At 32.7% G+C, this 72,089-nt stretch overlaps 2 protein-coding genes and 1 non-coding gene across 3 annotated transcripts; 1 reads left to right on the forward strand and 2 right to left on the reverse strand.

Moving 5' to 3' along the window:
• Positions 1–23,380: 23,380 nt before the first annotated feature.
• LOC139874022 (small nucleolar RNA R71) lies at positions 23,381–23,487 on the reverse strand. The gene has a single exon (XR_011767726.1). It is a non-coding gene; the product is annotated as a small nucleolar RNA R71 (small nucleolar RNA).
• A 15,731-nt stretch (positions 23,488–39,218) lies between these two features.
• On the reverse strand, positions 39,219–40,471 carry LOC139870922 (uncharacterized). The gene is made up of 2 exons (XM_071858682.1): positions 40,254–40,471; positions 39,219–40,170 (listed from the first exon to the last, which is right to left on the reverse strand). Exons 1-2 carry the CDS (start codon positions 40,469–40,471, stop codon positions 39,219–39,221), a joined length of 1,170 nt encoding a protein of 389 aa, XP_071714783.1.
• Positions 40,472–59,512: 19,041 nt separating this feature from the next.
• Positions 59,513–59,971, forward strand: LOC139870924 (secreted RxLR effector protein 161-like). The gene has a single exon (XM_071858683.1). It carries the CDS (start codon positions 59,513–59,515, stop codon positions 59,969–59,971), a length of 459 nt encoding a protein of 152 aa, XP_071714784.1.
• The last annotated feature ends 12,118 nt before the right edge of the window (positions 59,972–72,089 follow it).

The raw sequence follows: 72,089 nt of genomic DNA on the forward strand, positions 1-72,089 counted from the left end.
TTAAATATTTCCAACATGTTAAGCAATCAAACTTGTTAAGACTTGATTAATTGAAATATGTTTCATATAGACAATTGACCACCCAAGTTGACCGGTGATTCACGAACGTTAAAACTTGTAAAACTATATGATGACATACATATGGATATATATATATATATAGTTAACATGATACTATAATAAGTAAATATATCATTAAGTATATTAACAATGAACTACATATGTAAAAACAAGACTACTAACTTAATGATTTTTAAACGAGACATATATGTAACGATTATCGTTGTAAAGACATTTAATGTATATATATCATATTAAGAGATATTCATACATGATAATATCATGATAATATAATAATTTAAAATCTCATTTGATATTATAAACATTGGGTTAACAACATTTAACAAGATCGTTAACCTAAAGGTTTCAAAACAACACTTACATGTAACGACTAACGATGACTTAACGACTCAGTTAAAATGTATATACATGTAGTGTTTTAATATGTATTTATACACTTTTGAAAGACTTCAATACACTTATCAAAATACTTCTACTTAACAAAAATGCTTACAATTACATCCTCGTTCAGTTTCATCAACAATTCTACTCGTATGCACCCGTATTCGTACTCGTACAATAAACAGCTTTTAGATGTATGTACTATTAGTATATACACTCCAATGATCAGCTCTTAGCAGCCCATGTGAGTCACCTAATACATGTGGGAACCATCATTTGGCAACTAGCATGAAATATCTCATAAAATTACAAAAATATGAGTAATCATTACATGAAAACAAAATTACATATCCTTTATATCTAATCCATACACCAACGATCAAAAACACCTACAAACACTTTCATTCTTCAATTTTCTTCATCTAATTGATCTCTCTCATGTTCTATCTTCAAGTTCTAAGTGTTCTTCATATATTCTACAAGTTCTAGTTACATAAAATCAAGAATACTTTCAAGTTTGCTAGCTCACTTCCAATCTTGTAAGGTGATCATCCAACCTCAAGAAATCTTTGTTTCTTACAGTAGGTTATCATTCTAATACAACGTAATAATCATATTCAAACTTTGGTTAAATTTCTATAACTATAAAAATCTTATTTCAAGTGATGATCTTACTTGAACTTGTTTTCGTGTCATGATTCTGCTTCAAGAACTTCGAGCCATCCAAGGATCCGTTGAAGCTAGATCCATTTTTCTCTTTTCCAGTAGGTTTATCCAAGGAACTTAAGGTAGTAATGATGTTCATAACATCATTCGATTCATACATATAAAGCTATCTTATTCGAAGGTTTAAACTTGTAATCACTAGAACATAGTTTAGTTAATTCTAAACTTGTTCGCAAACAAAAGTTAATCCTTCTAACTTGACTATTAAAATCAACTAAACACATGTTCTATATCTATATGATATGCTAACTTAATGATTTAAAACCTGGAAACACGAAAAAGACCGTAAAACCGGATTTACGCCGTCGTAGTAACACCGCGGGCTGTTTTGGGTTAGTTAATTAAAAACTATGATAAACTTTGATTTAAAAGTTGTTATTCTGAGAAAATGATTTTTATTATGAACATGAAACTATATCCAAAAATTATGGTTAAACTCAAAGTGGAAGTATGTTTTCTAAAATGGTCATCTAGACGTCGTTCTTTCGACTGAAATGACTACCTTTACAAAAACGACTTGTAACTTATTTTTCCGACTATAAACCTATACTTTTTATGTTTAGATTCATAAAATAGAGTTCAATATGAAACCATAGCAATTTTATTCACTCAAAACGGATTTAAAATGAAGAAGTTATGGGTAAAACAAGATTGGATAATTTTTCTCATTTTAGCTACGTGAAAATTGGTAACAAATCTATTCCAACCATAACTTAATCAACTTGTATTGTATATTATGTAATCTTGAGATACCATAGACACGTATACAATGTTTCGACCTATCATGTCGACACATCTATATATATTTCGGAACAACCATAGACACTCTATATGTGAATGTTGGAGTTAGCTATACAGGGTTGAGGTTGATTCCAAAATATATATAGTTTGAGTTGTGATCAATACTGAGATACGTATACACTGGGTCGTGGATTGATTCAATATAATATTTATCGATTTATTTCTGTACATCTAACTGTGGACAACTAGTTGTAGGTTACTAACGAGGACAGCTGACTTAATAAACTTAAAACATCAAAATATATTAAAAGTGTTGTAAATATATTTTGAACATACTTTGATATATATGTATATATTGTTATAGGTTCGTGAATCAACTAGTGGCCAAGTCTTACTTCCCGACGAAGTAAAAATCTGTGAAAGTGAGTTATAGTCCCACTTTTAAAATCTAATATTTTTGGGATGAGAATACATGCAGGTTTTATAAATGATTTACAAAATAGACACAAGTACGTGAAACTACATTCTATGGTTGAATTATCGAAATCGAATATGCCCCTTTTTATTAAGTCTGGTAATCTAAGAATTAGGGAACAGATACCCTAATTGATGCGAATCCTAAAGATAGATCTATTGGGCCTAACAAACCCCATCCAAAGTACCGGATGCTTTAGTACTTCGAAATTTATATCATATCCGAAGGGTGTCCCGGAATGATGGGGATATTCTTATATATGCATCTTGTTAATGTCGGTTACCAGGTGTTCACCATATGAATGATTTTTATCTCTATGTATGGGATGTGTATTGAAATATGAAATCTTGTGGTCTATTATTATGATTTGATATATATAGGTTAAACCTAAAACTCACCAACATTTTTGTTGACGTTTTAAGCATGTTTATTCTCAGGTGATTATTAAGAGCTTCCGCTGTCGCATACTTAAATAAGGACGAGATTTGGAGTCCATGCTTGTATGATATTGTGTAAAAACTGCATTCAAGAAACTTATTTTGTTGTAACATATTTGTATTGTAAACCATTATGTAATGATCGTGTGTAAACAGGATATTTTAGATTATCATTATTTGATAATCTACGTAAAGCTTTTTAAACCTTTATTGATGAAATAAAGGTTATGGTTTGATTTAAAATGAATGCAGTCTTTGAAAAACGTCTCATATAGAGGTCAAAACCTCGCAACGAAATCAATTAATATGGAACGTTTTTAATCAATAAGAACGGGACATTTCAGTTGGTATCTGAGCGTTGATCTTAGAGAACCAGAATTTTGCATTAGTGTGTCTTATCGAGTTTGTTAGGATGCATTAGTGAGTCTGGACTTCGACCGTGTTTACTTGAAAAATGATTGCTTAACAAATTTTGTTGGAAACTATATATTTTTAACATGTGAATATTATGTGATATATTAATCTCTTAACGCGTTTGATATTATGTGATAGATGTCTACCTCTAGAACAAGTCCCATTGACTCACCTAATAATAATGAAGAGTCAAATGTAAATTGGAATGATTCGTGGACTGATTCACAAGTTCCCGAAGAGGAACCGGAAGAAGAGTCGGAACCGGAAGAAGAATCGGAACCGGAAGAAGAATCGGAACCGGATGAAGAAATAGAACCGGTGGGGGAAATAATAAAACGATTAAGTAAAAGAAAATCCTCAACCAACCGACCAAGGTTAATTATGGTCAATGGTGTTTCCGCCAAGGAAGCAAAATATTGGGAGGATTACCAATTCTCCGATGAATCGGATTCCGACGAGAATTCCGATGATGTTATAGAAATTACCCCAACTGAATTTAAAAAGGCAAAAGAAAATAATAAGGGAAAGGGCATAAAAATAGAGAAATCTAATTCCAACCCCGATGAACTTTATATGTATCGTCAACCCCCGAAGTCCTTAAGTTGTAACAATGACCCGGGAACCTCTAAACCACCAGGTTTTTCTAAACCAATATGGAAAACGACGGCTCGTATTAAGGGAACATCATATATCCCTAGAAACTTGGCAAAACGAACCAAAACCGAAGAAGAAGAAACAAGCGAGTCAGAATAAGATAGTTGTATTCGTGTGGTGTAATATATGTAATATAGTGTGCTTATGCTTTATGATATATGTAAAAATTGCTTGTATTAATAAGTATTTTTTTTTTATGAATCTAACTCTTGTCTATTTTACAGTATAAAAACACAAAATGGATAGACAACCCAATATTTTAAGAGACCTACTCGGAGACATGATTGATGAAATCTTGTCTAGAGTCGGTCAGAATTCTTCGGCACAACTATTTAAGGAGAGATCAGTTTGTAAGACATTCGAAGAACGTTCCAAGAATGCCTTGGTTTATAAAAGGCTTTCGTTCGAAAGATGGGGGATATCACATTGGGAAATCCATAAGTTACGATGTGTTTACTTTGACGCATATATTGCGGGGAACCCAAATGCTATTTTACGCAATGGGTTAAGAAATTATTTTGACTCAATATATCCGAATATTGGACTTCGTGATTTAGAAAAAGCGGCTAACATGCAACATAAAGAAGCATGTTATGCTTACGGATTAGTAATGTTCGCTTCTCACCAAAGTGAGAACAAGAACATCGGGCTACAACTATTAAACAAAACGTTCCCACAAGTGACGGAGTCGGTAATTGGGGTAAGAAATGAGGTTTTTAGATTGTTACGGGACTGTTGGACATTACGTAACCCTCGTCCCTTTGACAACGTTACAACACGCTGTCTTATCAACGGCCATAACAGTTATGTTCCACAAGACCAAGAATGGGAAGTAATCCTAGTAAAACCAGAATGCATGACTTGTTTCTGGACGTATGAATTACGTGTCTTTATTACCTTTGCTGAACGACTTGTGTACTAGCTAGAATTATCTTCACAACCATCTTGTATCAAATTTATTGTGTGCTATATTTCATGCTATATGTAAAATAAGCGGTAATGTAAGTTTGTAAAATATTATGTAAAAGTTTGAACGTGAAATATTATTATAATCAGTTTTTCATATAGAATTGTAGTAGTTGAATTGTATATTAGCTACTAAGTATGAACTTAACGGGTAGGTACTACCCGAATTTAAACTTATAAAATGCTAATATGAAGAAAAAGCTTTTATAAATGAGTTCATATTATGCTACGAAATACTATTAACTACTCTTAATATTCTGTATGATTAACTTGTTCCATTTGACTATTTTGAAGGAAATGGCACCGACTACTCGACACACCGTGAATATGAATGAAGAGGAATTCTGTACTTTTCTAGCTTCAAACATAGCCACAGTACAGGCTGCGCTACATACCAACAATAACCTTGGATCTAGCAGTACAGGAAATCGTGTAGGATGCACCTACAAAGAATTCACTGCCTGCAAACCTTTGGAATTTGATGGAACCGAAGGACCAATCGGATTGAAACGGTGGACCGAGAAGGTCGAATCGGTGTTTGCCATAAGTAAGTGTACTGAAGAGGACAAAGTGAAGTACGCTACGCATACCTTCACAGGTTCTGCGTTAACATGGTGGAATACCTATCTAGAGCAAGTGGGACAAGATGATGCGTACGCACTACCGTGGTCAGCATTCAAGCACTTGATGAACGAGAAGTACCGTCCCAGAACCGAGGTCAATAAGCTCAAGACAGAACTTAGAGGGTTACGAACCCAAGGATTTGATATTACCACGTACGAAAGACGATTCACAGAATTGTGCCTATTGTGTCCGGGAGCATTCGAAGATGAGGAAGAGAAGATCGACGCGTTTGTGAAAGGATTACCGGAAAGAATCCAAGAAGATATAGGTTCACACGAGCCTGCCTCCATACAACAGGCATGTAGAATGGCTCACAAACTAGTGAACCAGATTGAAGAAAGAATTAAAGAACAGACTGCTGAAGAGGCCAATGTGAAGCAAGTCAAAAGAAAGTGGGAGGAAAACAGTGATAAGAATCACCAATACAACAACAACAACAATTACAACAATAATCGAAACAATTATCCCAACAATCGCAACATCAATCGCAACTACAACAAACGGCCCAACAACAACAACAACAACAACAACAACAACAGCAACTACAACAATCATCCCAACAACAATAATAACCGCAACAACAACAACAACAATCAGAAGCAACTATGCCAAAGGTGTGAAAAGTATCTCTCGGGGTTCTGCACTAAATTTTGCAACAAGTGTAAAAGAAATGGTCATAGCGCGGCGAAGTATGAGGTCTACGGACCAGGGGTTAATAGAACGAAAGGAACAAATGGTGTCGGAACGAGTAATGGCGGAGCAAGTAGTGTCGGAGCAAGTTATGCCAATGTAGTTTGTTATAAATGTGTAAAACCGGGCCACATTATTAGAAATTGCCCGAACCAGGAGAACACGAATGGACAAGGCCGCGGAAGAGTTTTCAATATTAATGCGGCAGAGGCACAGGAAGACCCGGAGCTTGTTACGGGTATGTTTCTTATTGACAATAAATCTGCTTACGTTTTATTTGATTCGGGTGCGGATAGAAGCTATATGAGTAGAGATTTTTGTGCTAAATTAAGTTATCCATTGACGCCTTTGGATAGTAAATTTTTACTCGAATTAGCAAATGGTAAATTAATTTCAGCAGATAATATATGTCGAAATCGAGAAATTAAACTGGTTAGCGAAACATTTAAGATTGATTTGATACCAGTAGAGTTAGGGAGTTTTGATGTGATAATCGGTATGGACTGGTTGAAAGAAGTGAAAGCAGAGATCGTTTGTTACAAAAATGCAATTCGCATTATACGAGAAAAAGGAAAACCCTTAATGGTGTACGGAGAAAAGGGCAACACGAAGCTACATCTTATTAGTAATTTGAAGGCACAAAAACTAATAAGAAAAGGTTGCTATGCTGTTCTAGCACACGTCGAGAAAGTACAAACTGAAGAAAAGAGCATCAATGATGTTCCCATTGCAAAAGAATTTCCCGATGTATTTCCGAAAGAATTACCGGGATTACCCCCACATCGATCCGTTGAATTTCAAATAGATCTTGTACCAGGAGCTGCACCAATAGCTCGTGCTCCTTACAGACTCGCACCCAGCGAGATGAAAGAACTGCAAAGCCAATTACAAGAACTTTTAGAGCGTGGTTTCATTCGACCAAGCACATCACCGTGGGGAGCTCCTGTTTTGGTTGTCAAGAAGAAAGATGGTACATTCAGGTTGTGTATCGACTACCGAGAGTTGAACAAACTTACCATCAAGAACCGCTACCCACTACCGAGAATCGATGACTTATTTGATCAACTACAAGGCTCGTCTGTTTATTCAAAGATTGACTTACGTTCCGAGTATCATCAAATGAGGGTGAAAGAAGATGATATTCCAAAGACTGCTTTCAGAACACGTTACGGTCATTACGAGTTTATGGTCATGCCGTTTGGTTTAACTAATGCACCAGCTGTGTTCATGGACCTTATGAACCGAGTGTGTGGACCATACCTTGACAAGTTTGTCATTGTTTTCATTGATGACATACTTATTTACTCAAAGAATGACCAAGAACACGGTGAACATTTGAGAAAGGTGTTAGAAGTATTGAGGAAGGAAGAATTGTACGCTAAGTTTTCAAAGTGTGCATTTTGGTTGGAAGAAGTTCAATTCCTCGGTCACATAGTGAACAAAGAAGGTATTAAGGTGGATCCGGCAAAGATAGAAACTGTTGAAAAGTTGGAAACCCCGAAAACTCCAAAACACATACGCCAGTTTTTAGGACTAGCTGGTTACTACAGAAGGTTCATCCAAGACTTTTCCAGAATAGAAAAACCCTTGACTGCATTAACGCATAAAGGGAAGAAATTTGAATGGAATGATGAACAAGAGAAAGCGTTTCAGTTATTGAAGAAAAAGCTAACTACGGCACCTATATTGTCATTGTCTGAAGGGAATGATGATTTTGTGATTTATTGTGACGCATCAAAGCAAGGTCTCGGTTGTGTATTAATGCAACGAACGAAGGTGATTGCTTATGCGTCTAGATAATTGAAGATTCACGAACAAAATTATACGACGCATGATTTGGAATTAGGCGCGGTTGTTTTTACATTAAAGACTTGGAGGCACTACTTATATGGGGTCAAAAGTATTATATATACCGACCACAAAAGTCTTCAACACATATTTAATCAGAAACAACTGAATATGAGGCAGCGTAGGTGGATTGAATTATTGAATGATTACGACTTTGAGATTCGTTACCACCCGGGGAAGGCAAATGTGGTAGCCGATGCCTTGAGCAGGAAGGACAGAGAACCCATTCGAGTAAAATCTATGAATATAATGATTCATAATAACCTTACTACTCAAATAAAGGAGGCGCAACAAGGAGTTTTAAAAGAGGGAAATTTAAAGGATGAAATACCCAAAGGATCGGAGAAGCATCTTAATATTCGGGAAGACGAAACCCGGTATAGGGCTGAAAGGATTTGGGTACCAAAATTTGGAGATATGAGAGAAATGGTACTTAGAGAAGCTCATAAAACCAGATACTCAATACATCCTGGAACGGGAAAGATGTACAAAGATCTCAAGAAACATTTTTGGTGGCCGGGTATGAAAGCCGATGTTGCTAAATACGTAGGAGAATGTTTGACGTGTTCTAAGGTCAAAGCTGAGCATCAGAAACCATCAGGTCTACTTCAACAACCCGAAATCCTGGAATGGAAATGGGAAAACATTACCATGGATTTCATCACTAAATTGTCAAGGACTGCAAGTGGTTTTGATACTATTTGGGTAATAGTTGATCGTCTCACCAAATCTGCACACTTCCTGCCACTAAGAGAAGATGACAAGGTGGAGAAGTTAGCACGACTGTATTTGAAGGAAGTCGTCTCCAGACATGGAATACCAATCTCTATTATCTCTGATAGGGATGACAGATTTATTTCAAGATTCTGGCAGACATTACAGCAAGCATTAGGAACTCGTCTAGACATGAGTACTGCCTATCATCCACAAACTGATGGACAGAGCGAAAGGACGATACAAACGCTTGAAGACATGCTACGAGCATGTGTTATTGATTTCGGAAACAGTTGGGATCGACATCTACCATTAGCAGAATTTTCCTACAACAACAGCTACCATTCAAGCATTGAGATGGCGCCGTTTGAAGCACTTTATGGTAGAAAGTGCAGGTCTCCGATTTGTTGGAGTGAAGTGGGGTATAGACAGATTACGGGTCCGGAGATAATACAAGAAACTACCGAGAAAATCATCCAAATTCAACAACGATTGAAAACTGCCCAGAGTCGACAAAAGAGCTACGCGGACAGTAAAAGAAAAGATATAGAATTTGAAATTGGAGAAATGGTCATGCTTAAGGTTTCACCTTGGAAAGGCGTTGTTCGATTTGGTAAACGGGGGAAACCAAATCCAAGGTACATTGGACCATTCAAGATTATAGATCGTGTCGGACCAGTAGCTTACCGACTTGAGTTACCTCAACAACTCACGGCTGTACATAACACTTTCCACGTCTCGAATTTGAAGAAATGTTTTGCTAAAGAAGATCTCACTATTCCGTTAGATGAAATCCAAATCAACGAAAAACTTCAATTCATCGAAGAACCCGTAGAAATAATGGATCGTGAGGTTAAAAGACTTAAGCAAAACAAGATACCAATTGTTAAGGTTCGATGAAATGCTCGTAGAGGACCCGAGTTCACCTGGGAGTGTGAAGATCAGATGAAGAAGAAATACCCGCATCTATTTCCAGAAGATTCACCAACACCTTCAACAGCTTAAAATTTCGGGACGAAATTTATTTAACGGGTAGGTACTGTAGTGACCCGAACTTTTCCATGTTTATATATATTAATTGAGATTGATATTTACATGATTAAATATTTCCAACATGTTAAGCAATCAAACTTGTTAAGACTTGATTAATTGAAATATGTTTCATATAGACAATTGACCACCCAAGTTGACCGGTGATTCACGAACGTTAAAACTTGTAAAAACTATATGATGACATACATATGGATATATATAGTTAACATGATACTATGATAAGTAAACATATCATTAAGTATATTAACAATGAACTACATATGTAAAAACAAGACTACTAACTTAATGATTTTTAAACGAGACATATATGTAACGATTATCGTTGTAAAGACATTTAATGTATATATATCATATTAAGAGATATTCATACATGATAATATCATGATAATATAATAATTTAAAATCTCATTGATATTATAAACATTGGGTTAACAACATTTAACAAGATCGTTAACCTAAAGGTTTCAAAACAACACTTACATGTAACGACTAACGATGAATTAACGACTCAGTTAAAATGTATATACATGTAGTGTTTTAATATGTATTTATACACTTTTGAAAGACTTCAATACACTTATCAAAATACTTCTACTTAACAAAAATGCTTACAATTACATCCTCGTTCAGTTTCATCAACAATTCTACTCGTATGCACCCGTATTCGTACTCGTACAATACACAGCTTTTAGATGTATGTACTATTGGTATATACACTCCAATGATCAGCTCTTAGCAGCCCATGTGAGTCACCTAACACATGTGGGAACCATCATTTGGCAACTAGCATGAAATATCTCATAAAATTACAAAAATATGAGTAATCATTCATGACTTATTTACATGAAAACAAAATTACATATCCTTTATATCTAATCCATACACCAATGACCAAAAACAGCTACAAACACTTTCATTCTTCAATTTTCTTCATCTAATTGATCTCTCTTAAGTTCTATCTTCAAGTTCTAAGTGTTCTTCATATATTCTACAAGTTCTAGTTACATAAAATCAAGAATACTTTCAAGTTTTCTAGCTCACTTCCAATCTTGTAAGGTGATCATCCAACCTCAAGAAATCTTTATTTCTTATAGTAGGTTATCATTCTAATACAAGGAAATAATCATATTCAAACTTTGGTTCAATTTCTATAACTATAACAATCTTATTTCAAGTGATGATCTTACTTGAACTTGTTTTCGTGTCATGATTCTGCTTCAAGAACTTCGAGCCATCCAAGGATCCGTTGAAGCTAGATCCATTTTTCTCTTTTCCAGTAGGTTTATCCAACGAACTTAAGGTAGTAATGATATTCATAACATCATTCGATTCATACATATAAAGCTATCTTATTCAAAAGTTTAAACTTGTAATCACTAGAACATAGTTTAGTTAATTCTAAACTTGTTCGCAAACAAAAGTTAATCCTTCTAACTTGACTTTTAAAATCAACTAAACACATGTTCTATATCTATATGATATGCTAACTTAATGATTTAAAACCTGGAAACACGAAAAACACCGTAAAACCGGATTTACGCCGTCGTAGTAACACCGCGGGTTGTTTTGGGTTAGTTAATTAAAAACTATGATAAACTTTGATTTAAAATTTGTTATTCTGAGAAAATGATTTTTATTATGAACATGAAACTATATCCAAAAATTATGGTTAAACTCAAAGTAGAAGTATGTTTTCTAAAATGGTCATCTAGACGTCGTTCTTTCGACTGAAATGACTACCTTTACAAAAACGACTTGTAACTTATTTTTCCGACTATAAAACTATAATTTTTATGTTTAGATTCATAAAAAAGATTTCAATATGAAACCATAGCAATTTGATTCACTCAAAACGGATTTAAAATGAAGAAGTTATGGGTAAAACAAGATTGGATAATTTTTCTCATTTTAGCTACGTGAAAATTGGTAACAAATCTATTCCAACCATAACTTAATCAACTTGTATTGTATATTATGTAATCTTGAGATACCATAGACACGTATACAATGTTTCAACCTATCATGTCGACACATCTATATATATTTCGGAACAACCATAGACACTCTATATGTGAATATTGGATTTAGCTATACAGGGTTGAGGTTGATTCCAAAATATATATAGTTTGAGTTGTGATCAATACTGAGATACGTATACACTGGGTCGTGAATTTATTCAATATAATATTTATCGATTTATTTCTGTACATCTAACTGTGGACAACTAGTTGTAGGTTACTAACGAGGACAGCTGACTTAATAAACTTAAAACATCAAAATATATTAAAAGTGTTGTAAATATATTTTGAACATGCTTTGATATATATGTATATATTGTTATAGGTTCATGAATCAACCAGTGGCCAAGTCTTACTTCCCGACGAAGTAAAAATCTGTGAAAGTGAGTTATAGTCCCACTTTTAAAATCTAATATTTTTGGGATGAGAATACATGCAGGTTTTATAAATGATTTACAAAATAGACACAAGTACGTGAAACTACATTCTATGGTTGAATTATCGAAATCGAATATGCCCCTTTTTATTAAGTCTGGTAATCTAAGAATTAGGGAACAGACACCCTAATTGACGCGAATCCTAAAGATAGATCTATTGGGCCTAACAAACCCCATCCAAAGTACCGGATGCTTTAGTACTTCAAAATTTATATCATATCCGAAGGGTGTCCCGGAATGATGGGGATATTCTTATATATGCATCTTGTTAATGTCAGTTACCAGGTGTTCACCATATGAATGATTTTTATCTCTATGTATGGGATGTGTATTGAAATATGAAATCTTGTGGTCTATTATTATGATTTGATATATATAGGTTAAACCTATAACTCACCAACATTTTTGTTGACGTTTTAAGCATGTTTATTCTCAGGTGATTATTAAGAGCTTCCGCTGTCGCATACTTAAATAAGGACGAGATTTGGAGTCCATGCTTGTATGATATTGTGTAAAAACTGCATTCAAGAAACTTATTTTGTTGTAACATATTTGTATTGTAAACCATTATGTAATGGTCGTGTGTAAACAGGATATTTTGGATTATCATTATTTGATAATCTATGTAAAGCTTTTTAAACCTTTATTGATGAAATAAAGGTTATGGTTTGTTTTAAAATGAATGCAGTCTTTGAAAAACGTCTCATATAGAGGTCAAAACCTCGCAACGAAATCAATTAATATGGAACGTTTTTAATCAATAAGAACGGGACATTTCAGTATATATGTATCATCTTACACTTATATATATGTAAGACATATACCTAATATATATATATATATATATACTATATAGTGATGAACATGTATGATCATAAATAAAGAATATATATATATATATATATATATATATATATATATATATATATATATATATATATATATATATATATATATATATATATATATATATATATATATATGTATATATATATATATATATATATATATATATATATATATATATATATATATATATATGTATCACATAGGTGTATATTAATATATGTAACACATAATGATAAGATAACATAATAGTTGATTAATTAAAGAATAATACTATTTTTAGTATAACTTATACACCTAACTATATAATAACACTTAATTACACTAAGTATATTATCACTTTTATATATATATATATATATATATATATATATATATATATATATATATATATATATATATATATATATATATATATATATATATATATATATATATATATATATAACTAAGAAGTATATTAATAACTTGTTATGTGTATACACTTATAACGTGAAGGTTATATTTAAAGATAGCGTACAAAGACTACAAACATCACCGCTACTTGTGGCCTAGGGTGATCCTTGTTACCATTATGGGACGCTTGTGGATCTCGAATGCCAAGACTTAGATTCTGGTCAAGAGATCCTGGGCCGCTCGGTAACAATAGATTATTCGAGTGACTTGCATGGTAGCAAAGAAGTTTGGGCGAGATTGTACAACATCTTTGTTAAGAATTATAACCCGAACATTCTTAAACTAGAAGCTTACTATAAGTGAAAGCTTTCCATAAATAGTAGGTTTCCAAATATAGAAACTTTTGAGAAATGTGAACTTTTTTCGAATACCGTCACTGTTAATATAGTTTGCTATATTAATTAACAAATTTTATGTCTATTAGACATTAACTAACTAAACATTATATCTCTAGGTTGAGATCTCCATTTACACACTCCGTTCATACTACTTGCGTGGAATTTCTTGCTTGCTATTAAGGTGAACTTCATAGCCCCGCTTTTTAACTGTTTCTATTACTTATTTTGAACTTTGGGGTGAGACACATGCTTGCTTTCAAACTGTTTTACGCTTAGACACAAGTACATGAAAACTTTATTTTGATTAGTTCAAACTGTGTTGCCATGCTTTGATTCATGCTAAATCCCTGCCATGATATCGTTAATTGCTACCTATAAATGCAAACTTAGTTATTGTGAGTAGGCCTATTGAGAGCGACGTCTCTAACCATTTGACCGTTGGTCTTTGGTTACATAATAATGATTTAATGACACGAACGAATAATGTGATCACAGGGTAACTTTGTTTAGTTTCGATATCATACACCTCAGCACTACTACCGAACTGATTAAACTTTATAATTAAATCTTGTGGTCTAAAACTATATATTAAACCTATGTTGTTCACTCAACCATTTTGGTTGACACTTTAAGCATGTTTTGTCTCAGGTACTTAGATACTTTGCTTCCTCTGTAGAACTCTGCTGTTACTTAGAAGTCAAGCCAAGCAATGGGACCAGAGTTAACATCCGCATCAATGGCAATTTTGGCGGGGTGTTAAATTTGGTATCAGAGCTTTGGTCGTAGGGAACTAGGCTACCTTAGTGCGTCTGACAGGATAGCGTTAGGATGCATTAAGTCTAGACTACGACTGAACTTTTTGTTTTCCTTAGCTAGAAGCCTTACGTACTTTAGGTTTACTTTACGGTATTAATATATAATACTACTAGAAGCGTACCTTCCACTAAATTAGGACGTCTATTCCTACTCATACTTGCGAAAAACAACGATGTGTCTAAAAAGAAAGTTAACTTGGAGTTACCGGAGTGCCTGAATCGTTGACATCAATTCTGCCTAACGTTCCGTCGGAGAACGAACCTGTTGCGAAGTATTCACTACTCGTCACTGCAACTTACTCTTCTGATCTTACTAAACTCAAAGCTACAACCTTGAATAATAACGCAAACCTACGGGGAACCTTATTCGCCAATGACTTACGTCACTAGAACTAGCTTTACTCGTTACTTTTTGAATAACCACCTTACTCGAGGAGAATCGTTTTCTTTTCGCGAACCTTGTACCAGATTTCGCACCAGATACACCTTTGAGAAACCATATACAATACTACGAACCCAAATCTTTATTCATACCTATTGTTAATAACTTCACTCTCATCTTAGTATGACAGCCCCGATGGGACACTCAAACGGTGCAATGTATTGAAGAAAATTTTCTTATGCCGCTTGTAAAACTCAACTTCAAACTTTTTCAACTGACTTGAGAGTCACCTCATCATACTACATCCCATCCCTACTGTCTGCCTTAGGCCACAAACTTTGAAGGACATTATCGAAAAATCATTTTACACAAACTACCAAAACTTATTTGAAAACGCACACGTTCAAAAATCACATATTTTCTTTTGATTAAATCTAAAACCGTGTCAGAGGTGGCACTACACCTTATTGATTGTCATAAATTTTTCTCTACTCTTCAAACAAAGATATTGTCTGTTTACTTCACGCTTCAAACTTTTATAGATCATGGATCTTTTCATACTTATTTTTAAAATAAAAAAAAACTTTACGTTTGAGAACATGTTTCGCATGATGCTCAATCAGATTCACCACTACTCTCATATTTTTTTTACTTTTCACCACCCACCGAAGATTCAGAGCCTGCGGTTGGACTTACTTTCTTAAATCCCTATCCACATCATCATAATATATTCTAATAAACAATCATTTTCTCTATACATTTCCGACGGACTTTAAAACATTGACATGAACTACAATTCCTTCGTCTTTCGCGAGACACATACGTTTGAAAGTATGTACCAACTCTTTTGACTAAAATGAGATTTTATTTGAGATGTTATTACACCTTGTTCATTTTTCGTAATGATATTATTTCAGACTTTATGGAGAGAGGTTAGGATGGAAGTATGAGTTACTGTAATATAAAGGCGCCTGATTAATGTGGTTATATTACGGTAAATCATACCGAAGTTCTAGTGGATCGTGATAGTGACAGGGCTTGATCAACCTTTTTACTACCATGTACCATGTTACGTAACTCCTTTATTTTCTCTGTTTTTATTTGAAAATATAAACCTTAGATGTCACACCATCTGAGGCTATCACTTTTTGACGTTAACAAAATATCCTCATGTTTCAAGCAAAGATATTCATTTTATCTCATTTTCACTCATCTTCCGACTACAAGATGCTCGATTTGGCCACATTAAAGCAAACATTTCTTTCCTCATTGTACCCATTTGAGATTTTTTATTTCATATCTTCCGTGTAACGGAATCGCCTTCTTTATATTTCTCAATGATGAGGAATCCTACAATTATTATCCTAGCATTTCTACGCAAGAGCAAACTCTTTCACAAAACTTTTACCACAAGGTACGTCTGAGAGAAAAAGATTTTATGAAATGCATTTAGATGACAAACTTTATTTCATGACAAGTCTATAGGAACTCGAGACCATGAGGTCAAACAACTCGAATATAGAGAAATCCATATCTATTGGAACACTCGTAAGCAACTACAACAAAATATCCTCACCGTTTGTGAACAAAACGCCGACCAACGGCAACGGTCAAATTTCGGGACGAAATTTCCAATAAGGGGTAGGAACTGTAATAACCCGACTTCTTTCGTCAACTAATTAACGAACATTAGTTAAATTCTATGATTTTATACGCTAGAATTGTTTTTTTTTTTTTAGAAAACAAAAACTTAGGATAATTGTGTTATCCTCTTAGCGACCGTGAACATCATCATCGACTTAGCGAAATAAATTAACAAGTTCAGGGACTAAAGTGTACTTAATTAAAATAAACTAAATATTTATTTATTTAAAATACTGAAAATATAAAATAAATATATAAATATATATATCAAAAATATTGATAAATAAAAAGGAAATAAAATATAACATTTTAATTTAATATTATCTCTAAGTTTCCTAATCCTATCCTAACCCAAATTTTAAACTCTTTTTATCTTTTTTCTAAAGAAGTCCTAATTTCACTCAAACTCTAGACTAATACTTATTCTAACCCAACTTCAAGTTTATCCTAAGAGTAATTATACTCTTATCCCAACTGTAAACCATTTTCCTATATAAACACCTTTATGCTTCACCAATTTTCATCCAAAATTTTACGGCAAATCCCTTCCTTGGTCTTCATAACCCACGACACAATTCACCTACCTCAAACCTTCAATTTACTAAACCAAAGACACCTTTTGCCTGCTACTAATGCACGTGTTTCTGCAATTCATAACAGTCTCCACTGCTGCACTTTATCTTGTGCAGATGTCGACACAAAACCACCACCACCCTGCTTAAATTGCTACTACTTGCAGCTGTTTCTTTTCGGTTCCATCACCCAAAAAGCCGAAGCTTTTTGGGCTGCTGTTGCTGCTTCTTTTTACAGGGCTGTTCGGTGACATAAACACACCCACAAAGGCTCGTTTTTGCTGTTGTGTTGTAGCTGTTTAACAGGCAAAACACCACCACAAACCACCACGTTTTTTCGCCCTTTTCTGCTATTTTTCAGCCCACGAACAGCCACCACAAGCTGATAAAAATAGACCACCTGCAGCTTTGAAACACCACAACCACGGTCACTTTTGTAGCCCCTTTTGCTGCTGCTGTCCGCCACCCGAAGCCACCGTTCGGCCGCCAACAAGCCGCCATGAACCACTGCTGTTGGGCTACTGTTTCTGTCTGCAAAAACCCACAACAAACCGCACACTTTTGTTGCAGCTGCTATCCCTGCGATTCGCTGTGGTTGTCGACGAAGACCACCCCCCAACTGCCACTAGTTTTCTGTTGCAAAACCATCATCAACTGCTGCTAATGTGCTGCTGTGTTATAGCTGTTCGTCAGCCCACGAAACCACCATCTCGATCCCTTTTGTTGCTGATCGAGTAGCGCTACTGCTACTGCTGCCCCATTGTTTTTGTTCGAAAAGCAACCACCATTTAGCTGCTGCCATATGTTCTGATCGAGCTACATGTTGCTGTGTTAAAGTTGTTGATACACCTCTTGTGTTGCATGCTATACAGACCCACAAAACCCCACTCGATCACTTGCTTCATTCATGTAAAACAAAGGTATAAAACCTAACTTATACTATTGATTCAAACTTAAAAACTTAACCTTATACGTATGATTATATACATTATAAACATGGCTAGTCTTGCCTGAAACCATGCACATGCACAAGAGCTTGTGGGTGTATGTGTATTACTTAAACAACGTTAAACTTGAATTATGATCTTAAAATCAAATACAATAAAACATAAGATGAATATTTAATAGTTATGGAATTAAGAAACTTGTGATAAAATAAATAAATAAATATGATTATTAATGATTATGAATATAATAGTATGAGTATTAGAGTTTGACTATGAATCATGAATGAACATCTTAATATAATTAGGTATTATAAGTTATAAATTAAACTTGAAGATTATGAATTAATAAAGTATAATGATCATGATGTACATCCATGCATGCATGCATGCATACGTATGTATGTACATATATATAGGTAGGTATATGCTTGTGTATATATTTAGATATATACATACATGTATATGTATGTATATGTACGTGTGTGTATGTATGAATGTGTAATATGTAAGTTATATAAGGTTAGTAAACATAATAAGAAAAGTAATAAGTGTATATATATATGTATCATCTTACACTTATATATATGTAACACATATACCTAATATATATATATATACTATATAGTGATGAACATGTATGATCATAAATAAAGAATATATATATATATGTATCACATAGGTGTATATTAATATATGTAACACATAATGATAAGATAACATAATAGTTGATTAATTAAAGAATAATACTATTATTAGTATAACTTATACACCTAACTATATAGTAACACTTAATTACACTAAGTATATTATCACTTTATATATATATATATATATATATATATATATATATATATATATATATATATATATATATATATATATATATATATATATATATATATATATATATATATATATATATAACTAAGAAGTATATTAATAACTTGTTATGTGTATACACTTATAACGTGAAGGTTATAATTAAATATAGCGTACAAAGACAACAAACATCACCGCTACTTGTGGCCTAGGGTGATCCTTGTTACCATTATGGGACGCTTATCGATCTCGAATGCCAAGACTTAGTTCCTGGTCAAGAGATCCTGGGTCGCTCGGTAACAATAGATCATTCGACTGACTTGCATGGTAGCAACGAAGTTTGGGCGAGATTGTACAACATCTTTGTTAAGAATTATAACCCGAACATTCTTAAACTAGAAGCATACTATAAGTGGAAGCTTTCCATAAATAGTAGGTTTCCAAATATAGAAACTGATAAGGCTAAAAAGGAACATATATTTCATAGCAAAATCCCCCAAGAAAGACAAGATTTTAGTTGCAATTGTTCCATTTTCAAGTAATATTCGTTTATTTTAAATAAGTGCGAAGACAAAAGGTAAAAACGACGAATTGAAGACACAAAGGTCCAAAAAGCTCAAAAGTACAAGATACAATCAAAAAGGTTCAAATTATTGATGAAGAACGTCTAAAAATGACAAGAGTACAAGTTACAAAACGCAAAGTACAAGATATTAAATAGTACGCAAGGACGTTCGAAAATCCGGAACCGGGACATGAACCAACTTTCAGCGCTCGACGCAACGGTGTAAAAATTACGAGTCAACTATGCACAAGAATAAAATATAATATTTAAATAATTCATAATAAGAATAATATTAAATAATAAAAAGTTGTTAATTGAGCATAGTTCAGGGGTCGTAAATGAAAATTCAATTTCTAATTTCGCTATAAAAGGATGATTTACGATCAAAATTAGGGAGACTTCTTTTTCGATATTTTTTCTACAACCTTTTTCTATCTTTTTCTTATTTATCAATATCAATTATCAATATCTATATTCTATATCTCTATCATAATGTTAACTTAATAAGATATAACAATAATCTTAATTTTAATTTTAAATTATGATAATAATAAGATTTATGATAGAGATCGTTTGAGTGTGTAAGTCGAAATTCTGTCCGTGTAACGCTACGCTATTTTTAATCATTGTAAGTTATGTTCAACCTTTTTACATTAATGTATCGTAACTAAGTTATTATTATGCTTATTTGAGCCGAAGTAATCGTGATGTTGGGCTAAAATATTAAGAAGGGGTTATTGAACTTTGGACCATAATTAAGGTTTGGGCAAAAGACCGACACTTGTGGAAATTGAACTATTGACTATTAATAGATGGGGGGTATTGTCTAATTGAGTGACAACTCATTGGAGTCTGTCGAACCTATCTTCAAATTAATTAACCTAATAATTAATAATGATTATGGTTGTCCTATTTAGTGATGTTCATATGGAATCTGTTATAATCATTTAATTAATCAATTGGGTTGGGTAATTGATTATTCATTCTGATCAAGTGGATGAATTAATATTCATAAACTAATTAAAACAGGGGTGGATTACATACAGTGATAACTGGTGTAATTGTTGACAGAAGTGATAACTGCGTCACAGTTTAAATCCTTAATCAGTTGGAATATTTGACTTCGGGTATAAGGGTAATTTGACGAGGATACTCGCACTTTATATTTATGACCGATGGACTATTATGGACAAAAACCAGATAGACGTATCAAATAAACCAGGACAAAGGACAATTAACCCATGGTAATAAATTAAAATCAACACGTCAAACATCATGATTACGGAAGTTTAAATAAGCATAATTCTTTTATTATGGGAGCTGATCCGTACACCACCTTATTTTTGCCATACACCACCAAATCAATTATTTGGACAATTTTACCCTTCACTTGAGAAGTTATAGGGAGTAGGTGGTGAATAAAAAGAAGGGTAAACATGTCTAAATAATTTATTTAGTGGTGTATGTCAAATTAGAGGTGGTGTACGGATCACCTCCCTTTTATTATATTTCTCATCATATCTTTATTTACTGTCATTTTATTACTCGCAATTTTATTTTCTGTCATTTTATTTATCGCAATTTATTTTACGCACTTTAATTTTTGTCATTTATTTTTACGCTTAAAATCGACAAACCGGTCATTAAACGGTAAAACCCCCATTTTATAATAATACTACTACTTATTTATATATATATTTTTACAAATAAACTTAATAATATAGCGTTAACTTCACCAGCTCCCTGTGGAACGAACCGGACTTACTAAAAACTACACTACTCTACGATTAGGTACACTGCCTATAGTGTTGTAGCAAGGTTTAGGTATATCCTATCCGTAAATTAATAAAACTTGTGTCATATTTTGTAGTATTTTGTATTAAAAATAATACTATTTCGTACCCTCACGCTACATCATCAAGTTTTTGGCGCCGCTGCCGGGGAGCGCTAAAATGCTATATTTTTAATTATAATAATATTGAAATAAAATATAATAATATAATAATATTGAAATAGAATATAATAATATAATAATATTGAAATAGAATATAATAATATAATAATATTTTAGAATATACGTAAAGTTTTAAAAAGTCGTATTTATTAAATACTTCAGGGGTATATTATGTAACTTATAATTAATAATTTATATCATGTCGTTTTCATGTGAATAGTAAATTAATTAATTTATTTTTATTTACTATTCATGAATAGTGAATGAATTAAAAAAAAAGTTTTGAAAAAAAAATTATAATTATAAAAATATTATTAATTTGTAAAAAAAATCGTTTTTTTTTAAAAAAAAAAAAAAAATTGTAAAAAAAAAAAAACGTTTTTTTTAGAAAAAAAAATTCGTTTTAAAAAAAAAAAAAAAACTTAAAAAAAAAAAAACGTAAAAAAAAAAAAAACAAAAACGTAAAAAAAAAAAAAAAATTATTAAAAAAAATATATTTTTTTTAGATTTTGTCTATAAAAAAAATTTTTTTTTTAGTTTTATTACCTTTAGATTTTTAGACTATATTCGCAACTTTTAGTATTAAGTTTAGTTTTGCCATAATTATTTTTAATTCTAGAATTTTTAGGCTTTGCCGTAAAATCCCTTAAGTGCATATTCCTTAGACTAAGTTTTAGGTGCTTTAGAATTTTACGACGCCGTATTTCGCACTACTTTCTTATTTTTATTTTTCGACGCCTATTTTTCGACCTTTTTATTTTTCGACACTTTTCGACGCGCAATCTTTTTCTCTCTTATTTCTCGCTATTCTAGTTTTAGGATAAGATTTTTATTCTACTTCTTATCTAAATTTCTTAAAATTACGAAAATTTATTTTAAGTGGTTAAATTGATAGACATCAAAATTTTCTGGTTCGTAGTAATAGTTGGATTTGTACGTGGACCGGGTTATTGGAGCCAAACAGTACTCAATTATATTGAGACCAAACGAATCCTGCCCCTCTGCTGCATCTTTTGGCTATTCGAAACGTGGGCAAAATCAGAAAAGTCTATTAATTGGATAACTTATATAATTTTTCTTTCCTTTTAAAAACTAATAGGATATTCAGTGAATGCACCGAGTAAAACGTTCACCACCTTTCATACGTTCACCACCTATAACTCGATCAAGACATCTAGCCAATATTGTCGCCGTTGATTTTTCTTTAGAATCATCATCTAGTCGACCAAGAACTCCAACTCAAATTTCCGATAATCCATCTTTTGAACCCGACCTCACAATTGAGAATCCGGAGAATATTCAGGGACAATTCCAAGATCCAGAACCACTAATCATTCCTCCTGAACCACAAACCATTAAATCAGAATCTTCTAGTGATTCGTATTCAACAAATTCAATTATGGAAAATCTGGAACCTCTAAGTATGGAAGACCGAATGAGAGCCACACGCACGGACCAAGGTCACGCCATTATTAAGCCAGAAGTTAATGCGCCAGATTATGAAATCAAAGGACAAATTCTACACATGGTAACTAACCAATGCCAATTCAGTGGTGCGCCGAATGAAGACCCAAACGAACATCTTCGTACGTTTAATAGAATTTGTACACTATTCAAAATCCGAGAAGTGGAAGATGAGCAGATCTATCTCACGTTGTTTCCCTGGACTTTAAAGGGAGAAGCCAAAGATTGGTTAGAATCGTTACCTGAAGGGGCGATTGACACATGGGATGTTTTAGTTGAAAAATTTCTTAAACGATTCTTTCCGGCATCCAAAGCCGTGAGACTTCAAGGAGAAATTGTTAGGTTCACGCAAAAGCCAAATGAAACATTATATGAGGCGTGGACAAGATTCGGAAGGATGTTGAGAGGATGTCCTCAACACGGTTTAGACACTTACCAAATAGTACAAATATTCTACCAAGGTGTCAACGTTGCTACACGAAAAGACATCGACATAACAGCCGGTGGATCCATTATGAAGAAAACCGCAACTGAAGCTTACAAAATTATTGATAACACAGCCTCCCACTCGCATGAGTGGCACCAAGAAAAAGATATCTTTCGATCATCTAAAGCGGCTAGAGCCGATTCTAGCCATGACTTTGATTCCGTTTCCGCAAAAATAGATGCGTTCGAAAGAAGAATGGAAAAGATGAATAAAGATATTCACGCAATACGAATCAGTTGTGAGCTATGCGGTGGACCACACTTATTGAAAGATTGTCACATTGAACCAACCATGGAACAACGAGAGAATGTTTTCTATATGAACCAAAGGCCGGGAAATAATTATCAAAATAATTATCAACCGCCAAAGCTAAACTTCAATCGAAATCAAAACATTCTTTACAATCCAAAAGGACCCGAAAATAACTGGTATAACCAACAAGGTCCGAATAACCAACCAACTCAAAACAACACTTTCAATCAACAAAGACCTGGCTTATATAAACCACAACAACAAACTGAAAAGAAAAAGTCAAATATGGAAGACGTGGTATTCAAGCTAGTTGAATCTCAAACACAATTTATTGAAACTCAAACCTAAACAAATGAGAGGTTTGATCAGTCATTAAGAACTCAACAAGCTTCCATTTTGAATCTAGAAAAACACGTAGGTACTCTTGCTAGCATGATGAGTGAGAGGGAACAAGGAAAGCTACCGAGTAATACTGAAGTAAATCCTCGGAAAGAGAATGTTAATATGGTGTCAACAAATTCTGAAAAACCAGCTCCAGAAGATGGGAAGATTTTAGATGTGAGTAACAATGAAGAAGTTACACCACCACCACCACCCGAGTATGTAAAGCCAGTGGTGGCACCATACAGACCACCCATCCCGTTTCCAAGAAAAGGAGTTGAGTATGAGCAAGTGATAGGTAATAAAGATTGTGATACCTCTGGAAAGAAGAAGAAGAAAAAGAATAAGAAAGTGCAAGAAACAAAAGCCGTAAATATAAACCCGGTGAAGACAGTTCCACCAAAACCTCCACCTAGGGTAGGTGATCCGGGTGAATTTATTGTTCCTTGTCTACTTAGTGATTGTGTCATGTATGATGCACTAGCAGATTTAGGTGCAAGTGTAAGTGTTATGCCTCTTTCCTTATATAAGAGATTAGGTGTAGGTAAGTTAAGTCCAACGGATATGAGTGTTCGACTCTTTGATCAAACCATTAAGCACCCAGTTGGAATTGCTGACAACCTACCCATTCAAGTAGGTAATTTAACCTTTCTAGTCGAATTCATTGTCATTGACATAGAAGAGGACCCAAACATTCCTCTAATTTTAGGTCGACCATTCTTTGCGTCCACCGGGGCGTTATTTGATGTAGGAAATGGAAGAATGACACTTAAAAGTGGTGACAAATCGATCACCTTTATGATTCGAAAATCTAAACCTCCACCAACCAAAACCGTTGAACCAATAAAAACGATTGGTAATAACCATGTTGTTTTACCAACTCCAACGGCAGTGCTTAGCAATAATGAAACGCCTAAGTGTGGGAAAAATGAAGTAACACCTAATGATAACCCAATAACAAAGGACCCCGTTGTTGATACGAAATTAGATGACCCCGTTATTAACAGTTCAATGAAGAAACTTTTTAAACGGGCTATTGATGCTAGAAGTAAGGGGAACTTTAAGTTATGTAACCGGTTAGTATCCAATCTGTCGCCTAAAGAAAAGGCGAAGCTAGTTGAATTATGGGATATTACGGAAGAAGCCGGGCACTGGCTTAAAGAAAAAGTCACAGATAGGCAAGTTGATTATGGACCAAGAGAAATTGACAATGAAGTTAATCACAATTTCAACACCACAGCTACCTAAGTGTGGGGAGATTCGAATGTTCTAAAAAGATAATGCTGTCTAAAGTTATTTGTTCTGTTCTCGTGTAGTTCCGAGAATGGAATCCGATTGGTCTTTTCCGCTAGCAGACACTAAAGAACTAGTTTTCTCCCTCCATTCTGAATTTTTATTTTTTTAGGTTTTATTTGAAATTAATATGCATTTTAATTTATGTTTTATTGTGATTTTAAAAAAAACAAAATTTACTTTATTTCTTTAAGTTAAAAATATGATTTTTAAAATTCGTCGTAAGTTGAACACTAGGTCATTGAACCGAAATTGCTTTACCCGAGGGCGGGGCGACAAATTTTGTTATCATTATTTTTAATTTTATTGATCTAAAGGATGAAAAAAATATTATATATTATAAATTTTTGAACGTGGGGTTATGTACCAAACTTCAAAAATATGTATATATATGTTTGTATTTTATGTTATGTACACAACAGGGTAAAACAACGCACTTTCAAAGACTGTCATGAAGTTCAGCAAAAGCTACTGATTTTGACAAGACGCAAAAAAATTAAATGTGAAATAACAATATGTTTGCAAACTCAGTATTTTTAATCACTTTTCTACGCTAATCACCCTCATGAATTTAAATTATAGTCTGATTTCATGCAAATGAGGACATTGCATGATCTTAAGTGTGGGGAAGGGTTATAAATTCTCTCAGGTTTATACTTGGTTTATTTGCCAAATTTTGTGAAAATTTGAAAAATTTTCAACTAAATGAATTTAAAATCATGTTTATACATATTTATGAACGATGAAAACAAGGTGTTAATACCGAAATTATCGTTACCTCAAAAAGGACATAAATTAAGAAACGAGCCAAAATGCTAGAATTCATTTAAAATGGAATAGAAGAAAATAAAAAGGCAAAGAAAGAAATTAAGTGTGGGGAGAATGTACCAAGTTATTCAATTGAAAACTATCTATCACATGTTTCTGTAAAGTTATTGCAGGTACTTTTGTTTTGAACGAAACTAATCAGTTTTACCCGATTTATTGTAATACTTTTGAATGAAAGATGGATCTACACGATGAATCAATTCCATCATTTAAAACGAAGTAAAGTCTTCCGAAAAAGACACACGCTTCTTGATTTAGGTCAAGAAGTTGTCGTCTAGACCAGCTGTAGGTTGACGAAAAATCTAGAAAAGTCATCTCTAAAATCAGCAGGAAATCCACGGACCTCAGCATCAAACAGGGTCGCCATGTGGTCAGATTTATCCTAACCATGAGAAGGATTTATCTCGTACAATGGGGAGGCACCGTGCAAATTAGCTTGATAAGACTAATGAATCAGATCCCCAGAAAGGATAATCTCCTTAAAGATTAAAAATCAGCTTTTAAGACTGATATTACTCAATCCTAGAGATTGACCTTAAAGATTGAGAATTCAAACTCATGGAATTCAATGATATCTAAACTCGAGCTTGAACGAGAAAATATTTTGATCAAAATTAAAACCGGTTTGTTTTCTGAAAATCCATTTTCAATGCGTTCATTACCATTGAACGTAAAATCCTGGGAATTCAATGGAATTCATTAGGTCACCTGAACCAAATCGGGTGTCAACCGTAAGAACGGTGGTTGCATAGCATGGTCAGAGACAGGACCTTGTGCCAGACCGAAAAATCATAGGATGATCTTTACTATTGCTCCTACCAAGGATAGTTCTAGCATCCGACACGTTAAAAGACCATAATCATCTGCATGTCACGGGACATTGCCTTAACAGTTTCTTGTTCATCGCTTTCCTTTACAACCGGACGGTAGTTTGCCGAAAGGTAATATACGGAACAAGTAAACTGGATGTGTGCTTTTCGATACCGGGATAGCAGTGGATTACACGAACCTAAATGTTTTTAGCCAAAATATTGATCCACAAATATATTTTGCAACACCAATGGTGGATCAAATCAGAAAACTTATCTAGGGTAAAAGCTAGATTGAATTTTCAAAAGATCAAATGTTTTCATAAAGATCCTATTTCCTAAAGGATCTAAATTTTTATAGTCATGTGGGACTGTAAACCACCTTTCAAATGTGCACTTTGCTTTGGAAACCGAAAGTAAATCGGCTATTTGATTGCAAGTGTCGTTGTCCTAAACCCAAGGCAACTGTGGATGACACACCCACCTTTAACCATATCGTTACTATCATTGTTTATACCGCTCTATCAAAATCACTGATGTACAAAGTGTGAAGAATAAAGAAATGATTCGTGTGATGTATTATATTATTTCAAGACTGTATTGCTTGAGGACAAGCAACGCTCAAGTGTGGGGATATTGATAAGGCTAAAAAGGAACATATATTTCATAGCAAAATCCCCCAAGAAAGACAAGATTTTAGTTGCAATTGTTCCATTTTCAAGTAATATTCGTTTATTTTAAATAAGTACGAAGACAAAAGGTGAAAACGACGAATTGAAGACACAAAGGTCCAAAAAGCTCAAAAGTACAAGATACAATCAAAAAGGTTCAAATTATTGATGAAGAACGTCTAAAAATGACAAGAGTACAAGTTACAAAACGCAAAGTACAAGATATTAAATAGTACGCAAGGACGTTCGAAAATCCGGAACCGGGACATGAACCAACTTTCAGCGCTCGACGCAACGGTGTAAAAATTACGAGTCAACTATGCACAAGAATAAAATATAATATTTAAATAATTCATAATAAGAATAATATTAAATAATAAAAAGTTGTTAATTGAGCATAGTTCAGGGGTCGTAAATGAAAATTTAATTTCTAATTTCGCTATAAAAGGATGATTTACGATCAAAATTAGGGAGACTTCTTTTTCGATATTTTTTCTACAACCTTTTTCTATCTTTTTCTTATTTATCAATATCAATTATCAATATCTATATTCTATATCTCTATCATAATGTTAACTTAATAAGATATAACAATAATCTTAATTTTAATTTTAAATTATGATAATAATAAGATTTATGATAGAGATCGTTTGAGTGTGTAAGTCGAAATTCTGTCCGTGTAACGCTACGCTATTTTTAATCATTGTAAGTTATGTTCAACCTTTTTACATTAATGTATCGTAACTAAGTTATTATTATGCTTATTTGAGCCGAAGTAATCGTGATGTTGGGCTAAAATATTAAGAAGGGGTTATTGAACTTTGGACCATAATTAAGGTTTGGGCAAAAGACCGACACTTGTGTAAATTGAACTATTGACTATTAATAGATGGGGGGTATTGTCTAATTGAGTGACAACTCATTGGAGTCTGTCGAACCTATCTTCAAATTAATTAACCTAATAATTAATAATGATTATGGTTGTCCTATTTAGTGATGTTCATATGGAATCTGTTATAATCATTTAATTAATCAATTGGGTTGGGTAATTGATTATTCATTCTGATCAAGTGGATGAATTAATATTCATAAACTAATTAAAACAGGGGTGGATTACATACAGTGATAACTGGTGTAATTGTTGACAGAAGTGATAACTGCGTCACAGTTTAAATCCTTAATCAGTTGGAATATTTGACTTCGGGTATAAGGGTAATTTGACGAGGATACTCGCACTTTATATTTATGACCGATGGACTATTATGGACAAAAACCAGATAGACGTATCAAATAAACCAGGACAAAGGACAATTAACCCATGGTAATAAATTAAAATCAACACGTCAAACATCATGATTACGGAAGTTTAAATAAGCATAATTCTTTTATTATATTTCTCATCGTATCTTTATTTACTGTCATTTTATTACTCGCAATTTTATTTTCTGTCATTTTATTTATCGCAATTTATTTTACGCACTTTAATTTTTGTCATTTATTTTTACGCTTAAAATCGACAAACCGGTCATTAAACGGTAAAACCCCCATTTTATAATAATACTACTACTTATTTATATATATATTTTTACAAATAAACTTAATAATATAGCGTTAACTTCACCAGCTCCCTGTGGAACGAACCGGACTTACTAAAAACTACACTACTCTACGATTAGGTACACTGCCTATAGTGTTGTAGCAAGGTTTAGGTATATCCTATCCGTAAATTAATAAAACTTGTGTCATATTTTGTAGTATTTTGTATTAAAAATAATACTATTTCGTACCCTCACGCTACATCATCAGAAACTTTTTAGAAATATAAACTTTTTTCGAATACCGTCACTGTTAATATAGTTTGCTATATTAATTAACAAACTTTATGTCTATTAGACATTAACTAATTAAACATTATATCTCTAGGTTGAGATCTCCGTTTACACACTCCGTTCATACTACTTGTGTGGAATTTCTTGCTTGCTATTAAGGTGAACTTCATAGCCCCGCTTTTTAACTGTTTCTATTACTTATTTTGAACTTTGGGTGAGACACATGCTTGCTTTCAAACTGTTTTACGCTTAGACACAAGTACATGAAAACTTTATTCTGATTAGTTCAAACTGTGCTGCCATGCTTTGATTCATGCTAAATCCCTACCATGATATCGTTAATTGCTATGTATAAATGCAAACTTAGTTATTGTGAGTAGGCCTATTGAGAGCGACGTCTCTAACCATTTGACCGTTGGTCTTTGGTTACATAATAATGATTTAACGACACGAACGATTAAAGTGATCACGGGGTAACTTTGTTTAGTTTCAATATCATACACCTCAGCACTACTACCGAACTGATTAAACTTTATAATTAAATCTTGTGGTCTAAAACTATATATTAAACATATGTTGTTCACTCAACCATTTTGGTTGACACTTTAAGCATGTTTTGTCTCAGGTACTTAGATAATTTGTTTCCGCTGTAGAACTCTGATGTTACTTAAAAGTCAAGCCAAGCACTGGGACCAGAGTTAACATCTGCGTCAATGGCAATTTTGGCGGGGTGTTAAACTCACCGCTTCTTTGATAGGTTGACTGAACCTTGAACAAACCTCTCCGGGCGTCATAGCATGTTGTTTTGTATGTTTGGGATTTCATTTCCCGTTCGTGATATATCTTCCACATTTTCTTGGTCAATGGTGAATCCCAATAGTAAGCTTCTCGATATTGATCGACGAAGTGTTTTATGGTGTAATCAAAAGTGTATTCAATACATGCTTTTATCAGCATCATACGTGCAAGATTCATTACATTGTTGACGCACTCAGTAATGTTTGTAGTTGTGTTACCCCAACGACTCCTTTCATGGTCCTTATACACGGTCCACATTCGAAGGTCTGAATCTTTCAAATACTTCCAACCCGCTGGACTAGCGCGTTTGATTGCTCGGATAGCATTCTTGAAGAGTATCTGATTAGTTGTCTCACCGATTGTCCAACACAACTGTTTGAGCTGTTGGACCCTTGGACAGTGCTTCATTAAGTTGCTACGAACGTGACGCAAACAATACCTATGTTCCCACCCATATTGACTTGTACAGATCCCCATCGCATGTAGGATACCAGGGTGTCGATCTGATATGACACAAATCTTTCTATTTTGAACGACATGTTGTTGGAACATTTCCAAAAACCAAATCCAACTAGCGTTGGTTTCGTTGTCTACTATTGCGAAAGCAATTGGAAGAACTTGATTGTTAGCATTTTTCGCAACAGCAAGAAGCAACTTACCGTTGTAACTCCCTTTCAAATGGGTACCGTCGATGCAAATTATCAGTACACACATTGTGTATGCTCTAATGGCTGGACCAAAAGCCCAAAAAACATACTTGAATGTATGTACACCGTTCTCAAGGCCATCATTTAAGAATTTGACAATTGTATTTGGATTGGTATAGAGTAATTCATTTAAATACCTGGGTAGCTCAGCAAAATTACTTTCCCAAGTGCCATACATCCGTTCAATAGCAATACGCCTAGCATTCCATGCCTTAGCGTACGTAACATCCACTTGCCATGTTCGTTTTACAATTGCTTGGATGTTTGCTACTGGAATACTAAGGTTTACCCTCACTAAATGGTCAATGTCGCTAGCAATCAAGCTTGATGTTAAACAACGATTGCTGTTTAAAGCGACATTTCCATAACAATTGTGGCAATCGTTCCATTTAACAAGTTTCCATACCTTGGATCTATTTTTAACTGAACCACTACAACCCCACGAACAATGTCTCTGTTCTGGATGTCCTTTGTATTTTGGGCTAGTGGTGTAGCATTTTGCTTTCCAATAACCCGGTCTACTGTCTTCAACGATGATTTCTCTATTATTTTGTATATTCCATCTCCGAACAGCGTATAAAAGTTCAACTTTGTTCTGAAAAACCATTCCTTGTGAAATAACATTCGAATCTTTATCCCAAACAACCCATGATGTTTCGTCATCATCATCAAATACACAAGAACTAGGCTCACCAACTCTACTAAGAATACTGAAACCTGAAACAGGGGCATCTTGTGGCAATGGATCTTCCCTACCAGAGTCATCTGAAAGATTTTCTTCAACGCTATAGTGATCAAATGAACGGTCACTAGCAGTTGACATACCATCATCATCAGCATAATCTACATGTTATCCTTCATTATGTTCTTCATGTTGTTCTTCATGTTCTTCTTCATGTTGATCTTCTTCTTCTTCAAAAAATGTTGACTGGTTGCGAGAGGTAGATGGACCAGCTTTAAAAGATTGAATCATGCTCATAAAACCTGGAACTTTCGGGTTTGATAACACTTGCTCATACTGAATTTCAATATGGGCCTGATAGTCTTCATCACGCTGAGAGAAATAATACATGGTTTCTAGAGTTTGATCGTCGACAAGTTCATTTCTGCAATTACGATCATTGAAAACATACCATAATATCATTTTCAACGAATGTGTTCTTTGATCAACACCTACATAATTGTATGCCATATTATTTAACTGCGTACAATTAATTCGCTGAGACATGACAAAACTCCTTATAAATGTTGTCTCATCACCAACAAGCCAACCATTTTGAAAAATAATTCTGCCACCCCAAACAAAATTAACCATAAATGGACGAATTGTAGTCATTTTATTATGTGATTTTAGAGTTTTTTGAGGTTTTCAAGTGATGATTTCACACATTTCTGGGATTCAATTTCATGTTTTGAAAATATGTTTATGTTCTTTGTGATGGTGTAAATGAAGTTAAGATATGAAAGGTATAAATAACGGTAAAAAGATATGAATTATGATACTGAGAAGATAGCGTTTCAGTCATGAAAATCAAGGAAATCAGATAGGGTTCCCTGAAACCGGAGTTCCAAAATCCGGTTTCAGAAGATGTCAGAAAAGCCTGCAAACCGGACTTTAAAAGTACGGTTAGGGTTTGGTAGGGCAGCCCGGTCAGGAATCTAGCAGGTCCGGACATAAACCGGCGTTCTAAACTCCGGTTTCAGCAAAAAAACATCCAAACCGGAGTTCTAAACTCCGGAAATACTATGATTGTAAATCTGATGCAAACATTTCGATTTCTGCAAGTTTTGAATGAATTATTACTACTTTAAAAAAAAAATCTACACAACACAAGGAAAGAATAACGTACAGAAATTTATGAAAAATAAATACAGTAACAATAATCTAAATTAATTGAATTTTGATCATAATTATTGCCTTAGTTAGTTCAGTGGTGACTATGTATACACATCAATCTTTTAATAAACATCAATTTGGTTACATTCAAATCTGATATTTAACCCATTCTTTGGTTGGTTGGAGGAGTCATCGTTGCATAATTTGCCATATTTTGCTGCTTAGACAAATTTCCATGCCATCCTACAAGATACTCCGTAAAATCAACTATATAGTTATTATAATAATGATCTTTGTTAACATGTTCATATATGACACATTAAAGCGTATTTAATTAAGTTTAATCAAGTTAAATCTATTCATTAATTCATTATAATATTTATTTATTAACTAGTAATAATTATATGTATATATTAACTAAACATTCTCATATTTAAATAAATGAATTTATTAAATGAACCTTAATATATGACATGAATCACATGATGATACTCGTTAACAAAATCCTATCATAAGATGTCTCTACTTTTATTTGTCAAAGAAGCTAGTTCTGTCCTACTGTGATGAATAAATTTGTAAATCAAATTAATTGCAGGTAGCTAATAGTTTACTATGATAAAAGGACGGGGTTAAAACCAAAAATAGGCTACAAACTTACACAAATGTACCGATGTCGCCCACAAACTCATTTCCGTCCTACTGTCACCTACAAACTTTCAAAAAATGTGCTAATATCAACATTTTATAGTTTTGACCTGTTGCATACTAATTTTGACCTGATAATTTTTTATTTTTATTATTTTTTTTTTTTAAGAATTAAGATCCAATCCACGAACGACACGTGTTGATTTTAACCAGTTTAGCCGGTAGCAAGTCATTTTTGTTTACATTGGTACACTTTTTTGATAGTTTTTGTTTACATTGGTACATTTTTTGAAAGTTTGTAGGCGACAGTAGGACGAAAATGGGTTTGTGGACGACATCGGTACATTTGTGTAAGTTTGTACCCTATTTTTGGCGTTAATCCAAAAGAATACTTGCATTATACTTTGATCATCATCATATATGAAAGTTATACTAAAAACAGAATAGCAAACGTACCTAGAGATGGATTCATGCCTCGGTTTTTAAGTTCACGATACTCTTGACAGAGAGCGCAACATTCGCAAAATAAGTGTATCAACCAATCAGGTGCGGGTGTCTCCAACAAATTGTACCGGTTTCTAAGTTTGGTACGATACGAGCATGATAGTACGCACGGGAACCCCGTAAAATGTTGGAGTAGACCATATATAAGTCCACTCGCCGCACACACTACGAAAATCATTGTAAAACCAACATGTGTTTATTAGTGACAACAAAATTTATGGAGTGACAACAATATTCCGAAATTGCATTTATTTAGTTTTTGGGAATAAATTGTAAACAGTAACATTATACGAGTAACAAAACTTACACGTTTGGCCATTATCGAGAATTTCAGCAATTTGCCCAAAAGTAACACAAGGGAAACAAAGCGTTACAATAGCTGTTGCATGAGAAACAAAATAAGAAGAAATATACAGAATAATTGACAAATGAGATTTTGAATCTTAGTTTTTTATCCATGCAATTTGTATGTATGGCAATTTCAATCCATAAATATTTGGACCCTAAAATTATGTGAGAAAAACAATTATCAAACATGATATATCTAACATTACGTCAAAACTTAGTCTGGTTTGTAGAAACTTGACGAAGTGTTGAAATCGGAAATTTTTCACACTACATAGTTAATAAATAGTAGTGGTTGTTGCCCTATATAATACATTATACAATTCAATAAAATTTTGTATTTGTTTAATACATTGTAATTCAACTCTTGTGAATTTTCAAACATTGCGATTAATTGTTAAATTCTCTAATTGAATTGATTACTAAATTATCCGACCTATTACTAGATGCATTGAGTATTTAACTGGGCTATACTTCGTGTACTGGATCGGGCTCATTGCTTGATCTGTTTTCGAGTTATATAAATCATTTGCTTTTCGAAAAAAATATATACTAATATGATAAAAAAAATTCAATTCAAAATATGATTATGGTTAAAGGTACTATAGTGTATCATGCTAGTATAGATTTACTTCAGTATATTAAGAAAAGGTAGAAGATAAAATTACCATTTCCAGGATCATAAAAGCAGTCCAAGAGACCAGTGCTCCATTCCTGAGAAGCCACTTGAACATGTGGTTGATGCCAATTTGGCGTACCAGTTGTTACTTGTGGTTGTACGACATAATTAACCACATGTTGATGAGGGTTATGATTATGATTAGGGGTGCAAGTCATGTAACTTTGAGGATTAATGTATGATGTTCCATTAGCAACCGGTATAGAATGCTGAGGTGGATGAGCCGATTGTGATGATGAGTACGCTACATGTGGCAGTTGTTTGATGATTGGTTGTGGTGTATACGAAGGAGTGGATTGTGGGTTAATGTTTGTATCCGTATTAGAACCGTGTGGTAAGGGTGCTGATCTCAATAAAGGGTTGTCATGCTGATTTGGGTAGCCTTGTGGTGCCGCGGGTTGGAATGGAATTTGATCGGGTTGTGGCTGAAACGGGCCGGATTGACATGATGACTGAGGAAGTTCGTTTTCTTCGGGTCGGCCCATTGTGACTCCCTAAGATTTTGGTTCCTTTGATGTACCGATATATAGCTTGATGTTACAGAAATAAAGGCATGGTTGTGATCATGAGAATCTCTTATGACAAACAAATATTTATTCATTTTGCAACTATATAATGATTAATTTGTTATTTAACTATGTATTATTCCGTCCGTGCAAAGCATCAAGCATGAGAAATTAACATGCACATCATCATGCACTTAATATTGTTTTATTTCATTAACATGGACGTTTTGGACATGTGAAATTGTTTTTTTTTTTTTTTTTTTTTTTTTGAAAGGCAATGTTAGTGGTTAGAGTTAATTCACATGTGAAATTGTACAATCGATTATTGTCCAAAATTTTTAAAGGGTTTAAAATTTTGGAAGATTTATATATAATAATCTATCTATTTATATATATATTTTTTTTCATAAATCAAATTAAAAAGCTCGTTTATCAAACAATTTTACTCACATCAGAGGACATCAGATTAATTTTACATTCTTATACACAAATGACATAAACAACGTGGAATTGGGTGTTCAGCCACACTAATAAGCCCGAATCTCATTGATTTGATATTTAGTTTACAAATAGACTTGAATTAGATTCAGACTAATCTATATACTCCGTATTTGATTGGACACAAAAAATTTAATTACTGACAAGTTGTTAGTAATGTTATGTTTTATATGCATTAAAATGTTTAATGTTTTTATGAGGTCTATCTTTTATGCTCGGGACTTCTAAATTAATAAGAAGGTTTGTTGATTCGATATACGGCTCTAGTTTTTGAGTCGACAGCAAACGTCGATTTATTAGCAACTTGACTGACTCTTAGAGCCTAAGTAAATTAAATTAAATTTTCATACAGGATTTAAAACTCATGAAAATTTGATTTTAACATTTTCATGGCGTCTCAATTTTATTTTATTTTTTTTAAAAAAATTTCCTACTTATTCGCAGGAGTTCCACTCGGAAGCAATCTCTCTATCTGTCGAATAGGAGAGAGATGACTTTCTCTACTTTTGAGAGTGTTTTCACTCCGGGTGAAGAAATGACTTGTCTTTATTCCCAGATAGGAGAAGGATTGTTTACATCTCACCTCCTTCATACACTACTTATATGATATTGGGTTTTGTTGTTGTTGTTTGTTGATTCAAGTCTGATAGACCACTCTCAACCATAACGCTTTTTCTTCGCATCACACACCCTCACATCAACGTCACATCGGCACTTTCGATCTCCTCATTTTTTGTCATCACGTGGTCATTATATACTATTTTCAACTATGACATACTTCATCTCCATCACATATTAATTAAATAAACTAGTTTACAAGTATTAAATCTATAAGTACATATAAATAAATCACAAATAAATAAAGAAACATGACAGAGACTCATGGTGATACATGTTATCTCACGACAAAAGCATCAAAGCTAGGTTGGTTTATATGTTTAGGCCTGAGTCTCATCACAACAGTTGCCTCGATAACAATGCTATTACAAGCTCATCACGAGGCTCTTTTTTTATAGCTAGAATAACGATTACTATTAAAATTATGAAGCCTTCATCAATAAATGAAGGAATCTTTAAACCGATACGATCAATTCAAAAACGAAACGGCTCGCGAAGAGAAAACTTACTAGAAACATAACCGAAACTAGATAACTTTAACCGTCACGAGGCTCGTTTGGGAATGAATTTATTGTACGAATGATTGTAAATGGGTTTTATTTACTATCGTCTGAACTTGTAAAAGTCCTAGCTGAAAAGGAAAAGTCAACCGTTGATACGGTCTTATATTCCATTTTTGAGTACATTAACTAGAGTTGACATTTTTGTTTATTGGCTGTGAGGAACCTCTCTTAGTGAAATGAAATTAATATTTTAAGATACTATTATTGTCGACAATAGAATTCCAGTAAGATTGTATATTTTGTTGGTTTTATAAGACATGTTGCAAATGTTTAAGGCAAGTTGACACATGTAACCTCTCACCATATATAGAGGAGGTAATACTTCCACTGGGGATGTGAATGGATACCCGATCTAGTTGATATCCATCCGATCCACCCGATTATTCGCGGATATTGACGATCTAAATGGATATGGATATGAATGTGGATGAAAAAATTTCATCTATGGATGAACCCGCTTTCACCCGAAATAACTAAATATATAAATTTATCACTCAAATTAGTATCATTTATATAGTGATATTTCATTAATTATATTCATATTCATCTTTCTTTATATTTTCTCTAAAATATAACTTGCTTCTTATAATTTGTTTTGTTTAAATAATCAAATGTATTTATCGTACTTTGGTTGTTCAAATGTGATTCCATGTAACTAAAAGTAAGCAACTTACATGTCGATATCTTTACACGTTTAATAGGATATCTGTTGAATATTTGTTATATAGATTAGTACAATGTGACTTTCGATCGCATAAACTATTAAAAATATTACTTTTGATCGTATATAGTGAACCACCGTTTATAATTGTTAAAAATAAAATAAATTTAAACGGATATGGATAATTATCCATTAACCCGCTTCACCCGATGGATATGGATATGGATGGATGGAAAGTAAAAAAAATAAATGGATATGGATATGGATACGGTCTCACCCGATCCATATCCGATCCATTGACATCCCTACTTCCACCATTCAATTTTATTCTTCCACCATCATTTGACGCAGTTTTTTCAGTAATACCCCTTAATAAGTTGTAACAAAATATTTGTGTAAACTTTTCATTAAGGGTATATTAGTACTCTATGGTGGATATAGTAAAAGCAATGGTGGAAATACCAATCCCCTAAATAAGTTACTCATTGTCCTAGACAAAAAATACACAATTTTAGAAGTAGTACCTGACACATGTATTTTTTTATTAACTTTTCAATTTTACCCTTTACTTTTTATCTTTCTTTTTGTCTTATATGTATACGGTAAGGGCACAAAAGAAATTTATTACATTATTTTTTTCTATTAATGAAAGTGGACAATTAATTTGAGACATTTATAAAAGAAATAATGAACAATAGATATGGGAAGAAGGAGTAAGGAGTGAGTAGTATAGAAAAATATACAATTGTGTGTTTTTAGGTGATACATGTAACGTCTCACATAGTGCTCTTGATTTTTTTCAAGCAAAACGTAACTGTTTTCGTGCACTTGATTTTTTTATTTAGTACCTTACTCTTCCCATATTTTGTTACCAGTTTTATGTGAAAATAATTAAGACCATTCATAACCTTGACTGTGACGTTACAGGCAGTTGGTACGTTTTTTGGTCAAAAAGTGCAATCTGACTCTGACTGGACAGTGTCAGTTTCTGACCTTTTTTAACCCAAAATGTCAGTTTTCAGTGTCAGTTTCAGTAGGGTCCATCATTTTTTAATTTTTGCATTTTTTTATATATAATTTAACACATTATTTAATATTTGAAAATAAGATATTCATTAATAATAAAAACAAAATACAAATAATTAAATAAAATAATTAAAAAAAATAATCAATAAAAAACATACAATAATCTTAAAGATTACATAAATAAATACTAATTCGTTGGTCGAAATGACGTTGGAAGATTTCAAATATGCTCGATTAAATCTTCAGTCAGTTGGTCGTGCACCGCCCTATCCCTTATTTCTCTTGTGACAACGTCTTGATCACGTCCTCTATTCCTAACTCGTTGGGCACGATTTGCTCTTTCCTCGGTTATAAACCTTTCTTCCCATTTACATAACGCAAAATCATTGTCTTCTAAAATCATATTATGTAAAATGAGATAACATTCCATTACTCTTCGCATCTGGTTTACTTTCAAAGTACGTGAAGGTTGACTTAAAATATGAAATCGCCCTTGAAGAACACCAAAAGCCCTCTCTTTGTCCTTTCGTGCACTTGCTTGAAATCTCGTGAACTTAATCCTTGGTTCATCTGTGGGGCACGACATTCCTTTGATCAATGTCGCCCAATCAGGATATATACCATCGGCAAGGTAATAACCTTTGGTGTATTGATGACCATTAACTTCAAATGGTGCAGATGGAGTTATTCCCTTCTTTAGTGCATCAAAAACTGGTGACTGATTCATAACATTGATATCATTGTTAGAACCTGTCATCACGAAAAAGGCATGCCAAATCCACAAGTCATATGAAGCCACTGCTTCAAGCATAATCATCGGTTTCTTGTGATCACTCCTAGTGTATTGTCCTTTATAAGCGACCGGACAATTCTTCCATTCCCATTGCATACAATCGATACTACTGAGCATACCCTTGAATCCATGCTTCTCCTCGTGTGCACTATATAATCGTGCAACATCGATTGTTGTGGGAGATCTCATGTATCGACTTTTATATAAATCAATAATACATTTACAAAAGTTGTCTAAACATAATACTGATATTTTCTCACTCATATGTAAATATTCATCGAGAGCATCGGGGCTTAATCCATAAGCCAATTGACGTATAACCGAAGTACACTTTTGTAAAGTAGTAAACGACTGCCTACCAAGTGCATCATATCTTTCTCTAAAAAAATCGAAATATAAGTACCATTAAATGTAGTTATACCTTGAGCTATACGTAGAAATAAGTTTATGCGCATTCGAAACCGCCTTTTAAATTTCTTAGCCGGATAAACTGGTACGTCGGCGAAGTAATCGTTCCAAAGACGTTGCGCTGCTGACTCCCGATTTCTCGGAATGTATCCACGAACTCTTGGAATACGAGGAACGAACTCGACTTCGGACTCTTCGTCCAATTCTTGAATAAGTTGGATAATACGAACATCAACCGAATCGGAATCGCAAGCTAGTAAATATGACGCCATAATTTTTTTGAGTAAAATGTATAATTATTGAGAGTTTTTTTTTTTTTTTTTTTTTTATTTTCTTTTTTTTTTTTTTTTTGCAAAAATGAAATGAATGGTAAGTATTTATAATGGAAAAGAAAGGAGGAAAACAAAAAAAAAAACAAAAAAAAGGAAAAACGGCTATAAAGCTGTTGCCCAACGGCTAGGACACGTGTCCCAATTAAAACGCGACACCCAGCACTGACGTTTTTTTTTTCCTTTGCAGTCCCGACTAACGCCCCTATGTGACGAAAACTAACGCCGCGTTAACGGCCCAGTTTTCGTCAGAAAATGCCAGCAAGGACTGACCTTGCAAACTGACGCCGGGTTGGGAAAGGTCTAATAAAAAAAATTGTGTCCTGCTCTCATGACCATCGGTGAGAATATGAAAAATAATGTATAAGGGAAATTACTTTTCTCCTTAGGCTTCCACTCCTTGGGCCAGTACATGTGGGCTTACTTTCCATGGACTTGGCAAATCGGCCCTTCTAGACCACAATATATACACACGTACAAATGTACAATCGAACTTTAAGCTTTTACATTAATGGACTTATATATATATATTTTACATTAATGGACTTTTATATATATATATATATATATATATATATATATATATATATATATATATATATATATATATATATATATATATATATATAGTCAAGCTCTCAATATTATACAATCAGTAATACAACTATTATAAATCATACTTATTGTATACATGAATTTAATTTTATAACGGGCAAGTATATGTGATTTTTTTATTTTTGTTATAATACAATAATTATGATATAAAGATGCATAAATCGAAACAAATATGATGTTAGATATTAGAATGAAACTTTAGACTACAATGTGTGTTGGTGACTTTAGTGTGATCCGACAAATCGTTTTGATGTGTTGGATTTTCTAAGTTGAAAGTGGAAGCAATCTTTGACACTCTAGAACGAATTTAAAGAGTCTGAAGTACACGTCATTTAAAGAGTTAAACGGTTAGCTTGAGTGGAAAACTTGTTTGTGCAAAAATATATAATGTTGGTTGTCCAGGTAGTTAGGCAGATGGTGCGCCGCACTGCACCATCTAGTGTAAAAGGATCTTGTTTTCATCAGAAAAATTATGATGCGCCGTAATGGTGCGTCACATTGGTCTGGAAAAGGCATAGGTGCGCCGCACCACTGAAGTGGTGCGCTGCACCTCTATGCACAATGTGCTGAAAAGTCACAACTTTTCATAAACGTTTTGAAACGTTTCACAAATGGTTGTTTTGTTTGTCTGGACGTTTTGGAACATGTTTAAGTGGTTATTAGGGTATAAATGCATCCTTTCAATCATGTCCATTGCCAAGAGATTTGTCATTTAATTATGGCAATTTATCAAAGGTTGTAATACTTCATTGCACTTTTTGACCCATTAATGAAGAAATGTTCCAGATTTTTGAGATTCTAAATACACTTTTAACATCAAAACATCCAGATTTACTCTCTATAATTGTGTAGGATAATCATCTTTTAGCCAAGACAATTATCCATTATGTGTCTCATCCCAATCTTGATTTCGCGTAACCTGTGACCAATTGGCTCGAAATACTTTATTAGAAAAATGACTAAACAATTCAAGAATCAATCCGGCTATCATATTCTCTACCACAAACCCAATTTTATAACATTCTAATCAAGCATTTCTAAGAATCATGGCCGGTGAGTCGGTGAAGGAAATGACTTTCAAGTTTGCAATACTTGAGAAGTTTGAAGGAGTAGACTTTAGAAGATGGCTAAAAAAGATGAAGTTTTTATTGATAACTTTGAAGGTTGTGTATGTTCTATCAACCCTATGCTCGAAGAAATGGAGAATGAAACCTTAGAACAAACACGGAAGAGAAACAAGTGGGACAATGATGATTTCATATGTGGTGGCCACATCTAGTATCTTATTTGATGTTTATCAATATGTTGGGTCGACTAAGGAACTATGGGATTTGTTGGAGGCCAAGTACATGGCCGAAGATGCTTCTAGTAAGAATTTCTTGTTTAATAATTTTAACAATTACAAAATGGTTGATACAAGGCCGGTTACGGAGCAATTCCATGAAATTCTAGTATTTTGGGACAATTTACTCAACATAACTTGAAAATGGATGAATCCATTTCAGTGTCATGTATAATTGATAAATTTCTTCCATCGTGGCAAGAATTTAAAAACACCTTGAAGCACAAAAAGGAAGAAATGAATTTGACCGAGTTGGGTGGCCACTTGTGTATTGAGGAATCAATACGGGTGTAAGAGGATGGCAAAGGGAAGGGTAAAGAATCGGTATCATCTTCTACCAACATAATAGAAGATAATAACGTGGAAACAAAAACAACAACAAGAAATCAAATGGAAAGAAAAAGAAGTTTGATGGTAACAAGTCTAGTTCCAACAAGAGGGATAAAAGACTTGTTGGAGATGCGGTAAATCCGATCACTTCAAAAGGGATTGTTGTATGAACAACATTGATGGAGCAAGCACTTTGTAACATCCCGTATTTTTCCGTTAAATTTATTTTAGCGCCCGTCTTTTTTTTAGATAATATCTTTGATTATCTAAATTCGTGTCTTTCGCTAACTAACGTTCTTAATATTTCCGTTATTTGATTATAACATCTCTCGTTTACTCTCGCGTATTTAAAATAATTCATTTGGTTAATTTACGCTCCCGCTTTCAAACTTGAGGGACCAAAGTTGTCAATGGACCAAAGAAGTTGACTAGTTGAACTAGTCAAACTCTCCACCACCATTCATTTCATTTTATTTTTCTTTTCCTTTTTCCTCTCAAGTATTACTTCCAACTTTCACCATTTTCATCTTCATCATTCAATCATCATCCATTTTGAATCTAGGAAGCTCATCACAAAACAAATTGTACTTTTGGAATCCTCTCTTCATCCTCTACGTTTTGGTACCAATTTCACTACTTGGGGTAAAGTTTCTAAAAACTCTAGATTTCTAAAATTCGTTTTATAGACTTGAAATGGTGTTACTTAGTGTCTATGGCTCGAGTCTAGCATGAATATGTGAATTATTTGCTCGATCTTGTTGTTTTGCATAAACTAGCATGAACTTGAAATGGGTGTGTTTAATATTGAGTTTTGGATGATTAAATTTTGTTTAAATGTTAAAGTTCATGTATTAAATGTGTTACTAGCATCGTTAGCTTCGTTTTGGTATGTAGGTTGATTTAGAAAAACTTCGTTAGCATGATTGTTGATTTTATGATTTTTAGTTAGGGTTTGATAGACTTAAAATGAACTTTTGATGCATTGAATGCTTGTTAATGTTGTTGATAAGTGTTTAGTTGCAATGTATGTTTAATTACCTTCGAAACGGCATATCGTATGTGTAAATTGGATTCCCGAATCACCATTTGCATTTTTGAGATTGAAACGCTAAATAATGATCATTCGGCGAGATTTCGGTTATTGTAAATGATGAATTTGATTTATGATATGTGTTTATTTGTATTCCTCATTAAATTACCTTTCCAACGATATAAGATACGTGTTTTGAGTGTTTTCGGTTCATAAGTTGTGATTGAAAGAGTTTTGGTTCGTGCACTTGACTTTTCAGCAAACAGCATTTTTTGTGTACAACTGCGCGGTGCGCACTTTTATGCACGGTGCGCACTTTTATTTTTGTGTACAACTGCGTGGTGCGCACTTTTATGCGTGGTGCGCATTAAGCCTGTTCAGCGAGTTGTCCAATTTTGCAATTTTTCGTTTAATTTCAACTATGCTACGCACCTCCGATTAACATGAAACTTGTTCTAACATGCTCATATATGATTATGAAGCTCAGAAAAATTGTCCGAGAACCGACCTGAACACGTTCACTTTTTCGTTGACTTTGACCAAAGTTTGACTTTTAGTCAAACTTAACCAAATACTTATGCAATCGTTCTAATCTTCTTTTATACATAATTCTTGCATGAAACTTGACAATGTAACTCACATGCTATATAATCGAGTCGTAACGAGCCATATGACTAATTGAACACATTTCGACCGATCTTGTGTCTTACCCGGTATTGATATAACTTACTTGTTTAGGTCAAGACTAAACAACTTTCATGCACATGTTTACTTTGTGAAGTACCTTTATACTCGTGCACTCGAGGTGAGATCATAGTCCCATCTTTTCAACAACTTTTATACTTTTAAATCATGGGATGAGAAACATATACGTATCATACTTTTATGCTTTGAACACAAGTACGAAAATAAACATTCCACAGCGAGTTAGAACAAAAAGCCTCAATTCAATTATCATTAGTTACACTTGCAGGGTGTAAACGTGAACTTATGTTATGTGATCACATGGGCTTGACGAGCCCTCATTCGTAAGGTTCGCTACCGTTAGCGGATGAAATATATTTTCGAGTATAGTGTATGTTCTAACACTACGTAACAGGGTACAAAACAGTTAAGTTTGATAATTGGGTGCTCGCGAACGTACTTTTGGAATGCAAACAATTTAGATAATCAACGTTATGGAAATACAAAATCTTGTGGTTCAAAAACAACGTTTACAAATACACCTATGATTTCACCAACGTTTTTCGTTGACATTTTTCTATATGTTTCTCAGGTTCATACTTGGCTACTTGATACATGCTTCCGCACACTTTGATTTCTTGCTTGGGGTCAAGCATACATGCATACGCTAGTGATAGCACCTTTGGATTCAAACTTAAAGCATACATGCTTACGCTATTTATAGCAACCGTGATTTTCAACTTATTATGTCGCGATTTATTTCATTTATACTTTACAACTTTTGTAAACTTAAACTTGTTGTCGAACCGTTGGGTAAACTAAACTTTGTAAGTCTTGCACGTTTCAAATGAATGCGACAAAATTTTGGTCAAACGCGTCTCATTTAGGGACTATGACCACGCAACAGGAGGACCTAAGTTAACGATGCCGTCAATGACGCTTTTACCGGGTCGTTACAGATGGTATCAGAGCGTTGGTTGTAGGGAACTAGGATATGCATTAGTGTGTCTGCCAGAATCGTTAGGACGCATTAGTGAATCTAGACTACAACCGAATAGTTAACCATTGCATTCTGACTTGCATTTGCTATAGATAGCACTTACTTGACTACTTGTGCATTTATACTTGAATCATTCTTAGGCAAACTTCTTAATGATACCAAACTTTCATCATACGAACTCGTACTCTACCACTTTGTGGTAACACACGTAAATTCATGATTCATACGCGTAAGGATGATGACGACTTCCTTAGTCACACTAGTTCGGGAACTCTGTCTCCCGAATTGTTATTCATCACCGTCCGGGCTTACTATCCACAAGTGTTTTAAAGTTTCCACCACTATGGCAATCATTAACCACTACCGATGTTACACCGGTGTTCCTTACTATCTACCACTTTTTGTTACTACCACCACTACTCTAGTTGAGTATCATCATCACTACTTATCACTACGATTGCGTACTACTCGTTATCACAATTCGTTACTCTTGTCGTACCCAAGGACATTATTGTTTGATTTGAACCGCATTGACGTGAACAACCAGTTATACACTTCCCTCGGGAAACGCATCTTTAGAGTTTCACTAATTCTTTCGATTTAATATGAGTCACGTCAGAGATGTCATTATACTTTGTTCATTTTAAATCTTCACGATTACACGAACTTGATTATATGGAGTGATATGGTAATGGAGGTATGAGTTAGCATAATATAACGACACTCGATCAACGTAGTTATATTATGGTAAGTTATGGTAAGTCATACCAAAGTTCTAATGACTCGTGGTGGTGATTGGACTCGATCAACCTAATCACCATCATGTGCCATGTACATGACTTTATTTTTCCTTGTTGCCATCCGAAAACTTCGAGAATATTGATAACAACCATACCAGGGACACATCTCGATATTTCCAAATCCTATTTATGCTTTTGAATGAATGACCAATTCTTTCAACTTCAAAACATATGTTACACGTGTATACTATCTCGTCTTCTCACACTTTTATCGACGAACTACGAAACGCTTGATATGCTCACATCGAGGTGGAAACTTCTCTCGCATTACACTCGTACTTTCGTGTAAGGAAAACCTTTATCTAAATTCTCAATGGAGAGAGAGACTCTTCACGTTATACTAGTATTCGCCACGAGGGTGAATAGTCCTAACGAACGTTTTCAGAAACCGATAGGAAACTTGTTCTAACAAACGTTTTCAAGTCCTAAAAACTTGTCCAAATATATCCTAAAGAAATGTACCTCATTTCGGATTGAGATTCTAGTTTCACTTCTAGATTTCGGGGTGCCTTACAAAAAGCCTTGGGAACACATTTAGACATGAGTACCGCGTATCATCCGCAAACCGACGAACAAAGCAAATGAACGATTCAAACCTTGGAAACCATAATACGAGTTTGTGTTATCAACTTCAAATTTACTTGAGAAAAGTATTTGCCTTTAGCCGAATTTTCTTACTACAATAATCTTCATTCGAGTATTAACACCACACCTTTCGAAGCTTTTTATGGCCGCAAATATCGTTCCTCTAATTTTGGGCCGAAGTAAGCGACAATCAAACCACCGGACCCGAACTCATTCATGAAACAACCGAGAAATTGTTCAAATCCAAGAAAGGCTCAAGACGGCCCATAGACGCCACCATGCCGATGTTAGACGTAGATCTCTCGAATTCCAAGTGGGTGACCGCGTAATGTTAAAAGTCGCACCTTGAAAAGGTGTAATCCGTTTCGGGAAAAGTAGAAAGCTTAATCCGCGATATTTTGATCCTTTTAAAATTTTGGGGCGTTTTGGACCCGTTGCTAGCCGTTTAGATTTTTCGACTCATTTGAGTCTCCGTTCATCCTACATTCCATGTATCAACTTAAAGAAGTGTCTTGCGGAACAAGAACTTGTTATTCTTTTCGATGAGCTTAATATAGACGACGAACTCCACTTCCTAGGAGAACCGGTTGAAATTATAGATATAAAATCCTGATTGTCAAGTTCGTTGAAATGCCTAAGGGAGTACCTTCACATATTCGTAGAATTGGCAACGCAAGATCTCGAGGAAGAAACAACGACTACTACTTTCAACTAAATTTCGGGACGAAATTTCTTTTAAGGTGTAAGTAATGTAACATCCCGCATTTTTCCGTTAAATTTATTTTAGCGCCCGTTTTTTTTTTTTAGATAATATCTTTGGTTATCTAAATCTGTGTCTTTCGCTAACTAACGTTCTTAATATTTCCGTTATTTGATTATAACATCTCCCGTTTACTCTCGCGTATTTAAAATAATTCGTTTGGTTAATTCACGCACCCGCTTTCAAACTTGAGGGACCAAAGTTGTCAATGGACCAAAGAAGTTGACTAGTTGAACTAGTCAAACTCTCCACCACCATTCATTTCATTTTATTTTTCTTTTCCTTTTTCCTCTCAAGTATTACTTCCAACTTTCACCATTTTCATCTTCATCATTCAATCATCATCCATTTCGAATCTAGGAAACTCATCACAAAACAAATTGTACTTTTGGAATCCTCTCTTCATCCTCTACGTTTTGGTACCAATTTTACTACTTGGGGTAAAGTTTCTAAAAACTCTAGATTTCTCAAATTCATTTTATAGACTTGAAATGGTGTTAGTTAGTGTCTATGGCTCGAGTGTAGCATGAATATGTGATTTATTTGCTCGATCTTGTTGTTTTGCATAAACTAGCATGAACTTGAAATGGGTGTGTTTAATCTTGAGTTTTGGATGATTAAATGTTGTTTAAATGTTAAAGTTCATGTATTAAATGTGTTACTAGCATTGTTAGCTTCATTTTAGTATGTAGGTTGATTTAGAAAAACTTCGTTAGCATGATTGTTGATTTTATGATTTTTGGTTAGGGTTTGATAGACTTAAAATGAACTTTTAATGCATTGAATACTTGTTAATGTTTTTGATAAGTGTTTAGTTGCAATGTATGTTTAATTACCTTCGAAACGGCATATCGTATGTGTAAATTGGATTCCCGAATCACCATTTGCATTTTTGAGCTTGAAACGTTAAATAATGATCATTCGACGAGATTTTGGTTATTGTTAATGATGAATTTGATTGATGATATGTGTTTAGTTGTATTCCTCATTAAATTACCTTTCCAACGATATAAGATACGTGTTTTGAGTGTTTTCGGTTCATAAGTTGTGATTGAAAGAGTTTTGGTTCGTGCACTTGACTTTTCAGCAAACAGCATTTTTTGTGTACAACTGCGCGGTGCGCACTTTTATGCACGGTGCACACTTTTATTTTTATGTACAACTGCGTGGTGCGCACTTTTATGCGTGGTGCGTATTAAGCCTGTTCAGCGGGCTGTCCAATTTTGCAATTTTTCGTTTAATTTCAACTATGCTACGCACCTCCGATTAACATGAAACTTGTTTAAACATGCTCATATATTATTATGAAGCTCAGAAAAATTGTTCGAGACCCGACCCGAACACGTTGAATTTTTCGTTGACTTTGACCAAAGTTTGACTTTTAGTCAAACTTAACCAAATACTTATGCAATCGTTCTAATCTTCTTTTATACATAATTCTTGCATGAAACTTGACAATGTGACTCACATGCTATATAATCGTGCCGTAACGAGCCATAGGACTAGTTGAACACATTTCGACTGACCTTGTGTCTTACTCGGTATTGATATAACTTACTTGTTTAGGTCAAGACTAAACAACTTTCATGCACACGTTTACTTTGTGAAGTACCTTTATACTCGTGCACTCGAGGTGAGATCATAGTCCCATCTTTTCAACAATTTTTATACTTTTAAATCATGGGATGAGAAACATATATGTATCATACTTTTATGCTTTGAACACAAGTACGAAAACAAACATTCCACAGTGAGTTAGAACAAAAAGCCTCAATTCAATTATCATTAGTTACACTTGTAGGGTGTAAATGTGAACTTATGCTATGTGATCACATGGGCTTGACGAGCCCTCATTCGGACGGTTCGCTACCGTTAGCGGATGAAATATATTTTCGAGTATAGTGTATGATCTAACACTACGTAACAGGGTACAAAATAGTTAATTTTGATAATTGGGTGCTCACGAACATATTTTTGGAATGCAAATGATTTAGATAATCAACGTTATGTAAATACAAAATCTTGTGGTTCAAAAACAACGTTTACAAATACACCTATGATTTCACCAACGTTTTTCGTTGACAGTTTTCTATATGTTTCTCAGGTTCATACTTGGCTACTTGATACATGCTTCCGCACACTTTGATTGCTTGCTTGGGGTCAAGCATATATGCATACGCTAGTGATAGCACCTTTGAATTCAAACTTAAAGCATACATACTTACGCTATTTATAGAAACCGTGATTTTCAACTTATTATGTCGCGAGTTATTTCATTTATACTTTACAACTTTTGTAAACTTAAACTTGTTGTCGAACCGTCGGGTAAACTAAACTTTTAAGTCTTGCACGTTTTAAATGAATGCGACATAATTTTGGTCAAACGCGTCTCATTTAGGGACTATGACCACGCAACGGGACCTAAGTTAACGACGCCGTCAATGACGCTTTTGTCGGGTCATTACACACTTCGGGTGTGGGACAAGGATCTAAGGATCCGGGTCTAAACCAAGGTCAATATCTTGACTTGTTAAATCATGTTAAGAATTATGTATCACATATTTCTGAGGTATTTTATGTGCAGGATGATAACATTGGATGGTGGATTGATTTGGGTGCCACATGTCATGCTTGCAAGGATCGTTGTTGGTTCAAGACTTTTGTACCGAACAATGATGTACTTCATATGGGCAACGAATATGTAGCAAATGTTCAAGGATATGGTTGTGTTGTATTGAAATTTAGTTTTGGAATACTCTTAATAATGTGTTGCATGTACATAACTTAAGGAAGAATTTGATTTCTAATCCCATATTGAAATATGTGGGTATAAACAAGTGTTTGAATCCGATAAATATATTTTGTCTAAAGGTGGTGTTTTTATTGGATTTGGTTATTACAACAATGACATGTTTATGATAAATCTCGAGAATGTTCCTAATGCTATAGATTCTGCCTGTATGATTAATTCTAGTTCTAAAGATTCATGTTTATGGCATGCACGTTTAGGACGTGTACATTATAAAATATTGCATGATATGTTCAAAGAATCTTTTATACCTAGTTTTGATTTGAATTTGGAAAAATGCAAAACTTGTATGTTGACTAAAATTATTAGACAACCTTTCAAAGATATAAACCGAAAATCTTTACCTTTGGAATTGATTCAAAGTGATCTATGTGACTTCCATGCTACCCCTTTGATGGGTAAGAAGAAGTACCTAATGAGACACCCGAACCTCGTAGAGGGAGTAGAACTAGAAATCTTAAGACATATGGTTCTGATTTTCAACTATATCTAGTTGAAGGATCTATGGATTGTGTTGAATCTAAATTCTATTATTGTCATAATGTTGAGGAAGATGCTAGAACTTATGATGAAGCTATGAGATCTCGTAATGTAGCATTTTGGAAAGAAGCTATACGAGATGGATTCTATTATGGAAAATAACACTTGGGTCTTAGCCAACTTTCCACCGGGTTGTAAACCATTGGGCAATAAATAGATCTTTAAACGAAAGATAAGAGTTGATGGGACAATTGATAAGTTTAATGCTCGATTGGTCATCCAAGGCTTTAGATAAAAGGAATGCATAGACTATTTTGACACCTATGCACCAGTTGCTCGTATTACCATCATTAGATTATTGATTGCACTTGCATCAACTCATAATCTAGTGATCCACCAAATGGATGTTAAAACTGTCTTTCTTAATGGTGATTAGAGGAATAACCGGAAGGTTTTGTAATGCCAGGAAAAGAGATAAAGGCTTGTAAATTGATTAAGTCTTTAGGGACTTAACAAGCACCTAAAAAATGACATCAAAAGTTTGATGATGTGATTTTGTGAAAGGACCCGTTCATATACATTGTAAACGATTCACAATAGTTGATTACATCGCGAGGTATTTGACCTCTATATGATACATTTTACAAACATTGCATTCTTTTTTAAAAGACAAATTTTCTTTACAACGAAAGTTGATGGCATGCACACCATTTCATAATACATCCAACAATAATTAGCTTAATAATAATCTTGATGAACTCAATGACTCGAATGCTACGTCTTTCAAAATATGCCATGAATGACTCCAAGTAATATCCTTAAAATGAGCTAATGCACAGCGGAAGATTTCTTTAATACCTGAGAATAAACATGCTTTAAAGTGTCAACCAAAAGGTTGGTGAGTTCATAGGTTTATCATAACAATCATTTCAATATATTAATAGACCACAAGATTTCCGTTTATAAATATATGTACACTCGCAAGTGTATAAAAGTATTCTATAAATTGTAGGCACCCGGTAACAAGCCTTAACGTTCATGTTTTACCCTCTGAAGTACACCAGATCAGGTGTGTTTAATATAACCTCGAAGTACTAAAGCATCTCATAGTCAGGATGGGGTTTGTCAGGCCCAATAGATCTATCTTTAGGATTCGCGCCTACCGTACATAGACAAGTAGTTTAATGTTACCAAGCTAAGGGTATATTTCTGGTTTAAACCCACGTGGAATTAGTTTTAGTACTTGTGCCTATTTCGTAAAATATTTATAAAACATCGCATGTATTCTCAGCCCAAAAATATATATTGCAAAAGCAATTAAAAAGGGAGCAAATGAAACTCACAATACTGTATTTCGTAGTAAAAATACATATAACGTCATTTAACAAGTGCAAGGTTGGCCTCGGATTCACGAACTTATCAATATTTAGATTCAATATTGCAGGAAAGTATGTAGACGCAACGGAGATGATAAACACTAGATTGACCTCACGAGTATACCCATGAACCATACTCATCACCTCCATAGCTATAACCCATAATTTCCTTAGCTTCGACTCATTCAAAAAAACTATTTTGAAATCACTCGGACACCACTCCGTCGTAATATTTTATGTATACTAATAATATCTTGAAATAATACAGAGCAATATATATATATATATATATATATATATATATATATATATATATATATATATATATATATATATATATATATATCGATTGAGAGAGTTTAGAGAAATATATTTTCAAGTTTCTATGAAATAATGAAACCTATTGAATTCTATTTATAATAGATTTTTGAATTATTAAAGTGAATTATTAAAGTATGAATTATTAAAGTGAATTATTAAAGTATGAATTATTAAAGTGAATTATTAAAGTATGAATTATTAAAGTGAATTATTAAAGTATGAATTATTAAAGTGAATTATTAAAGTATAAATTATTAAAGTTAAAGTAAAATAAAAGTAAAGTAAAGGTAAAGTTAAAGTATAGTAAAAGTATAAAAACTATGTATGTATAATACGCGTATAAGTATATATAATATTAATTTAAATCGTTATATATATTTAATGAAATAAAATATAAATATCGTTATATTTATTATACTGGTTAAGTAATCAGTTGTCAAAAGTGATTCTATATATTTATAAAAGTTATATACGTTTTAATAATAAAGTTCTTTTTAAACTGAAAACGTTTTTTTGTACTTTTGAAACTAAATTAATAGAATATTATGGAAACCAATTCTCCACTAACTTTTGTCTAACTTTCATAAATGACACTTTTTATTTTTATTTATAAATAGCTTTACAAATTATTCTGAATATCGTTAAGAGAAATAGATTTTCTCAAATCATAGTGGACCTCTCAACAGAGACTTGTAATCATAATTCAATGTTTCTGATAATTCAATCATTTAATATATTTTTTTAATTTCATCGAAAATCATATTGAAACAAATACGTTCGTATAAAGTATTATACGTTTAATACTTTATTAATATTCTCAAGTTATAATATATATATATACATATACATATCTATTTATATATAACGGTTCGTGAATCGTCGGAATTTGGTCGAGGTTATAATGAATGTATGAACACAGTTTAAAATTCTTGAGATTTAACTTAACAAACTTTGCTTATCGTGTCGGAATAATATAAAGATTAAAGTTTAAATTTGGTCGGAAATTTCCGGGTCGTCACAGTACCTACCCGTTAAAGAAATTTCGTCCCCGAAATTTGATAGAGGTCGTCATGACTAACAATGAGAATGTTATTATAACGATTATAGAGTTTTATCATGTTCAAGAAGAATGGATAAAATAATTCGATTAATAGAAACGTGTGAGTGAAGTTATCGTAAATGAATGAAATAAGATAATAGTGATTCGTCGTATCTTTTGTCGTCATCACGATTGATCTCCGAAAAGAAAATCTTTGTAATCTATATTGGATTTGATTATTCGGCGATTAAGGAAATTATGATCCTCTTCGAATTAATGCGATAATCCATTTTGATTTCTCTGTCGGATATTTCACTATAAATCCATCTCATTTGTTTTCTTACAACTCACACCTTCTCAACTCATATTTTAAAGTATTTGTCAATATGCTTCATCAAGTGCTGATTCTTGATATACTCCTCACTTTCATATCTGTCGCACTTCTTTTTCATCTGCCTCCGGAAGAATCTATTTACTTCTACTATACTCTTGGTTTTATAGTGTTTTTAGTTCTCTCGTGTCTTTATATTGCTATATGCATTGATATATACGGTTTGTGATTTCTGGGTTGTTGTTGGGTTTTATATCTTCCCTTATATTTCAAAGTCCTTGCTTCTTCTATAATCATTGTCATCTACAGTTAATGCTCTCTTCTATTTGCTATGATTTATACTCCCATTTCTAGTTCGGAGCTTTGTCCTTTCATTTCTTCTTCTTGCGATTAAGCACCGCTTGTAATGGTCCAGAATTCGTAGATATAAATTTCGGAATGAACATTGTTAATGTTCTAGGAAGGCAATTGTAATGACATGATCTTGACTTGTCAAATTACCAGAATACCTCGGAAAAGGCCGAATCATCAAGAAATATTTTCCTGATATTTAGAGATCAAAGAGAATACAAGAGTCGTGTAACATAGCACATGATGACGTTATGATCTGTGAATCATCATGTTCCATTTAGAAACTCAGCACGAATTACTGTAATATAATCACGTTGATCAAGTGTCATTATATTATACTAACTCATGCTTCAGCTCCCAACACTTCTTCAAGAATATTCCTATTTTAAACTCGAATGTTTCAGAATTTAGAAACTAAAATAGTTTCTTTTATGATATAATACAGATAGCGCGAAGAGGTAAATGATTTCAGATAAGAATAATTATAAAAATATCTTCAGAAGTATGGATGATATTTATAATGAAAGATACGATGATATCTTAGAATGTCTAATATCAGAGGATGATGAAGGATATTGTCCGCAGGGGTTTAGAGTCAGGAGCAAGGTATTCGTTAATGACTTCAGCAAGTACTGAATCATTTGGATTCTTTGAAGGCAGGTTCAGCCTTTGTAATTTGTCCACAACCTCCTTCATACTTTGCTCAATCCGTTTTCCAGTTCCAAATCTTCTCTTTTTCTGAGCTTTGCCAATATACTATCCTTTATCATCCAACTTTTTACTGTTAAGGTCGTTTACAGTTTTTGCTGCTTCATCAGCATTTTTCAAAATTTCGAAAACTAGTTCGCAGTTTAGGGTGTTTTTCAGAAATTTCTCATTCAAAGAATGTAAGTCTTGGAGGTAGACGTTGTGTGTATATGTAATTGTTGATGTAGACATGCTGCGAGGTTTCAAAATACTGATTGCTGATTCTCAATAATTGGTATGGCAATTCTTGTTATAAGGTACGAATGAGTATATGATAGGGTTTCGATAATTATAATGAATTTTTTTTTTTTTGGAAAGTCAAAGATCAGTGAAGTTGTTGGTAAGTTTATTGCTAATGTGGTGAATGTAAACGATTCCCCGGTAACGTTGGCGAAAGGGCAACGTATCTATCGAGGTTATAATAAGGCTTTTTTGATTGAGAAGTCGAAGTTGACTTGCTGGAGCTGTGACAAAACTGTCTATTTTTAAACGGAATTGAAAAGTTATGTTAGCTAGTAAATGCCAAAGGGTCTAACACGGATACGTGTCGAACTATGACTTGGGCTTTGAGAGTTTTTCAGGTGTATAACTGTGGGTAACATGTGGTTGGATCATCATCTCGATTGTTCCTTAGTTGAAGTGTCTTCAGGAATTTCGAAGGGTTTGAGCACATATTGTAATCGTTAATACATATGATGTTCTAACACAGTTTTGAAGTCAAAGTATAGCTTTGAAAGATATAGGAATCTAAGAGTGATGATACTGGTTATATTTTGAATTGAATTATGCGATTTCAAAATCAGAATATGTAATTGAATTTGAATGAGTATGATTGTTTTGATTTATATGAAAGAATGGATATTGTTGTGAAAGTAGGGAGTATAGTTGATGATTGCTGAATCAGTTTCGAAAAATGTAATATATTAATTGTGAATTTATATATCTCTCGGGTATTACCTACCCGTTAAAAAAAATTTCACAATTAATATTTTGTACAACAGAATTTTATTACAGTCTTTATGAAAATATATATGTACATATTTTCTTCAGATGTAACATAGATTTAATGAATTAATATTAAATTAAACTCATTTGATTTACGGTTGAAACTAGAACTGAATAATCCCTAAAGACTTTAGAAATTACATAACTTTTACGGAGTACTTATTCAATAAAATTGAAATTATGAATTAATACTTCGTTATTTGTTGGTGTTTGTAACCCTTGCACCATATTCTCTAAAGCCACTACTCGAGTGCGAAGCGCGTTGACTTCTTCTATTACACCGGGGTGATTGTCGGTTCGGACGAGCGGATAAATAAAATCTAGAATTTGATGTAGTATATAATCATGACGAGAAAATCTGGAAATGAGAGAGAAAATGGTGTTTTGGACCGGTTCGCCGGTAAGTGCTTCAGGTTCATCGCCAAGAGGGCAATGTGGTGGATGGAAGGGATCACCTTCTTCTTGTCTCCAATTATTGAGGAGGCTACGAACCTATCCCCAATTCATCCAGAATAGATGATGGCTAATTGGTTGATCCATTCCGGTCACACTGCTTTCGGAGCTTGAGTGGGATTCCATATCGGAATTCGAGGGACTTGAACTAATGACGAATTCCATTTCGTTCGATTGAATAAAGGATTTTTCGATATGAAATGATTTTTCAGCTATCGGGTGGTATTCTAATTACATAGAATATCTATATATATAGTGCAAAAGATTTCGTAGATTACGGAGGAATTTACGGGATATGTCAGGCAAAGTTTACATTAACAGATACGCTAAGATATAGATTAGCAGATACGCTAAGATATGAATTTTGTCTATACACTATTCATGCAGTCAATGCAGTAAGACGTGTCTAGACTAAGAATGATAAGCAGGCAATTTCCGACAAAAATGATGAGCAAAACTTTTGACATGCAGACACGGTTGAAGTCCAGACTCACTAATGCATCCTAACGACTATCAGTTAGACACACTAATGCAGACCTGGTTCGCTAAGACCACCGCTCTGATACCAACTGAAAGGACCCGTTCATATACATTATAAACGATTCACAATAGTTGATTACATCGCTAGGTATTTGACCTCTATATGATACATTTTACAAACATTGCATTCTTTTTTAAAAGACAAACTTTCTTTACAACGAAAGTTGATGGCATGCACACCATTTCATAATACATCCAACAATAATTGGCTTAATAATAATCTTGATGAACTCAATGACTCGAATGCAACGTCTTTCAAAATATGCCATGAATGACTCCAAGTAATATCCTTAAAATGAGCTAATACACAGCGGAAGATTTCTTTAATACCTGAGAATAAACATGCTTTAAAGTGTCAACCAAAAGGTTGGTGAGTTCATAGGTTTATCATAACAATCATTTCAATATATTAATAGACCACAAGATTTCCGTTTATAAATATATGTACACTCGCAAGTGTATAAAAGTATTCTATAAATTGTAGGCACCCGGTAACAAGCCTTAACGTTCATGTTTTACCCTCTGAAGTACACCAGATCAGGTGTGTTTAATATAATCTCGAAGTACTAAAGCATCTCATAGTCAGGATGGGGTTTGTCAGGCCCAATAGATCTATCTTTAGGATTCGCGCCTACCGTACATAGACAAGTAGTTTAATGTTACCAAGCTAAGGGTATATTTCTGGTTTAAACCCACGTGGAATTAGTTTTAGTACTTGTGCCTATTTCGTAAAATATTTATAAAACATCGCATGTATTCTCAGCCCAAAAATATATATTGCAAAAGCAATTAAAAAGGGAGCAAATGAAACTCACAATACTGTATTTCGTAGTAAAAATACATATAACGTCATTTAACAAGTGCAAGGTTGGCCTCGGATTCACGAACTTATCAATATTTAGATTCAATATTGCAGGAAAGTATGTAGACGCAACGGAGATGATAAACACTAGATTGACCTCACGAGTATACCCATGAACCATACTCATCACCTCCATAGCTATAACCCATAATTTCCTTAGCTTCGACTCATTCAAAAAAACTATTTTGAAATCACTCGGACACCACTCCGTCGTAAAATTTTATGTATACTAATAATATCTTGAAATAATACAGAGCAAATATATATATATATATATATATATATATATATATATATATATATATATATATATATATATATATATATATATATATATATATAAATCGATTGAGAGAGTTTAGAGAAATATATTTTCAAGTTTCTATGAAATAATGAAACCTATTGAATTCTATTTATAATAGATTTTTGAATTATTAAAGTGAATTATTAAAGTATGAATTATTAAAGTGAATTATTAAAGTATGAATTATTAAAGTGAATTATTAAAGTATGAATTATTAAAGTGAATTATTAAAGTATGAATTATTAAAGTGAATTATTAAAGTATGAATTATTAAAGTATGAATTATTAAAGTTAAAGTAAAATAAAAGTAAAGTAAAGGTAAAGTTAAAGTATAGTAAAAGTATAAAAACTATGTATGTATAATACGCGTATAAATATATATAATATTAATTTAAATCGTTATATATATTTAATGAAATAAAATATAAATATCGTTATATTTATTATACTGGTTAAGTAATCAGTTGTCAAAAGTGATTCTATATATTTATAAAAGTTATATACGTTTTAATAATAAAGTTCTTTTTAAACTGAAAACGTTTTTTTGTACTTTTGAAACTAAATTAATAGAATATTATGGAAACCAATTCTCCACTAACTTTTGTCTAACTTTCGTAAATGACACTTTTTGTTTTTATTTATAAATAGCTTTACAAATTATTCTGAATATCGTTAAGAGGAATAGATTTTCTCAAATCATAGTGAACCTCTCAACAGAGACTTGTAATCATAATTCAATGTTTCTGATAATTCAATCATTTAATATATATTTTTAATTTCATCGAAAATCATATTGAAACAAATACGTTCGTATAAAGTATTATACGTTTAATACTTTATTAATATTCTCAAGTTATAATATATATATATACATATACATATCTATTTATATATAACGGTTCGTGAATCGTCGGAATTTGGTCGAGGTTATAATGAATGTATGAACACAGTTTAAAATTCTTGAGATTTAACTTAACAAACTTTGCTTATCGTGTCGGAATAATATAAAGATTAAAGTTTAAATTTGGTCGGAAATTTCTGGGTCGTCACATTTTGTCTCATGGCTTCATGTTGAATCAAACGGACAAGTGTGTGTATAGTAAATTTGATCACAAAGGGAAAGGAGTGATCATTTGCTTATATGTTGATGATATGTTGATCTTTGGCACTGAAAAAGATCAAGTGAATAAAACAAAGGGATTTTGTCATAAAATTTCTCAATGAAGGATATGGGGTTGGTGGATGTAATCCTTGGTATTAGGATTAAACGTGATGACAATGGTATCACAATCACACAATCTCATTTTATTGAGAAAATCTTAAAAAAAATTAAACGTGAGATTTGTTCGTCGATTAGTACTCCTATTCATCCTAATGTGAGGCTTTTGCCTAATGCGGGTAAAGTTGTGTCGCAACATAAATACTCTCAAGCAATAGGTTGTTTGATGTATGCTATGACTAGCACTAGACCGGATATTTCTTATGGCGTGGGGAAATTGAGTAGATTTACAAGTAAAATGGGTACTCACCATTGGCATGCTGTAAATAGAGTATTTAAGTATTTAAAGCAAACAATGAATTATGGTATCACATATGCGGCCTTTCCTTTCGTCATAGAAGGATATTCGGATGCGATTTGGATAACCAACGTTGAAGATCATTCTTCTACGACGGGTTGAATATTCCTAGTTGGTGGAGGAGCTATTTCATGGACATTAAATAAGCAAACGTGGATTACGACTTCTACCATGGAATCTGAAATTGTAGATTTGGCGGCGGCTGGTATTAAAGTTGAATGGTTAAGGAATTTGATCTATGAGATTCCTTTGTGGCCAAAGCCTATCTCTCCCATTTGTGCTTATTATGATAGTGCTTCTACTTTGGCTAAGGCTTACAGTCAAATGTATAATGGAAAGTCTAGACACTTAGGTGTTAGACATAGCATGATTCGTGAGTTGATCATCAATGGAGTGATTTATGTTGACTTTGTGAGGTCACAACAAAATTTGGCCCATCACTTAACCAAAGGACTAGTCAAGGACTTAGTGCACAAGTTCGCTATTGGTGTGGTATTGAAGTCTATTTAGATCTTCCAAATTGGGGTTGAAGTATATCACTTCTTAAAACTTTTCTTGAAAAATTGAATTGCAGCAACAAGATTGAAGAAAACTACCTATATGAACATGAAGGTTTGCTACTTCAAGAAAGCTTGGAAATTAGGTTTCGATATGTTCAAGAATGGATTGGGACACATGGCTTGTAAAGTGTCAAGTTTGATATTAGAAAATACTAAACGAATGTGTAAAATATCGTCTTGGTTTCATATGGATTGATCGGTTTAGACGTTACGAGTACCCTAATTTTTGAATTCTTGAAATGTGTAATATACTAGTTAGAAATTTAATTTCTGAAACATTTCCATTGATGCATTGGTTTGACTACATGTTTACATTTTAGTTAAGGATAACACTAAAATGGGGGAGATTTGTTGGTGATTTTAGTGTGATCCGACAAATCATTTTAGTGTGTTGGATTTGCTAAGTTGAAAGTGGAAGCAATCTTTGACACTCTAGAATGGATTAGGAGAGTGTGGAACACACGTCCGTCAAAGAATTAAAGGGTTAGCTTGAGTGGGAAACTTTTTTGTGCAAAAATAAACAAGGTTGATTGTCCAGGTAGATGGTGCGTCGCACCTGCTTCTTGGTGTGCCACACCATATAGTGTAAAATGACCTTGTTTTTACAAGAAGAATTTTGATGTGCCACATTTCTCTTTTAGTGCGTCGCATTGGTCTGGAAAAGGCATAGGTGCCCCGCACCACTGAATTGGTGCGCCACACCTCTATGTAGAATGTGCTGAAAAGTTACAACTTTTCATAAACGTTTTGAAACGTTTCACAAATGGTTACTTTATTTGCCTGGACGTTTTGGGACATGTTTAAGTGATTTATTAGGGTATAAATGTACCCTTTCAATCATGTCCATTGCCAAGAGATGTGTCATTTTATTATGGCCATTTATCAAAGGTTGTGATGTTTCATTGCACCTTTTGACCCATTATAAATATAAGAATTCATTCAATGAAGAAAAGTTTTGGAATGTCGAGATTCTAAATACTTTTTCAACACCAAAACATCCAAATTTATTCTTTATAATTGTGTAGGATAATCATCTTGTAGCCAAGACAATTATCCATTCCTTATCTCTTATCTCAGTATTGATTTTGTGTAACCCGTCCGGCTATCATATTCTCTGCCACAACCCAGTTTTATAACAATGTGTATTTCTTCATTCATCATCAAAGTGTACATCGCATATTTATATGACGAAGAAACTATGACTTATGAAATACTAACAGACACGTACTAATGACTAATAATGACATACTAATGGCTTATAACGGTATGCATTACGATTCATAAATAACATCTCACCATAGTTGGAGCGAGAGCGGAGTGAACGCTTAAACTAGATAAAATTTTTTCTCAAATTTGTTGCTCTGAGTATACTGAAATTCGCTGATATGGTTGTGTATTGTTTGACTGTGTGTTCCTTTTCTATAACACTTTTTTCTTTTAAGTCGTAGCTTGCCTAAGGATTGAGCAGGACTTGAGCAAACCACTTTTTTCGGCGATAACAATCTTCTTTGTCTCTGCATACAAACAATTTATGAAATTTTTTATGGAGTTTAGAACCTAGTCAAGGAAGGCTGCTCATGCTCACACTGATTATTATTATAATTATTAGTTATTACTCCGTATTAAGTAGACATTAAGCAATATATTATAAATAAATACATTAAAGGAATAAAAATAGAAATTAAAGGTGTTGTAGGAAAATATCAAAGGTGTAGTGGAAAAATGTGATGTCTGCTTGCATTCGACGACACTTATATTTGATTTATATCTTTTTTATTTTTATTTTTTTGGTTTATGAGTATTAAGATTTGACCATGGGCTGGGTGTAATCAAGGAGAGTTGAAACACACACAAAAAAAGTTTAAATAGTGATAAAGAAAGAAAAACCAAAAAGTGGTTTTTTTTTCTCATCAATAATCCAACAGAAATTTAAGGTTTATGGATCATATAATAAAGAAGATAATTTTGCATTGTGATAGGAAACAGATGACAGTGGAAAATTGCCTGTATGTAACAAAATATAATAAGGCAGTTTGTAATGCAATACAAAAGATGACAGTGTGATCGGCTAGCTACGGTTGGTTGGCAGAGCGAAATAGAGGTTGCGACACATAGCGATCGACCCGACACCGATACCATGTTATAATACAATGATTATGATACAAAGATGCATAAATGCGTAAATGCATAAATGCAAATAAATATGAGATATTAGAATGAAGCTATAGACTACATTGTGTATTTCCTCATTCATCAAGAAAATGTACATCACATGTTTATATGACTACCAAACTATGAGTTATGAAATACTAATTGACACGCACTAATGACTAATAATAACACACTAAATGACTATTAATGGTGGGCATAATGACTCATAAATATATTGACTAACAATTATAATCCCTAAAAATGAGTCTTTTTATATACGCTTTAATCGGAGTATCTCTATGACCATCTCTAATCATTTATGTGATCACCATCAAGACGTGAGATAACTAGAGATCGAACTTAGGATTTATCTAAAATATAAGACATAACATCAAAGATAGTCCTTGTGGTTTGTCACAAAAATCACTGGTAATCTTTCTACTTTTTTTCATCACTGGCAGTTCATGTAGTTTGCATTTCAATCAAGGATAGTCCCTCTCACTAAAGAACATTACATATCTTTGTTAAATTCAATCATGTACCAAACATGTGAAGTTATTTTCGTCTTTTGACCTTTCTCCTTCACCATCTTCATCTTCATCTTCATCTTCATCACACAACCAATGTTTTCCTAAATCAAAAAATATAAGCCCTAATTTTAAACATATACTAATTATGAACTCTGTTTTACTGTTCACAAGGGCATTGTCATCATTTTACATGAGTTAATCTCTTCTCCATTTTCTTTCCAGACACAACTACTCTCTTACTCTTTCAATCTTTCTTTTGCTTTCTTCTTCTTTCAATCTCTTCAAACCCTCGCACCCCCACCGACATCAAAATAAAATCTTAATCATTTAATACAAAGTTCATTTTATCCACTGGTTTCTTAATAGCTACACTTTAACGAAGACTTCATCTATATTGATAAAAGGTCCCCATATTTTCTTTGCGATGTCGGTAATTGTTCTATTGTTTTTGTTTCTTCAAGAGATAACATCAAGTCTTAAAGCTGAGGCAGACATAGAATGGTTACATACTTGTAAATAAATGAGTAAATCAGCAATACATTCAGAGACAATTTTGACCCAATTATCATTTGGATAAATAGAGGTGGTGAAGTGGAAAAGTAAAAAGGTGAAAATACCCACACATGTTTAGAACATGACTGGACGTAACATATAACTAATGTCTGTTAGTCAGAGGGAATTATTAATGTCTGTTAGTTAGAAGTATAATTCTTGATTGAAGTGCAAACTGTAGGGACTATCAGTGATGGAAAAAAGGTACAAGGACTACCAGTGATTTTTGTGACAAATCACATGGAATATTTTTGATGTTACATCTAAATATAGTTATAGAAGATCACCTTGATGATGGTCGTAAAGATAAATCTAAGTTCATACTTTATCCTCTTCCTTAATCTTAGGTTGTGTTTGATTGCCTCTTAATGTAATGATTAAGTGCTAAATGTTGATAGTATTTAGTGCATTTACGTCTAGACTCTAAATGAAAAGTGACGTTAAATGAAATAAAAATTCGCATTGAATTATTCAAAGTTCAAATTATATCTAGCCTATTAAGCACTTCCATTTCCAATTGATATCATACTTACATTATATCTAGAACACCCATCAAACATCTGTATACTTTTCTTTATTCTTTAAAATACGAATTTTTACATCATTTAGATTGTCCACTAAAAAATATTATAAAAATAAGCTATTGTTATTTAGTATCAGGTCAATAAGAAAAATTGAATTATTCATATATTGAATTATTTCATGTTTAATCATTATATTTTATCAAAGGGACCATTACCTACAAATTATTTCTATTCAACTTTAAATATACATCCCAAATTCCAAAAATAACAAACATATTGAAAGAAGATTTGATTAACCTTAAATATATCTTCAAACATATGCATAACATTATTATATTATCAGTACACTTCACTTGATTAAAAATTAATAATGATACATACAATACATAAAACTTATATTAAAGCAAATTAGAGCATACTCATTAATATATGTGGAATGTGTTTTAAGTTTATGTACTTGATAAGTTATCTAATAAGTGAAGCTTACTATTTACATCAATAATATTAATATTATGCATATGTTCTAAGTCATGTAGTAAGTTTTAATTAAATATCATTATTTTTTTAAGTGTTTCATTCTTTTGAATTTTAAAGGTATCTTGTAAATCTGGATAGCTATACGGAGTAATTTGACCTATTTATGCATGTTTGAAAAAGGTATTCAATAGTAAACATTTTCTATATAGTTTTTATTTGTTTTTTTAAAGCAAGAAATTTTTATTAAGACTATCAAATACATATACATCTAAATGGGCTATTTCGTCATATATATGAAGCCGAAGCCCAACTACAATCTACCAATATGTACAAACGGATAATATATAGTAAGATATGAATATTATCCTTTAATCTAGACATCGTTGGTTGGAAGTCTTGGATTAGCCAATTCGAGTACATTGTTTTGTTGACGAAACATAGAATTCGAGTTAATTAATTATTGATGCCAAACTAGTGATGATTTCTTTAATATCTTCGAAATCCAATTGAAACTTTGATTTAAATATCCAAAATAATTATATTAGGCAACCATGTTTTGTTACGGAAAACATTGCAATTTCTATTCTTCCAACATGTATAACCGCATATCCATTTTGTTACTTGCCATATTACTTTGCCCAACGAGGTTTTCGCAAAAATCTGGTTCTCAACAAATGCATATTCTAAGGTTACAATGTTTATCAATTATTTGTTCCACCATTTAAATAATAGTTTCCAGATGTTTGTCGCTTCAAGACAAGTTATTAGTATACGGTCCACCGTTTTTAGGTTTTTCGTGCATATTGGATATAATATTGAATTGGGATCTAAACCGCGTTTATATTGTTCCACTCTTGTTATTATTCTTCTCATTAATGCTCTCCATATAAAGGTATCAATATTTTGGTAATGCTTTGTTACAGATGTTTCCATGTTCCTGCAAATCCGCCGAACTTGTAGTCATCAACCATCAAAGCTAGAGATTTGGTAGTAAACATTCGGGTTGCGTCTAGTGTCCATTTTCAAGAATCAGTTTTGTCAGTTAAAATGAGTTCAGATAGTTCAGTTTGGGCTCGACCTCTTAGAGGTCTAACCCAGTTCCACGATCCAATGTTATGAGAGTCTGTTCGAGTTGATCTTTCAGCTATTACGGCATCTTTATTAGCTTCGAGATTAATCAACCGTCTGAATGTATCTTAAAGGCTGCTAGAAGCGATCCACTAATCATGCCAAAAGGCTCTATATAGTTTTCATATTTAACTTCAACGAGGGTTGAGGTTCGTCGCACGTTGCTGCAGACCTCACATTCATTTGTGGTAAAGTATTTTTACGAAAGCTTTTTTTGTATATACGCTTCTCAACAATAATTGTGCTTGGAAATAATCATTTTTCCTAATATTTTTACTAATTGTGGTTAAGATACGTAAAAGTAGGAATAACTATTATAGAGTAAAATTGAAATAGTAAATTTGAGGAGTAGAAGTTGAGGGAAAAATTACTCCGTATAAAGAAAAAATAACGAGAGAGAGTGAAAATTTTATATTTATAAAAGGATTAAAAAAGAGAAAGAAAAAAGTGGGAAAGAAAAAACAAATAAATGAAAACTTGCATTAGCAAGGGTAAAGAAGAATAAGGAAAAAATGTCAACCGCTAGAATGAAATGCGCGATGTCCCGGAGTCAAACACCATGTGGTGACCATCTCAGTTGGTGTATGTTTCATATTTGTGTAAGAAATTTAATTATTTAACTTCCGATATTATCGATTAATTAAAAGAAAATTTGAAATGCCATTTATAGGCAGCAACCACCACCGCATTCGAAAAACATGTCATTTAGATATGGATTAGTGTCAATTGCTAACCGTTGAGAGGTGTTCATCGATTAGTGACTATCAGTTGGTAGCTGTCGATTTTATGAGCGTCGATTTGTGACCGTCGATTGGTGGCCTTCGATTACTGATGGTAGATTGGTAGCTGTCAATTTCATGAGCGTCGATTCGTAATTTCCATTGATCGCGGTCATTGTCGCCGATTCAGTAAATTCCAGTGACCACCAATTGTTATTCCCCTGTGTCACTCTAGATCTAGTTGCGAATGTGTGTTGGTTGTTTGTTTCCCGATCTTGTGAAAATTTGTTTCGAGAGGTACACAAAAAGAAATTGACGTACGGTGAAATATTTGTTTCTTAAACTCAGGTGAAAGTTATATTCATGAATTAAGAAGATAGATTGATCATGATTAAAAAATAGCATGGTGGGGCCATCGACATTAACTTTGTGGGTTTCAAATTCAGGGTTACATATGGTTTTGGATGAAGGATCAACTGAATGATAAATACAGATAATGCTGAAATTTCCCTCACATGTATTGCACATGTCCAAAGTTGACACATTTTTTAACGAGCCGTTACTGACAGGGACCACCCACACGTATATTGAAAACCACATGAACCAACAACCTCGAAAATAAAGTTCAGAGACCAAATATTTCATTTTATGTAAACCACAAGGATCAACCGCACAATTTTCTCATAAAAAGAATATGTAAATGTATATTCACCTACTTAAATTTATTTAATTTTAAATAACAAAATATAAAATATATATAAATATTTATAATATATAGATTAGATATAAATATAATATATGTAATATGTAATAGTGCTTGCATGAGATTGAATATTGTGTTTGTAATATGTAATGTAATTTGAGAATTTAACTATAATTATCATTTAGTAAATTTATGTGTAAAAGTTAAATGTTGTAGTGTTGTGGAGTTGAGGAATTACAATAACGTGACAATGTTGTGAAAAAGGGCACTGTAATAAATGTTTGTTGTGGAGTTGTGCAATGGTGTGGGTGATATGGTAAAATATAATTCGTAATGAATGAATAAAGGAATAAAAAAATTAAATCAAAAAAAATTGGGCCAATTAAAATTTATTATGATCGTTATTTTTCATCGTGATGCGTCCCCCACAAGTTGACAACTCCACTCTTGCACAACTTCTAGTCGTGGGTGTTGTAGTTGACACATAGACAACAGGGCTACTGTTGTTCCCGCACAACATATGATTTTACTCCGTATAGCCTTTTACTAACAAAAACCCTTAAAGCAGTTAATGTGTTTTTAAATTATTGTAAAATGGTAGCGACACTTTTATTAATCGTAAACAACCCTTAACTAGTGCTGCCTCTATCTCTTATTAATTGTTCAAAGACAAAAAATACATAGTTTTGGAAAATGTCATAAAAGTATTATACTTTTTGTTTACTTTTCAGTTTTACTCTCACATTTTTATTATTCTTTAATCCTATTCACATACATTAAGGACATAATAGAACTTAAACTTCTTATTCTTTTCTATTAATGAAAGTGGACAATTACTTTTTAATTTGGCTAAAATAACTAATACTATTAAAAAATGAACCTTCATCGAATAATGAAGAACCTTAACAATTAAAGACCAAAACAACCGGAAAAAGCTCGAAGCAAGTAAACGTCACATAACGACGATAACTTCAATCGAACCCAACCGAGCAAAAATCATTAAACTAAACTAGCAAACTAAGAAACGAACACTAGGAGTACATGAAGAGAATTATGAAAAACAAACATAGACCATTTCAAAACAAAACATTCAAAAAACCAAAAGAAAGCAAGATCATTTAACCATTTTTTGAGGGTCCTTTTCCGTTCGTTTCACCTGGTCGATTGGTAAACCCGTTAACTTTTTTGATGTGTACTCCTTTACCTTTTCGAGATTTGAAGTTGTAAGAGGGGACGTTGGATGAATTGCCTCCGATTAACGAGGTGGGAGCACATAGAAGTATCAAACCTTGATCCGCTAAGTCTTGAAAAAAGCCTTTGTTGACATTGTCCGAAGAACCGATAACATTTTCGTCCAATAAATTGGTAGTACCGCTAGCCGCACTCAAGCATTTTTTTTCTTCTTCATGTTAATTCGGCCCACTTTTGTGGGCCCATTATCCACCTCTTTAGCAACATCAAATGAAGGCCCAACAACATCAACTAAAGGGGCTGCTAAAATATTAATTGAAAGGACCCGTTCATACCGATTATAAACGATTCACCATAGTTGATTTCATTGCGAGGTACTTGACCTCTATATGATACATTTTACAAACATTGCATTCGTTTTTAAAAGACAAACTTTCATTTCATCGAAAGTTGACGGCATGCATACCACTTCATCCAATATCCAACTATAAATGACTTAATAATAATCTTGTTGAACTCAACGACTCGAATGCAACGTCTTTTGAAATATGCCATGAATGACTTCAAGTAATATCTCTAAAATGAGCAAATGCACAGCGGAAGATTTCTTTCATACCTGAGAATAAACATGCTTAAAAGTGTCAACCAAAAGGTTGGTGAGTTCATAGGTTTATCATAAACAATAAAATTCATCATTTTGATAGACCACAAGATTTAAATACTGCATGGTACAAATGGGCCTGAATCCTATACACACCTGTAATGTACATGCGATATCTTTTAAATACAGTACACCTTTCTCGTGTACCAACCATTTTCATAAATCTTAGTAACCGTACACATATCTCGTTTGCAAAATATAATACACATAACCTATGTATAAAAATCATTCTCTCGATACATAACATTCACTTTACTTTCATCGCTTGGCTTGGTAACCGACCTTAACATATAATGTGCATCAATAATATCCCTAAAAATAGAACATTTCGTCTGTATAATATATAAACCTCGAAGTACTAAACACCACGCCCACTAGCTCTTCCGTATAGTGAACATTCTGGGCGGGGGTGTTAAACCCGGTAGCTACCTTTAGGATTCGCGTAAATTAGGGGCCATACCCGTTTCCTAATTCTTAGGTTACTAAGCTATAATAATCAAGGGGAAATATTCACATCAATTAGTGGAAATTATAACGTCCAACTAATTCAATAATAATCAACAGAACTTCTGTCTGTATAATAATTAATTTGAGGAATGTTTTGCTTGTGTCTATCTCGTCAACATTTATAAAAGCATCTCGTGTATTCTCAGTCCAAAAATATAGATTTCAAAGGCATTTAATAAAACAGTTGTAAAAGCAGTTATAAAATAGCGCATGTATTCTCAGTCCCAAAAATGTAAAGAGTAAAAGGGAATCAAATGAACTCACAATACTGTATTTTGTAGTAAAAATACATATGATGACATTGAACAAGTGTAGGGTTGGCCTTGGATTCACGAACCTATATCATTTATATGTATATTAAAACACATGATGATAATTAACCAGTTTTTATTTATATTATTAATATACTTCTTAGATTAATAAATTTATTAGCTATTCATTTATATGTATTTTAAATACTTAAAATATATATATATATATATATATATATATATATATATATATATATATATATAAAACCGATTTAAAGTATACGATATATCATTTATTATAAATATCCTATATTGATGTTTAGAATTATCATATTATGTATTAACACTTTATATTAATATATTAGTAATGTTAATAATAATAATAATAATTCTAATCATTTTATTAATGATAATATATATATATATATATATATATATATATATATATATATATATAATGTTAATAATAATAACTCATCATAACTTAAATATATTTATTTTTTAGTAATTGAAATAAGTACTTAATAGTATTTAAAAAAAATTATCAATGTTAATATATTAGAAAAATATTTTAGCTTTAGTATTAGAAATCATAAAATAATAATATTAGTATTAAGTTTAATAACTTCAATAATGATTGTAATGATAATAATGTTAATGATAATAATAATACTAATTATAACGATAATAATATTAATAATAATAATATTAGTAATAATAATAACAATATTAATAATAACTAGATCATAAGTTTTCTACCAATGATAATAATAATGATAATAATATTAATAATAATGATAATACTAATAACAAAGTGATAATAATATAAATTATATTAATGTTTATAATGAATCTCGTAATATTAGTATTAGTAATAATAACATGTACTAAAAAATAATAACAATCATAATAATAACAATAATAATAATTAATAATAATAATAATATTTCTTAATAATAATAATAATAATAATAATAATAATAATAATTGAAGGATTACAACCTTTGGAGAAAGCTTAAAAAAAATTACGCCAATGGAGGGACTCGAACCCACGACCTCACGAATACCCGTTAACACCTCGAACCATTGGGCTGTTGCCTTTTTTTTCTGTTTTAAAACCCCCTTTAATTTATATGACCCGTGATTAAAAATGCTTCAATTCCATCTCCTTCTTCAACCACGTAATCGACCAGAGGTAAAATTAATCGTGCTATTGATGATGATGGGAGTTTTCTTGTGATTGAGGTAGTTAATAAAGATTAATTGTTGTTTTATAAACCAAAGAGTGGTCGACAAAATCTGAAGCCAGAGAAAACGAACAAAGAAGAAAAACAGAAAAAATAATATTAAAAGCAGATTCTGATTCTTCATAGTTTGGTACGAATGATATAGATGTAAACGATTTTTTGGGACAGAAACAAAAATCAAAAGCATTTTGATAAGGAAAGGAAACAGAATACGTTCCTTTATGTAATTATACAAGTATATACAGTGTCTGTATATGTAATTATATTTGAATATATCTGTATTTTGTGTATATATATGTATTTATATATAACTGTATTTATCTGGATAATATATCTATTTATATATTTAATTATAAATATATATAATTCATAAACATTAATATTAATAATGTTGTTAATAATAAAATACTGGTACTAATAATAACAATAATAAAGTTATTAATAATAATATCCAAATACTAATAATAATACTAATAATTATATTAGTAATAATACTAAATAATAATATCAAATAATAAATAAAAACAATAATACAGATATGATAATAAATTTAATAACAATTAATAATAATGGTGAAAAAAAATACGATAATAATAATCCTATTAGTTATAATAATATTAATATTATTAATGATAATAATAATATTAATAATAGTAATATAATAACTTATACATATCAGATTTTATATATGTCTTTATATCTTACATTAGAATTTAAAATATTGATAATACATGTATTTATTTTAATAATAATAATGAATTAATATAACATTTATATATTAACTTGTAATTACTTCTAATATATTATCCTTACCTTTCATTAATTATGTATTACTTATTTTATATAATAAATATTTCAATATTTATCATTTATATATTTTATATATATATATTACAATATAATAATTATTAATAACAAACATATATATATATATATATATATATATATATATATATATATATATATATATATATATATATACAAATTTATTATACTTAATTATTTTGTATCTTATTTTA

The sequence above is a fragment of the Rutidosis leptorrhynchoides genome, chromosome 10 (genome assembly GCF_046630445.1).
Source record: "Rutidosis leptorrhynchoides isolate AG116_Rl617_1_P2 chromosome 10, CSIRO_AGI_Rlap_v1, whole genome shotgun sequence".
NCBI classification, from domain to species: Eukaryota; Viridiplantae; Streptophyta; class Magnoliopsida; order Asterales; family Asteraceae; genus Rutidosis; species Rutidosis leptorrhynchoides.

Coding starts and splice junctions, on each gene's coding strand:
- LOC139870922 (XM_071858682.1), bottom strand. CDS start 40,471: ATGGCGTCATATTTACTAGCTTGCGATTCCGATTCGGTTGATGTTCGT. Junction 40,171..40,253: donor GCTAAGAAATTTAAAAGGCG/GTTTCGAATGCG, acceptor CGATTTTTTTAG/AGAAAGATATGATGCACTTG.
- LOC139870924 (XM_071858683.1), top strand. CDS start 59,513: ATGAAGGATATGGGGTTGGTGGATGTAATCCTTGGTATTAGGATTAAA.